The 58,519-nt window shown below is 40.9% G+C and overlaps 2 protein-coding genes across 5 annotated transcripts; one reads left to right on the plus strand and one right to left on the minus strand.

Moving 5' to 3' along the window:
• Positions 1–11,655: 11,655 nt before the first annotated feature.
• On the plus strand, positions 11,656–50,599 carry psme4b (proteasome activator subunit 4b). 3 transcript variants are annotated; one of them, XM_060939976.1, is made up of 47 exons: positions 11,656–12,135; positions 14,025–14,165; positions 14,290–14,406; positions 14,841–14,894; positions 19,881–19,925; positions 21,940–22,089; positions 26,253–26,316; positions 26,407–26,481; positions 26,580–26,702; positions 26,839–26,931; positions 30,101–30,366; positions 30,579–30,765; positions 31,064–31,153; positions 31,258–31,322; positions 31,512–31,662; positions 31,806–31,904; positions 32,168–32,237; positions 32,322–32,389; positions 32,477–32,692; positions 33,930–34,087; positions 34,303–34,398; positions 34,506–34,561; positions 34,676–34,732; positions 36,972–37,027; positions 37,134–37,232; positions 37,365–37,427; positions 37,756–37,851; positions 37,937–38,068; positions 38,507–38,716; positions 38,832–38,968; positions 39,087–39,140; positions 39,247–39,376; positions 39,483–39,564; positions 40,045–40,198; positions 40,288–40,354; positions 40,456–40,581; positions 40,724–40,876; positions 40,988–41,092; positions 41,193–41,284; positions 42,385–42,516; positions 46,412–46,706; positions 47,620–47,748; positions 47,899–48,054; positions 48,142–48,304; positions 48,396–48,529; positions 48,629–48,767; positions 49,070–50,599. In XM_060939976.1, the coding sequence occupies exons 1-46, from the start codon at positions 11,933–11,935 to the stop codon at positions 48,761–48,763; spliced, it is 5,544 nt and encodes a 1,847-aa protein (XP_060795959.1). In that variant the 5' UTR covers positions 11,656–11,932; the 3' UTR covers positions 48,764–48,767; positions 49,070–50,599. The 3 variants fall into 3 exon arrangements, with proteins under 3 accessions (XP_060795959.1, XP_060795960.1, XP_060795958.1); XM_060939975.1 differs by having other exon boundaries at positions 11,657–12,135; positions 48,629–50,599; XM_060939977.1 differs by lacking the exon at positions 14,841–14,894 and having other exon boundaries at positions 48,629–50,599.
• A 2,163-nt stretch (positions 50,600–52,762) lies between these two features.
• chac2 (ChaC, cation transport regulator homolog 2 (E. coli)) lies at positions 52,763–55,391 on the minus strand. 2 transcript variants are annotated; one of them, XM_060939008.1, is made up of 3 exons: positions 55,097–55,391; positions 54,916–54,951; positions 52,763–53,434 (listed from the first exon to the last, which is right to left on the minus strand). In XM_060939008.1, exons 1-3 carry the CDS (start codon positions 55,229–55,231, stop codon positions 53,060–53,062), a joined length of 546 nt encoding a protein of 181 aa, XP_060794991.1. In that variant the 5' UTR covers positions 55,232–55,391; the 3' UTR covers positions 52,763–53,059. The 2 variants fall into 2 exon arrangements, with proteins under 2 accessions (XP_060794991.1, XP_060794992.1); XM_060939009.1 differs by lacking the exon at positions 54,916–54,951.
• Between the last annotated feature and the right edge of the window lie 3,128 nt (positions 55,392–58,519).

The following is a 58,519-nucleotide window of genomic DNA, read 5'->3' on the forward strand; positions in this document are numbered from 1 at the left end:
TACAGATCTATATTCGATCTAGATTAGGGATAAAATTAGCTCATGTTTAAAGTCATTAAAATTCTGTAAAGCTGCTTTGCGACAATGTCTATTGCTAAAAGCGCTATAAAAATAAACTTAACTTGACTTAACTTGAGATCTATGTTTCTGTTCCTGCGTCGGGTTTCAAAATTGTGCTTGTCTTAATTCTGCAAAAACTTTTACTGCCCCCAGATGGAATATAAAAAATACTGCAGTTATCAGTGAAGGCCACATAATGCTTCAGAAGAGGTGTGCAGTAAACTGAAATGGGAGGGACAGCACTTTTCTGTAGATTCTGCACTCACTACAGTGTGTTTAGGAGCCAGTGAGCCACATACTGTAATTTCAGAAGACGGGTGAGGCCTCCACTTAGATTCCCAAACACTCCTATGAAACTCACTAACCGAAAAACAACCATGTTCCATAGCCACAAACTAAACTAAACACCAAACATCAGATTGATGAGGTCATATCCCTGTGGACCAAGCACTACTCCCATTCTTTTGACATATGTTGCACACTGCCTCTGCTTAAAAGCTTAAGAAGGATCAGTCATCCTGGAACCAGGAAGGGAGTAAATGATTTATAGTCTTTTAACTGCCTTTAACATCTGGCCAGTAGTGGAAAGGTAAAAATTATTTTATAAACTTGGGATAAACTGTTCCAGGTTTAATCCTTGAGTCACAGGCTACAGATTGTGTAGAAAAAGTAGAAAACATTGTTTGTTAATAGGAAAATGTTAGTTGAAAGAAGGCCCTGTTATAATCAGACTATTGAAGCAATTATTTTTGCAATTTCTGATACTAGAACTAAAGCTTTGTAGGTCCACCGTGGACCAAAGTGAGTACGAGAAAGCAAAAGGTGGGTCTCTTCACAGAGCCAGTTTCTGCCTCCAATTTAAGTGAGCAGTCTTTACATGACACATTATTCCTATGGCCATAGTGTTGTTCAGTAGTTCACTCAATAATTATCAGCAGCAGCTTTAGATATGAGTGAAAGTAGGTGTCTAGTTATAGTGGTTACTTTGGCCTGCCCTTCAAAACACTGCATATATTTTGTGGAGTTTATTAATTTATCCTCAAGATGGCAGTCATGTCAAAATGTTTAGTTGATCATTAAGACGAATAAGTGCCTCATCTTCATGGAACAAAAGGTCTTCTGGTGATAGCCAATGGAAACCACTGTTAAAGAGCTGTTTAATGTTATTTATTAAGACAAAATGGATTTCCTGTCAGGGACCTTTTTTCCAGATTGTCTGTCGGGACTGAAAGTGGACTGTGTGGCTCTCAATAAAGAGAGAATAAATTGAGAGTCTCAAGAAACATCACAGTATACACTTAATAAGTTGTAAAACTATAAAGTGTCTTTCTAACTTAATTTCCAATATGGTCTATTGCACGGGCGATTGCTCAACGAGGGAGGCTCAGGGCCTCTGCATGCTCTTGCAACAAGGCTTTCGCAGACAGCTTTTCGCAGACAGTTGTAATTTATCGTTGAGCGGGGAGTAATAGGCGTGCGCGATGTTATTCACCGCCACAACGCAAGGGGGCGCGAAGTCGCGAAATCGCTAGGAGTAGTTGGTGGGTGTGGTTAGTGGAGTGTTTATCCTCTGGTTACTTATAATGACTAGAACTGGAGTCGTATAGATGTACGTACTTCCTCACTTCCTCGATCAACCGCTCTTCGTGCTGCTCCATCTTCGCTCGTGTTTTTAAAAATGGCGGTAGTGAAAACAAACCAAACCGGGAAAGTAGGGAAGCGGAAGTGCGTGTACAGTGGATGTAGAGTGGACCTGGAGTGGACCGATCAGAGCCCTCTTGTCTGCGACGCTGTCTGCGAGGCTTCTGCGGTGGTCACAATTTTTGGGAGGTGCGCGCAGAGCGTCTGCGAAGGTGGGGGGGCTACGCAGACACCATCTGCGACGCCGTCTGCAAGGACTGCGTTGTCAGCATAAATTGGCCTTCAGCCTCCTCTAAAAATGACGAACATTGTGTAGGATGAATTGCGCTAGGCTTATGTTATAGCCGACCTTATAACATTGCTATTTCAGATCCAGAATCATAGAAATATATGTGCTCAACCCACTACAGTGCGAAATCGTTCCCTTATAACTTTAATGTGTGCGTGAGTTTTTCCCCCTCGTGACAGCGTGATGCAGCGCAGCCTCAGTGCACTTCAGTGGCATTTGGGAGCTATGCGCTTTTCAATCTCAAAATGCAAGATGATTATTGGACAAATACTGCGAAAACGCCCGCCCACGGACTCCCAGCTTCACAGTGGGAGGCAATGAGAGGGACATGGCAAAGCTTTCCGCGAGGAGACTGCTGATTGGTGAAAGCGGCCGGATATTTTCTTTGATTGACAGCTCGTTTCAAATATAGACAGGCAGCGGTGAATCTCAGTTCAGTCCCATGCGGATTCGCAAGTGCTGTGGTATATTGTAAGAGATCAGCTTACATTTCGATTTCATTCATTACATACGGTTTCTACCAGCTTTTTTAGTTTGTATATATTTTCATTGTAAATAAAGTGTAAATATAGTGTTGTCAAGTTTGCTATCTTAGTTCCAGAAATTTCGTTTATTTGAGTGACTGAACTTGAACTTGAGGGGGCTAGTCAGCTAGCAAGAAAGCTGCGCACGGATGCCGAGCATTGCTGATTTAATTTTGGCGAAGCCATTTGCCAGTCTTCCTTTCGAGGAAAAAATTAAAATTAAAGAGCAGGGTAGACCAACGCCTCAAATTGACTTGGTGAAAAAGGTAGGGAATAATACTCGTTCCTTTCAGCTCTCCTGGTACGAGAAAGTGAATTGGCTAACAGCAAGTTCAGTGACGAGGAAAATGTATTGTTGGCCATGCCTCTTGATTAAACCCGGATTCGTGATTTGGTCAAACGTGGGCTTTGATGACCTGCACAATTTCACAAGGGCATATAAAAGACACGAGATCAGCAATAGAATCTATTTAAAATGTTTATGCTGAGTATATTATATTGGAATATATATTTCTCTGGATATGAATTAAACACAGCTACAATTTGGAAAACATTTTTAAACAAAAACACAGCCGAGAATATTTCACACTACAGACCTGGATTAAAAGTGAAGGGTTATCAAAATTGTCAATAAAACATTTCTCAGTCAAAATAAGTAAAATATAGGGAAAGTGTCATTGAATGAAATGTGTGGCACCCAGCTCTATGTTTGGCTCCCCAAGGTCAGTGCTTGTTAGCCTGGGTCCGCCCATCCTAAGCGTGACGCAACACGAGGGCCTGTTGCGAGCTTAGTCTGGCCAGGCAAGCTATCTACAGCTCTTCCAAGCTCCCGAAAAATCGGGAACCAATCAACTTTGAGCATCTCCAACGGCCCTGGGTAGAGGCGTGTTTAAGGCACTGACGTAGTAGAACTGCGACCGGAAGCCATAGATTGTTTACAGAATCTATGCCGGAAGCGCTTCATTCACGCTTCCGCATCTATTACGCATAGATGCTGTATTGAAAGCATTCAACGGGAAGTTCTCATTGAAAACGGAGCAAAGAGCAGCCCTGGAGGTATTTATTGAAAGGAAGGGCGTTTTCGCCAGGGGTGTCACTAGGAATTAAGCTCTACTGGGGCACTGCACCCCCCCTGCACAATGCACCTTAACGTTCCTGGACAACCTATGCAAAGTGGATAATTCTTATGCTCTCGTGGATTAAGTTATACAAGGAATAGGCCAACTAGATGGAAAACACATCCCAGTCCCCCAAAAAATTATTGTTGGCATTTGGGCTTTTAACGCATGCTGATGCTAAACGTGTCACCTCAACGAACTTAGCTGGTTAGTTATGACTGACTAGCACATAGCCTACAACCTTAATCTTACTTCTCTCATCCTCCTCCTCATCTGTCACTGTTTCCCTGCCCCTGTCTCTGCTTCGTGAGAAGAATTGTCTGATATCCATCTGGAAAAGTAATTTAATATTGTTTAATTCGATGTAGTTTAATGGGTTTGTTAGAATATGGTTTGCTTAGTTTTGTTGCAAAAACTTCGTGGTACCTTAACTCATCCAGAGTCTGTTCTCTGACTCATCCAAAGAGTAGACTCATCTCTCCAGTAGGCTAAATGGACTCATGGCACGCCGCACGCACGCTATGTTTACATTGAGAATCTCCCAGACCAATCAGAAAATTAGTTAGAAAGAAGAGGCAATAGAAGTTTGAAACACACTCTGTCCTACAACTTACAGTAGATAAATGATCTGCCAAAGAAACTAGTTTGTTGCAAAAATCTTTCAACATTTTCTTACTGGGGCACAGCTGATTTTTACTGGGGCACATGCCCCAGTAAAAAAGGCCTAGTGACGCCCCTGGTTTTCGCCTTGCTCCCGACCGGCTTCAGTAAGAGTTTAATCTACCAGTTAGCCCCGTCGCGTCGCATACATCAGAGGAAAGAGTGATGTGATTGGTTTAAGCTTTGTCACAGCCTTTTCTGGCTTCGACCAGTAGCAAACTGAGGCATTTCAGGGAGGCGGGTCAACCACAGGCTCTGGGAAATGGTTGGGCTTAATATCTTGGCCAGACCAATAGCTTGGAGAGCTTTGAAGTCGCGTTAGCCAGGCGAAGTGCTTGTGCCTATTCCAGAACACTCTGCTGTTACTGCTGAGGTTCCTGACAAAGAGCTGCTTTCAATAATGATCAATTTTTAAACAACATGCCACAATTTTAAAATATAAAATGTTAAAATATACCCCCCCCCAACACCACCATCATGTATATTGGACAGTAGGCTAATGGGCCAAAAGAACCTGTTATTTCACAGTTTGTGACCCTGCCAACAATCAGCCAGATCAGAGGCAAGAGTATGGGCAAAATTGATGTGTTTTTTCTTTTTTCTTTTAAAATCTGGAAATATCGTAACCGACCAGCCTCCCCTGTTTGAAAGACTACCAGCAGCCACTGGTCTATTGTCTACTGCATTTGATGGAACCTGTTTTTGACGCACTGGTGACACCAGAAGGGTGATTAATCCAGGATTTTATTAGCACTGCTGATGATCCAGGAGAATAAACCTACTTGAGCTAACTGATCATGCAAGCAAGCAGACGGATTGGTTAGCCAGCAATAGGACAACACAGATGATTGGTGGACAAGAATGTAACATTTCTGATTGGCTGCAAGTGATTAGCTTGATGAGATTAGACTAGGCTTAACTCTTGGAAAGAGTTGAGTGTGCCCATGTTTGTGTATGTGATCCTCAGCACAGAGCAGTCTTGTGGGTACGTTGGGGACAGGGCTGATATAGAGGGGATATTAAAAAAAGTCTACACACTGCTGTTAAAATGACAGTTTAAAATGTTTTTTGTGAAGTAAACAAATGGAACTAAAATATATCATGTCAGATCTTTTCCCTTTTAATGTGAAATTGCAAACTATGAAAATAAAGTGGAAAACAATCAGAAACTTTAAAAAAAAAAAGATAAATTAAAAAAAACTTAAAATAACCTAGTTGCATAAATGTGCAACATAAAATCACCCCACAGATTTTAAATTGGATTCAGGTCTGGGCTCTGGCTAGGCAATACAAAAATAATGATCATGTTTTGGTTAATCCATTCCTTTGTTGATTTGGATGTATGCTTTGTGTCATTGTTGTGCTGAAAGCTGAAATTCCTTTGCATATTCAGATCATGAGTTCAAGCTGAAGAATAACAGCCCTAAAGCATGATGTTGCCACCACCATGCTTCACCATGGATATGGTGTTCCCTTGTTGATGTGCCATTTTTTGCACCAAACATACCTTTTGGAACACACACACACACACACACACACACACACGGACACTACGCGAACTGTATGGATTATTGGGAATTAAGCCGATCCGCACCAGCGTGTATCACCCACAAACGGATGGTTTAGTGGAACGGTTCAATCGCACCCTCAAGAATATTATTAAAAAATTCGTAAGTGAGGATGCACGTAATTGGGATAAGTGGCTTGAGCCCTTGTTGTTTTCAGTGCGAGAGGTCCCCCAAGCCTCCACGGGGTTTTCCCCATTCGAATTATTATATGGGCGTAAGCCGCGCGGCATTCTAGACGTACTGCAGGAAAATTGGGAGGAGGGACCTTCACAAAGTAAGAACGAAATTCAATACGTTATGGACCTGCGCGCAAAACTCCACAAGCTCACCCACCTAACCCAGGAGAATTTGCGGCAGGCCCAAGAACGGCAAGCCCGCCTGTACAACAAGGGTACTCACCTTAGGGAGTTCACACCGGGAGATAAGGTACTCATACTGTTGCCCACATCGAGCTCCAAATTGATCGCCAAGCGGCGCGTCAGGGACGTCGACTACGAGGTGAGGCGAATGGACGGGGTGGGGTGCTACAGATTTACCACCTCAATCTGCTTAAACTCTGGAATGAGGAGGTCCCCGTGGCATTGGTGTCGGTGGTTCTGGAGAAGGCGGAGCTGGGACCGGAGGTTCAAAAAGGGGCATTGGCATCACGTACCTCTCCAGTCCCCTGTGGAGACCACCTCTCCCCGACCCAACTCACAGAGGTCGCCCAGTTGCAGACCGAGTTTTCGGATGTGTTCTCACCCCTGCCTGGTCGCACTAACCTCATAGAGCACCACATAGAGACGCCCCCGGGGGTGGTAGTGCGTAGCCACCCTTACAGGCTACCCGAACACAAAAAAAAGGTGGTTTGGGAAGAACTTGAGACCATGCTCGAAATGGGCATCGTCGAGGAGTCCCACAGTGACTGGAGCAGCCCGGTGGTCTTGGTACCCAAGGCCGACGGGTCAGTCCGGTTCGTAGACTATAGGAAAGTCAACGCGGTGTCTAAATTCGACGCGTACCCAATGCCTCGTATTGATGAGTTGCTCGATCGACTCGGCACTGCTCGCTTTTATTCGACACTGGATTTGACGAAGGGATATTGGCAGATCCCCTTGACTCCACTATCCTGAGAGAAAACAGCCTTTTCCACACCTTTTGGTTTACACCAATTCATCACACTTCTGTTTGGGCTGTTTGGGGCGCCCGCTACGTTTCAGTGGCTGATGGACAGGGTCCTCCGCCCCCACGCCACCTATGCGGCCGCCTACCTAGACGACATCATCGTCTATAGCAATGACTGGCCGAGGCACCTCGAACACCTAAGGGCCGTCCTTAGGTCGCTGAGGCAAGCGGGTCTCACAGCCAACCCAAAGAAGTGTGCGATTGGGCGGGTGGAAGTACGGTATCTGGGCTTCCACTTGGGCAACGGGCAGGTGCGTCCCCAAATTAACAAGACCGCAGCAATTGCGGCCTGCCTGAGGCCCAAGACCAAAAAGGGGGTGAGACAGTTCTTGGGGCTGGCTGGCTATTATCGCAGGTTTATACCTAATTATTCGGATGTCACCAGCCCGCTGACTGATCTCACTAAAAAGGGGGCACCAGATCCAGTCCAGTGGACGGAGCAATGCCAGCGGGCTTTTTCTGAGGCAAAGGCTGCACTGTGTGGGGGGCCGCTTTTACACTCCCCTGACTTTTCTCTCCCCTTTATGTTGCAGACCGATGCGTCGGACAGAGGGCTGGGGGCGGTTTTGTCCCAGGAGGTGGAGGGGGAGGACCGCCCCGTCCTGTACATCAGCAGGAAGCTGTCGGTGCGTGAGGGGCACTACAGCACCATAGAGAAAGAGTGTCTGGCCATCAAGTGGGCGGTCCTCGCCCTCCGGTACTACCTGCTGGGGCGCCCTTTCACCCTCTGTTCGGACCACGCGCCCCTCCAGTGGCTCCACTGCATGAAGGACGCCAACGCGCGGATCACCCGTTGGTATCTGGCACTCCAACCCTTTAATTTCAAGGTGGTCCACAGGCCGGGGGCGCAGATGGTCGTGGCGGACTTCCTCTCCCGTTGGGGGGGGGGGAGTCGGCTGCAGGCTGGACGGCCGCCCGGCCTGAGTCGGGCGGTGGGGGTATGTGGCAGCAGGGGCGTGGTCAAGCGCCGGTCTGTGACAGGAGGGCAGAGTCGGGGAAGGTAAGTGGCAGAATCACTACACCTGACATCAATTAACCTATGTTTGTGTGTGTCTTCCCAGTGACCGCGTCCTACTTAAGGAGGGAGAGCGAGAGCAGAGGGGCTCATCCCTGAACTAGACGCTGGTTGTGTGTGTGTCTGTTCAGGTGATAGATTGATCACTGAAAAGTGTGGCAATAAAGCCTTGTTGTGAACCTGATCTCTGTCCTGCCGTCCTCTGTGCTCCACCCATGCTTAGGGAACGTTACACACACTTTTTTCCCTCTTCTATATCACTAGAGAGACACCAACTGCCAGAACCAAACTCCTTGTGTGTGTTGTGGTGATTTTATATGCATATATGTAACCACACACACATCCATCCATCCATTATCTGTAGCCGCTTATCCTGTTCTGCAGGGTTGCAGGCAAGCTGGAGCCTATTCCAGCTGACTATGGGCAAGAGCCGGGGTACACCCTGGACAAGTCACCAGGTTATCACAGGGCTGACACAGAGACAAACAACCATTCACAGTCACATTCACACCTGCAGTCAATTTAGAACCGCCAAGTAGCCTAACCTGCATGTCTTTGGACTGTGGGGGAAACCAGAGCACCCAGAGGAAACCCATGCAGACACAGGGAGAACATGCAAACTCCACACAGAAAGGCACTTGTCAGCCACTGGGCTTGAACCCAGAACCTTCTTGCTGTGAGGCGACAGTGCTAACCACTACACCACCATGTTGCCCCATTTTTCTTACAACCCTGATTCCAAAAAAGTTGGGACAAAGTACAAATTGTAAATAAAAACGGAATGCAATGATGTGGAAGTTTCAAAATTCCATATTTTATTCAGAATAGAACATAGATGACATATCAAATGTTTAAACTGAGAAAATGTATCATTTAAAGAGAAAAATTAGGTGATTTTAAATTTTATGACAACAACACATCTCAAAAAAGTTGGGACAAGGCCATGTTTACCACTGTGAGACATCCCCTTTTCTCTTTACAACAGTCTGTAAACGTCTGGGGACTGAGGAGACAAGTTGCTCAAGTTTAGGGATAGGAATGTTAACCCATTCTTGTCTAATGTAGGATTCTAGTTGTTCAACTGTCTTAGGTCTTTTTTGTCGTATTTTCCGTTTTATGATGCGCCAAATGTTTTCTATGGGTGAAAGATCTGGACTGCAGGCTGGCCAGTTCAGTGCCCAGACCCTTCTTCTACGCAGCCATGATACTGTAATTGATGCAGTATGTGGTTTGGCATTGTCATCCCTGAAAGAGACGTCGTCTGGATGGGAGCATATGTCGCTCTAGAACCTGGATATACCTTTCAGCATTGATGGTGTCTTTCCAGATGTGTAAGCTGCCCATGCCACACACACTAATGCAATCCCATATCATCAGAGATGCAGGCTTCTGAACTGACCGCTGATAACAACTTGGGTCGTCCTTCTCCTCTTTAGTCCGAATGACACGGAGTCTCTGATTTCCATAAAGAACTTCAAATTTTGATTCGTCTGACCACAGAACAGTTTTCCACTTTGCCACAGTCCATTTTAAATGAGCCTTGGCCCAGAGAAGATGTCTGCGCTTCTGGATCATGTTTAGATACGGCTTCTTCTTTGAACTATAGAGTTTTAGCAGCCAACGGCGGATGACACAGTGAATTGTGTTCACAGATAATGTTCTCTGGAAATATTCCTGAGCCCATTTTGTGATTTCCAATACAGAAGCATGCCTGTATGTGATGTAGTGCCGTCTAAGGGCCCAAAGATCACGGGCACCCAGTATGGTTTTCCGGCCTTGACCCTTACACACAGAGATTCTTCCAGATTCCCTGAATCTTTTGATGATATTATGCACTGTAGATGATGATATGTTCAAACTCTTTGCAATTTTACACTGTTGAACTCCTTTCTGATATTGCTCCACTATTTGTCGATGCAGAATTAGGGGGATTGGTGATCCTCTTCCCATCTTTACTTCTGAGAGCCGCTGCCACTCCAAGATGCTCTTTTTATACCTAGTCATGTTAATGATCTATTGCCAATTGACCTAATGAGTTGCAATTTGGTCCTCCAGCTGTTCCTTTTTTGTACCTTTAACTTTTCCAGCCTCTTATTGCCCCTGTCCCAACTTTTCTGAGCTATGTTGCTGTCATGAAATTTCAAATGAGCCAATATTTGGCATGAAATTTCAAAATGTCTCACTTTCGACATTTGATATGTTGTCTATGTTCTATTGTGAATACAATATCAGTTTTTGAGATTTGTAAATTATTGCATTCCGTTTTTATTTACAATTTGTACTTTGTCCCAACTTTTTTGGAATCGGGGTTGCATATTACATATGCATAACTGACATATACATATATTCACACTTTTTTCCCTCTTCTATCTCTCCTTATTATTTATTTTTCCTTATCTCTCCTCATGTTGTGTTTCCTTTTTATCTTTATCCCTGTCTTCCTGTCCTGTCTACCCTATGTCAATTGTATGTTGTATATGTACGGGCAGGGCGGCACGGTGGTGTAGTGGTTAGCGCTGTCACCTCACAGCAAGAAGGTCCAGGTTCGAGCCCTGTGGCCGGCGAGGGCCTTTCTGTGTGGAGTTTGCATGTTCTCCCCGTGTCCGCGTGGGTTTCCTCCGGGTGCTCCGGTTTCCCCCACAGTCCAAAGACATGCAGGTTAGGTTAACTGGTGACTCTAAATTGACCGTAGGTGTGAATGGTTGTCTGTGTCTATGTGTCAGCCCTGTGGTGACCTGGCGACTTGTCCAGGGTGTACCCCGCCTTTCGCCCGTAGTCAGCTGGGATAGGCTCCAGCTTGCCTGCGACCCTGTAGAAGGATAAAGCAGCTAGAGATAATGAGATGAGATGAGATGAGATGAGATGAGATATGTACGGGCAGGTTGACGGCTAATTTCGCTGGTACATGTGACTAGTGACAATAAAGGGCATCATCATCATCATTATATCACTAGAGAGACACCAACTGCCAGAACCAAACTCCTTGTGTGTGTTGTGTTGATTTTATATGCATATATGTAACCACACATATGTAACCACACACACATGCCTTGATGTCATCATACAAGCAATAATTTGGTTTATGATGGCTGTATTTTGATTCAATGTTTATTTTCAGTAAAGAGTTAATGAGGTTGATTTTACTTTAAAAAAGATATTACAAATAGATTGGTCAAAGCATTATATTGTTATAGAACCCTGAAGCATGTGTTGAACCAGAATAACCTTAAACCAGAATAAAGCCTTGTTTGGATGCATATTTTCAGTTTGCTCAGGGAAGTCTGTCCTTGAATTAAGAACAGTGCAGTCTGGCCTTGGACATATTGGGAGGGTGAGGCTGGAATGCATCTTTATGTAGTGCAGTCTGGCATTGGAAATATTGGTGGAAAATGGATGATTTGAGACTTGGAATCAGTTCACTCTGCAGACTGACTGACTGATTTAATAAAGGTCTGAACTTTTCTGCAACCTCTTTGAATTATTTTTGCTTGGGAGAGTTTCCACGACAGCGTCAACATACTTGGCCAGTAAACCTGATTCTGAATCTGGTTCTGAGAGAGGCCCCGATGGAGGGCGCCCTGTAGATGCAGAGGTGAACTGTGTGTTCGCGCGTGTGTGTGTGTGTGTGTGTGTGTACAAGTGTGTGAAAACTGACTACATGTTGATGACCGAAGCTAACGTCTGGAGTCAGATCAGAAAAGCTTAGGAATAACGGCTTGACCCGTGGAAGAAGTGTGATTCTCTCCGAAATAAGCGCAGGTTTTGGTTTTTTTAATGACACATCAAGAGGAGACACAAGATCTGTAAATAAAATATATGTCAACGGAACTTGACAAGGATTAAAGATACAGATAACCACACAAGAAGAAGGGAATATTTTCGGGACTCGTAATATGAAAAAGGAGCAGGAGCAGGCCGAAACATTAGGTTTTGTCCCTCAAAAAGACGTTGTCTACAATAAACTCCTTCCTTATGCAGAGAAACTAGACGCCGAATCCAATGACATTTTGTCCAGAATCAAAGGGAACTTGGGTCGCGCTATCCAGCTCAGAGAGTTATGGCCCGGAGTTTTGTTTTGGACAAGGAAACTCTCAACGTGAGTATAAACCGCTTACAATATCGCCCAAGAAATACAAGTGTCCTTCAATAGCCCTTGGACTTAGTACTTCGTCGTCGTCAACAATAAAGCTGGTGTATGTCACCATAACCGCGGTGCCTCGTTCTGTCTGAGGCGGGGAACGATTGCTACTGGCTAGCAAGCTAACGTTAGTCAGCTAGCAAACGGCTAGTCAGCTAAGTCTGCTATTCCTGAGTCACTCATCTGCTAAATCACCTAGCAGTAATAACTTAGTAACCTAATTAACTTTAATTCAGATTTTGGTTTAGTATTTGAAACTCACGTGTTGTCTAGAGTCAACTAATCAGGAAATTGGCTTCAGTTTTTACGAACAGAGTCTGCCAGTCATAGCTAATTCCACAGCTATAAGGTTTTGTCAGTAGCTTTATTGAGAGAAAAATCACCACAACGTTACAGGAGAAAGTTTCTACTTTAAGCGCTCACTATTTCTCATCTTGTAGGTTTTTTTTTTAATTTAGCTGTGCTTATGGGGAAAGGGGGTCTGCGACCAATAAAATTATTTCAGAAAGTTATGGTCAAATCGAAGTTAACCATTTCCAGCCCCACATACCCAGTAACATCATACTCCATGTATTACAGCTAATTCCTACAGACTGGACTGGACTGGACCTCAGTTGTGGGGTTTGTTTGTTTGAAAATGGCAACATGTTTAAGATTACCTACATGTTTTCTATGCCTTATTTTATTGCTTTCTAATTTTAGCTAATCAATAAACTTAAAAGATTTGCTCAGGCTATACTGTATATTTATGATGTATTCTCAGGATAGTGGAGAGTTTTACATCATTTGTAAACTGTAGTTTACAAACTAGTTTAAGTAATTGTAGTTACTGTATGATTATTATCCACTAATCAGCTGTTTTGTTTCTTTATTCATAACTTACTGACCTGTCTTAGCCTGACTTCCCTGTGAGCATATCTGCTCCTCCTATACCAAGACTCAGTGCCAATAAACATCCTGTTTAAAGTGCCATTCCACCATTGGATGTATTCTTTGGCATAAAATACAATATATTTTGACAACATATATAAATGGTATCACTAGATAGAGAAATCTTTTAGCTTCAAAATGATATATCAAACATAATTTTTTGACAACGACAAGTATATTAATTTTGCGACCAAAGTCACCTACCCTTTTAATTTCCGCGCGTGATGTCATCGGCAGGTTCCCCTTCTTGTGTACCACGTGACTTGTGACGTGGCACATATTATCAGCAATGGCGGATAGAACGCGATAAAAATGATACCAATAAATCTAGATAATACCAATAAATCTAGCTACCTGAAAGATTAACTCAAAATTTTTCGCAATTTTTTTGGCCCCCATATACGAGGAGAAATGACTCTCTCACTTTGGGGGTTTCCTGGTCTAAAAATAGACCGACACGTGGTACACAAGAAGGGGAACCTGCCGATGACATCATGTTTCACTACCGCGCGGAAATTAAAAGGGTAGGTGACTTTGGTCGCAAAATTAATATACTTGTCGTTGTCAAAAAATTATGTTTGATATATCATTTTGAAGCTAAAAGATTTCTCTGTCTAGTCATGTTGTCATAAAATATATTGTATTTTATGCCAAAGAATACATCCAATGGTGGAATGGCACTTTAAGTAAGATGGCTAAGTGGCTTTGTGAGAAAGTGCACTAGTGATTGCGTGTTCAATATGCAGATACATATGCAATATAAACTTTGTTGCGGCCTGTTTTATTGGAATGTAGTTTGGGCAGAGGTGGGGCTATTAATGATTGATGGTTTATTCTATATGCGTAAGGCATGATTTTATGAATTATGCTTTCTGTCATTTTGACCCTTGACAGTAACTTCTCTTGTACATGGGCAGGTACCTTCGTCTTAATGGGAGAAAGTTCAGCAAAGAGGACCATGTGCTCTTCATTAAGCTTTTGTATGAGCTGGTCACCATTCCTGAGCTGGAAATCAGCATGTTGCAGGGCTTTGCTCGACTCCTCATCACCTTACTCAAGTATGCACCCTAAATGCACCATGTTGCAACACTGTAAAGAACATATAATAACATAACCGCACATGTTTAGTTTTCTGCATTGAGTATATTAATATAGTGCTAAACCTGTTCTCTTTTCAAATAGAAAAAAAGAACTGCTCTCACAGGATGACCTCGAGTTGCCTTGGAGGCCTTTGTATGAGCTCTATGAGAAGATCCTTTACTCTAAAACTGAACATCTTGGTCTCAACTGGTTTCCAAAGTATGTCCCTCACTCTGGTTCTTGATGTCCAATGCCCGCAGAACAATATTACCTCTGTGGAAAATTCCTTATAGATGTTACACATCATGATAAATATCTCTGTTTGTTCTACACATGAATAAGGGAGGCAGAGCTCAAGCTGCCTGTTTAAGTGGGTCAATCTGCTGGATAAAATGAAGTCATGGGGAAAAGCTTTTGCTGTGCATGCTTCATATAAAACACAGGCCCTGTTCAGTACATGGTGGCTTGTTGATGTATTTTAAATTTTAATTTTGAACGTTTTAAGCACATTCTTCTTAATGTCATATCAAATTAGCATAACACCTGACACAGCTATTTTTAGAAGGTCCCATGAAATGGTGATTGCTGTGTAACATATCAGTTGTTGATGTGTTTAGTGTTGGCTTATGCCTCTTTCCTTTTTTCACATTCAGTTATCAAGCAGAAGCCTCCCCTAAACAAAAAATGCTTAATTTTGTGCGCAAGCGGTAAGCACAGCCAGTGTTTTTTTTTTACATGTTGGATTCTATTTTTAATGGGAACCTCTGGGGCTGTTTGCATGCATTTGAAAATTAGACCAAATTCAGAAAAAAATGTTCCAACACAGTTTACATTTATGTTGTTTTTTAATCATATTACATGTAGTCCTGATACAAGTAAGCTTCAGCTTTTTAGTGCTGTATAACGCATGCAACAATGGGCCAGAATTGGACTGACTAGGATGTCACTTTAAAACCTATTAAGCAAAATTGTCCCAGTAAACCGTAATGTGGATCAACCAAACTAAGTGTTCATGTGAAGAGCCTTTAACACTGTTTGGAACCATTTTGGGTATTGCAGCAAACTTGTCTCTTATACAACCCTAATTCTAAGAAGTTGGGACGCTGTGTAAACTGTAAATAAAAACAGAATGTGATAATTTGCAAATCATGGAAATCCTATATTTCATTCAAAATGGAACAAAGGCAACATATCAAATGTTGAAATGAGATTTTATTGTTTTTTGAAAAATACGTATATGCTCATTTTGAATTTATCAGAAACAGGTTTCAAAAAGGTTGGGACGGGGCATGTTTACCACTGTGTTGCATCACTGCTACTTTTAACACCACACTGTAAATGTTTGAGATATGAGGAGACCAATTGCTGTTGTTTTGAAAGAGAAATGTTGTCCCATTCTTGCCTGATACACACTTTCAGTTGCTCTACAGCTCGGGGTCTCCTTTGTCATATTTTGCACTTCATAATGCACCAGATGTTTTAAATGGGAGACAGGTCTGGACTGCAGGCAGGCCAGTTTAGCACCCAGACTCTCTTACTACGGAGCCAAGCAGTTTTAATCAGGGCTTTGAACCGGTTCAAGGAACGAAAACGAAAACCGGGAACTTTTTCTATTTCACATGGAACAGAAACGAAACCAGAAACTTTATTATTTTTTATGTTCCGGAACAGAAACGCTTATTAAAAATAATGGTAACCGGTTAATACCGGTTTTTATTTCGTTCCTCAAAGTTTCCGTAGCCTACAAATAAAAAAGCCACGAGTGTCTGAGCAAAGAAGAGCCTGAACGATGCAACCTCCCTATTGGCTGTTTGTAAAAATGTATCAGTTGTTGCCCCTCCCACGGGAATCATCGCGGGCTCGAGAGACGAGTTAGTTCGTTGGTAGCAGAACAAAATGTCTGGACACAAATCGGGTTTTCAGAAAAGGAAAGAAAATAAACGCAGGGTCGAAAATACAAAAAAGGAGGCAGAAAATGCAAAACGAGTTTTAAGGTAGGACAAATGGTTAGTTTTCTGAGGCAGCCCGCCGTGGCTGCCTGCAGGCTTATTTATTATAGCCCATTTAGTTAAAATAGTTGATATAAAATGTTTATAGTTATAGTTATGTGATGGTTGTCCTGATTTAGACTGGTGTTTTGGGGTTTTTTTGGAGGGGGTTGCGCGATGTTGCACCCGGGTCCAGATTAGGGCAGAACCGGCCCTGGCTACATTTCAGGTGTAGTTTGTTTTATGTATGTATGTACTTGCATAGATGTGTACTTGGTCTTCCAATATGGCGCCTAACAAAATCTCGCGGCGCGGTGACGTCATGCGGTAGCCCTCTATAGGGCCTGACTAGCCTTTGGTAACACACTAAACGAATTCTCTTTCATTTTTGGCACTTTTTCTGTTTGTGTAGATGGGAAGACATACTGAGAATCCAAATCGCCAACATTTGAAATAATTGTTTTGAATTATTTCTTATCTTATTTAATGAAGGTTGTAATAGAATTAGCCTACATTTGGCTTAAGCTGGATGAGACAATTTTAGAGCCATTTGTTAAACAGCTGACAGGGAACGTAATTAACCGTTCCGGGAACGAAATTTTTTTGTTCTAACCGGTTCGGGAACGTTTATTTAATGGTGGAACCCCAAACCGGAAACGTTAAAATTCCGTTTCTGTTCGGAACGAACCAATAGGAAAAAAATTCTGGTTCAAAGCCCTGGTTTTAATATGTGCAGAAAGCAGTTTGGCATTGTCTTGCTGAAAGAAGGAAGGCCTTTCCTGAAAAAGATTTTGTCTGGATGGTGGCATATTGCTCTGAAATGTGTATATATCATTCAGTATTAATGATGCCTTCCCAGATGTACAAGCTACTCATGTCATGTGCACTAATGCATCCTCATACCATCACAGATGCTGGCTTTTGAACTGCGCACTGATAACAAGTCGGATGGTCCCTCTCCTCTTTAGCCTGGGGGATGTGGTGTCCATGATTTCTAAAAAGAATTTCTAATTTTGATTTGTCAGACCTCAGGACAATTTTCCATTTCACTTCAGTCCATCGTTAAACAGCTCGGGCCCAAAGAAGGTGGCAGTGTTTCTGGATATTGTTTATATATGATTTTAACTTGCATTTGCGGATGCAGTAATGAACTGTTTTCACAGATGATGGTTTTCTGAAGTGTTCCTGAGCCCATACAGTGATTTCCACTACAGATACGTGTCTGCTTTTAATTCAGTCAGTGCGTTTACATGCACATAGAGAGAATCGAATTTCTGCCGTTGCTCGACTGAAATCGAAGTTCAAAATGCCATGTATACACCTTAATTCGGCTGAAATTGAACCGAACTTGATTTCTCGGAATCGAGCTACACGACCTAGATTATGCGATTTCTGCCGAGCTACTTAGTGCATGTATACCCTATCGAGCTAGTAGTCGAGCTACTTACTGCCCCTTCCGGAAGTGACGAGTGACGAGACCACAAGCGGGAAACACAATAGCCTCGGTCAGCATGACAACAGTAGTAGCGAGCAGCAGAAGAGGTCAGGAGGAACAAACGGAGAAGAGAAAATGGCAAGCAGAAACGTGCACTTCTGGAGCAATGAGGAGACAGAGTTCATGCTCATTCAGCTTAAGGAGTTGAATATATTAAAATTCATGGACGGGAGAAAAACGCGCAATGGAGAATACGGAACTGATAACTTTGTTTACACTCTTGAATAGCTCTTCTTCATGACGACAACCGGAGGTGTACCAACACGATGGGGCGTGTAGCGCCACCTGTGGCTCGGGTGCACAATGCACTTCACACAATAGCCCGATTTCATTTGTGTGCATGTAGGATTGGATTTCTCTGGCACCCTGCTGGGACCTTCAGCTCGATTACCGACAGCAGCTTGATTTGGATGTGCATGTAAACGTAGTCACTGTCGCCTGAGGGCCTGAAGATCACAGTTTTCAGTCTTTCAGTTTTCAGCCTTGTCTCTTGTATACAGAGATTTCTTCAGATTCTCTGAATCTTTTAATGATATTATGTACCATAGATGATGTGATCCCCAAATTCTTTGCTATTTTACATTGAGGAACATTATTCTTAAATTGTTGCACTGTTTGCCCATTCAGTCTTTCACAGAGCAGTGAACATCTACCCATCTTAACTTTTAGGAGACTCCGCCTCTCTGGGATGCTCTTTTTATACCCAGTCATGTTACTGACCATGGGCGGCACGGTGGTGTAGTGGTTAGTGCTGTCGCCTCACAGCAAGAAGGTCCGGGTTCGAGCCCCGTGGCCGGTGAGGGCCTTTCTGTGTGGAGTTTGCATGTTCTCCCCGTGTCCGCGTGGGTTTCCTCCGGGTGCTCCGGTTTCCCCCACAGTCCAAAGACATGCAGGTTAGGCTAACTGGTGACTCTAAATTGACCGTAGGTGTGAATGTGAGTGTGAATAGTTGTCTGTGTCTATGTGTCAGCCCTGTGATGACCTGGCGACTTGTCCAGGGTGTACCCCGCCTTTCGCCCGTAGTCAGCTGGGATAGGCTCCAGCTTGCCTGCGACCCTGTAGAACAGGATAAAGCGGCTAGAGATAATGAGATGAGATGTTACTGACCTGTTGCCAATTAAACAAATTAGTTTTGTTTGTTTTTTTTAGCATTACACAACTTTTTCAGTCTTCTGTTGCAACAACAATTTCAACATTTGATATGTCGCCTTTGTAATATTTTCAATGAAATATAGGGTTTCCATGATTTGCAGATATTCACATTCTGTTTTTATTATTTATGTTTTACACAGTGTCCCAACTTTTTGGAATTGGGGTTGTAATTCCTGTCTCTGGTATCTCACGGCTGTTTTCTGCTCATTAATTCAATCTGAATAGTCCTCTGGTTAAAAAAGCCATTTGGGTGTATGCTCACTAATCCTTCTGGGCAAGTGTGGTAATGGAACTTCAATCAGTGCTGATGTGTTTTCCTCAAATGCTTATTAAATTCTTGCTTGGTAAAATAAAGTGACATTACTTGTTCTCCCTTTGGAAAAGGTCACATTTGTTTTGCCGGTTTTATTTTTGGTGTCTAGTATCAGTAAGCATTCTATTTTAAACCCTTCCATCTTGTCGTCTTGGCATTATGAGTGTACAGTGTGTGCCTGCTGGTGTTTTTTTGAGTGGGGGATGAGGTGTGTTGGGAATGGATATCCTGACTATATATATTAAATCACATGATATGACACAATATTAAATTCTATATTTACAAAGCTGTTTTTGTATTATTGAAGTATGATGATTCACTCAGTAGCAAAAGATCTATGTCTTCTCCAAAACAGTTTACTAGAAAAAAATGATATTCAGTAAATGTTTTGTTTAATTAGCAATGTAAAGCCATTTTAGGGTTCGGTGTTGGTGGAGGATCAGATTAGTAGGTGTTTATCCTTTGTTATAGAGCCTAGTTATATGTAGTTTTAAAAAAAGAAATATAAATAAATCTCATAATTTTTCGCATGCTTCTTGAAATTTTAGTTAAGGTTGTGGCTCAGAATCTTTCAATTAGACCTGCAGCAAAATACCACAGTTGCTGCTTTGCACGGAATCCTATTGCATCCTGTGTCCTTATCACTGTAACGTTTCTTAACAGTGGTTTTACTGTCATGTCTAATATTACATTAATGCATTTTCTTAATTTTCCTCCATCCTTCTTTCCCTTTTTCCCTCGGCAGCTCTGTGGAGAATGTGTTGAAGACGTTGGTGAAGAGTTGCAGATTGTGAGTACATTATAAATCCTTTGTTAACTGTCAGTGTAATGTTATCCTTTTAAGGCTACGAATGTTTGACTTGTTCACAATGTGGTAATCAGATTTTCCTTCTGCTGTTGAAAGAGTAATGTAATTAAGTCATTGTTGGATGAGCCAGTACAGCGTGTTTACTATAAGATGATAACAGCTCTCGCTTGAGGATTAACTTGTATAATATTTCTCAACAACTATTTTGTTTTGAAAGAGCTACAGTCCCTGACAAAAGTCTTGTCGCTTGGGTACAAGTTGACCTTAAGTGCCCTTCAAATATATGTCTAATCAATTTTTTTTTTTTACAAGAAATGGCTAATTTCAATCCCAACAGCTTTTGAAATAATATTTTGGTGCCAAATGAAACTGCTGAAAAGCATTCTAATGTTCACAGCTTGGTAAAGCCCACTGAGTCAGTTTTTGCAAAGACAAAAGTCTTGTCGCCTTGTCATATGATGCACCCAATCCTAGATTACAGCCTCACCTGTGATCAATAATTGATCGATCAATTAGTGGGTGTATATAAAAAGAACCCCAGCACACCAGACCTTCACATCAACTGCAACTTGACCTCTGACAACATGCCTAAGATTCACCCTGAGACCAAAGCGTTGATTATCAAGAGGCTGAAGACCAGATCCACTGCTGAGGTGGCTGACACCTTCAATGTGTCTCAGCGTCAAGTACAAAGAAAAAGATTTGAAGAGACTGGAGATGTTTTTGACAAGCCCAGGTCCGGCAGACCCTGCAAGACAACTGCTTGGGAGGACCGTTTGTTGGCTCGAAAATCCAAGGCCAGCCCCTTTTCCACTGCAGCAGAGCTCCACCAGGCCTGGTCACCTCAAGTCCCTGTGTCAACCAGAACAGTTTGTAGAATTCTGTCTCGAAATGGCCTCCATGGTCGAATCAGTGCCCAGAAACCAGCACTAAACAAAAGGCAATTAAGAAAACGTGTGGCATTTACCAAGGCCCACAGCCTGCTTAAAGGATGGACGCTGGAAAAGTGGCAGAAGGTGGATTTCTCAGATGAATCTTCGGTTGAATTACATCACAGCCACCGCAAATATTGCAGGAGACCTACTGGAGCCCGCATGGATCCGAGATTCACCCAGAAAACAGTTAAGTTTGGTGGCGGAAAAATCATGGTCTGGGGTTACATCCAGTATGGAGGTGTGCGAGAGATTTGCAGGGTGGAAGGCAATATCAATAGCCTAAAATATCAAGAAGTATTAGCTACCTCTTACATTCCCAACCATAAAAGGGGTAAAATTTTGCAGCAGGATGGTGCTCCATCGCATACTTCCAACTCTACATCAAAGTTCCTCAAGGCGAAGAAGATCAAGGTGCTCCAGGACTGGCCAGCCCAGTCACCAGACATGAACATCATTGAGCATGTCTGGGGTAGAATGAAAGAGGAAGCATGGAAGACGAAACCAAAGAATCTTGATGAACTCTGGGAGGCATGTAAGACTGCTTTCTTTGCTATTCCTGATGACTTCATCAATAAATTATATGAATCATTGTCGAACCACATGGATGCAGTCCTTCAAGCTCATGGAAGTCATACAAGATATTAAATATGGATCTCACAGCACCACTACTTAATTCACTGATGTTATGCAACATATTTTTGCATTTGAAGTAAATTATTTGTTCAATTTTCACATTACTCTTTGTAGGTGGCAAAACTTTTGTCTTGCCAAAATTTGACCTTTCTGTGTTCATTAAATGATCAATCTTTCTTCAGTGAAGCAAATTTATATCAGTATATTAAACATAATTTGGGAGGGTTTTAGCTTTCATATGAGCCATTTCTAAAACCAATGGATTAATTAAAAGTCAGGTTATAAACTGTTGTTTCTACAAAATGGATAATTGACAAGACTCTTGTCAGGGACTGTACTGTAAAACCTAGTATAAGAAATGTTTTGGCATGTGTTTGTGTGCACAAATGTGTATATTTATATGTAGTTTGCATGCTTTGTGTATGTAGGTATTTCCCTGTGTCAGCCACGCAAGAGATGTTAGATGAGTGGCGCCCACTACTGTGTCCGTTTGATGTCACTATGCAGAAAGCCATCAGCTACTTTGAGCTATTCCTCCCCACCATCATGCCTCCAGAGCGGCACCACAAAGGCTTCAAGTAACAGTCCTTTATAGTCTCTTAGTCCTTTCCTGAGACTGATGGAAATGCATGTTCATTTAATGGTCTAGAAAATAAGGCAAGCAAATGTTGCTGCTATAATAACCGTAGATTTCTCAGCTTATAGACTTCTGGGAAATTGACTTCTTATTGTTCCATACCCACTGCTTTTAATTATGTTAGATACAGGGCTGTGAAAAATTTGCAGAATTCCGCGGATTTGATCGCAAAAATACCATTTTTGTAAATCGTGTATTTTTGCAAAAAAAAATGTAGGGGGTGGGGGTACTCTGCTAATGGTTGGGTACTGTACTCGCTGACAAGTACATTGTTTACTGGATATGGGGGGGGGATCTAACATCAGGTGTCTCTGTATTTTACGACATCGTACAAGTTATGTATACGACATCGTAGACTGTATACATAGACAGCGCCATTTCTTTCTTGCCATTTTTGGGTTACTCTTTTCAAACACATGTTGACAATATAGCTTGCGATTAAGTGATGATAAAAGATTTTTTCGGTATGTCTGTGTCGCGGAGAGACATTGTATAGAGGGAGGATGGTGATAATGACAATGTGAAAAAAGTAGACAAGGAAAACAGTATCAAGAATCCGTGGAATTGGCAGTGGCTGGAATTTAAAGTCGGAAATGAATATCTTTATAAACACATCTGAAAGATCAAGGAACCAGGCAAGGCGTACTGCACGTTATACCATCAGGATGTAAAATACGGATCGGGAGGAAGAACTCGCTTGGTTGATCATGTGCAGGGAAAGAAACACGCAGAACTGGTGAAATTAAAGCTGTCAGATTACAGATTACCAGGTATTTACTGTATATCTTGCTTTCATATTTGTCTGTTGATCATGCATGATACTTTTTACTAAATATTTTTACTTGATTTTATAAACTTTGTAAATGGTTTTACTATGGTTCTTGAAATGCCTATCAGTATTTTCAATCTTCATTTAATTCATGTACCTAAACTGTTCTTAATTAATGCATATGTTGGTTTATAAGTAAGAAAAATTATTTCAAGTCATGTTCTGTTTTTTCAGTATTATGAAAAATACTGATGGATAGTTTTAATGTCAAAACAAAGCTATAATTAAAATATGCACATTTTGGGAGCAATTTTCTCTTTCAGGAGATTGTTCTGTTTGATGCAGGATTTACTTGGTTTCTGGGGCCATGTGGACTCCATACCCTCAGCTTCACCCCCTGCATTTTTTTCCTCAGATTTTACTTTTTCCATTTCACAGCCCTGTAGATAGTATTTTATTAAAATAGCTTGTTTGAAACTGAATAACATGCTGGATTTTAAATGTGGGTCAGTCCATGTGAAATCACCAGAGGCCTCGCCACTGACCATCTCAGATTTGCTTCATACTTTCTGGAAATATTGTCAGTGTGCCCAATAAATGGTGTACAAAATTTTAGGCTTGTACCTTCATTAGTTTCTGAGATATAGGGGCTTTAAAAAGGGGGCGTGGCCCCAATTTCACTGTTAAAACGCGTGCTACAGAAAACGGCCCTAACTTCCATAAGTCATTACTTTTAAACTATTCATGCAAGATACATGAAATTTTCAAGGATTGTTCTTCAGTGCCAGACGCCTTTAAATACTATAATAGAAAGTTCACAGTTCAATATTTGCCAAGTTATGGCTTGCTGAAAATCATAAAAAATGTCTTCTATCGTGCTTTGGAGCAAATTTGACCCCCCATATCTCCACATTAAAGCACACCAGATCTTTCAAATGTTCTTATTTATTTTTACTCATGTTATAGTACTCTTTAGGCAACTATGTATGTGTTCAAAAGAAATCAAACTTTCTGATTTATTAGGCTTAAAAAAATTGCACCTATAATTCAAATGCATATTGCAAATGTATGACAAGGTCTACCATAAAAACAATTATACCACTGGAAAGAGCTTGTTCTGATTAGCAAATGCACAAAATATGAAGTTGGTACCCTAAACCAAACTATAAATATTAAGGTATCAAGTACGGCATGTTTTACGATAGACGGAAATGCTTTTTTAAGGCATATTACAATACAGTTACAAACCTACAGTGTAGGAAAAATAACCTTAAAAATACTTTATTTGAAGAGCTTAAACAGTGTATTGATTTGCTTTTCCACATCAGATGGAAGTTTATACTGCCTGCCAGTTGATGTAAGTGGGGCATCAATGATTTTTATGACATGCACCAGAGGGACCCAACAGTTATCCTCTTTCCTGGGCCAGCTGTAAGTCTGAGAGGGACCATGAGGATGCATAAATGTTACTTGTACATCTTGTTCCTCCTCTGATAATGCACGAATGTTGCCTATCCACCACTGTCTGTCATACAAACATACAACACACAACCAGGAATTGTATCTGCCAGAGAGACTGCTGATTTAACAGGGGTTTTATGCATTACTTGTAGCCGATTCCCACTCATATCCACAATGAAGCTAGGACCACCTGACACCCTGCCGACCTGCAGCTGGTTGGACATGATTGGAACGAATGAGTGGTTGTCTCTTGTTCCAGGAATAGTAGCTGACCTTGAAAATCTTGTCTCCAATGCTTTTCCATTCTCCATAACTTCCCCTGTACCAACCCAGATGAAATGGATGTTCTTGATATGTTTTTCTGCCCACAAAAACAGATCAAATGGGGTTAGTATGTGATCACTCGTGACTGCCTGTAAGCTAGCTTGAGCTGCTGACCGCTTTACAGTGCGTCCAATACTATCACAGGGTGATTTACCGTGAGAAGTGACAAAGAAATGCCATTCTGCCAAAATCGTCTGCATGCTTTATTAAATTTGTGAAATTTTTATAGTTTTTGTATTGGGCTACTGATCCGTCACTGAAGTAAATGACCTTTTTCAGCTGGGGATGTAAATGGCATACATATGGTAAAATCTTTTTTAAGAATGCATGCACGGCCACTGTATCATGCTTAAGGCAGTCACTTATGCAGATAGAGATGCATTTCGTTACTTTTGTACCATCTTCATTCTTTGTTCTAATGTACACTGCAAATGGATGAAGAGTGCATTGGCTGTTGTCCCAGTGGTATCCCTGGGCAGAGTCCTGTACACAGAATGAATAGTTTTCAGCAAAATCCAAAAGCATAATACATTCATCCTCTGACAGATTTTCCTTCAAATTCTTCAAATATCCACTCTGGTGTTTGGCAATGAAATGATGTTCTGCTAGTTTGTCTACTTTTTCAGTTTCAATAAAACAGCATTTCCGTCTATCGTAAAACATGCCGTACTTGATACCTTAATATTTATAGTTTGGTTTAGGGTACCAACTTAATATTTTGTGCATTTGCTAATCAAAACAAGCTCTTTCCAGTGGTATAATTGTTTTTATGGTAAACCTTGTCATACATTTGTAATATGCATTTGAATTATAGGCGCAAAATGTTTTTTTAATTTTTAAAGCCTAATAAATCAGAAAGTTTGATTTCTTTTAAACACATTCCTAGTTGCCTAAAGAGTACTATAATATGAGTAATCAATAAGAACATTTGAAAGATCTGGTGTGCTTTAATGTGGAGATATGGAGGGTCAAAGTTGCTCCAAAGCACGATAGAAGACATTTTTTTATGATTTTCAGCAAGCTATAACTTGGCAAATATTGAACTGTGAACTTTCTATTTTAATATTTAAAGGCATCTAGCATTGAAGAACAATCCTTGAAAATTTCATGTATCTTATATGAATAGTTTAAAAGTAATGACTTATGGAAGTTAGGTCTGTTTTCTGTAGCACACGTTTCAACAGTGAAATTGGGGCCACGCCCCTTTTTTAAAGCTCCTATATCTCAGAAACTAATGAAGGTACAAGCCTAAAATTTTGTACACCATTTATTGGGCACACTGACAACATTTCCAGAAAGTATGAAGCAAATCTGAGATGGTCAGTGGCGAACATTTTTCTAAATCTGGTGATTTGGGGCGGAATTACCCATGTGTCTTCCGTATTGAATTTGTGTGCTCTACCTTGATACACAAGTACCTAAATTTGCCAACCATAGGAAAATGCTGGTATTTATATAGCCATACTGATCCCAACACAAATTACTAATCTAATTTATACCAGAAAACAAGTAAGCAATGGAACACTTTTTTTATATTTTTGTGCTTTCAGGTTATGGTTTGATGAACTGATGGGTCTTTGGGTCTCAGTACAAAATCTACCTAGCTGGGAGGGGGTGAGTATTTGAATTTGAGCTATTGTTTTAAAACGGCAAGTTAATTTCAACACTGACTCATGTATTTTATTTTATTTTTCCATGCATAAGAATCTTGTGAACCTTTTTGCCCGGTTGGCCAGTGACAACATTGGCTACATAAACTGGGACCCTTATATCCCCAAGGTATTAAAGTGAATTCAGATGAAATCCAATTACATTTTAAGACTTGCTGTATTATTGTGAGTATGTGTTTGTTCTAATGCTTTGTGTTTTGTGGTCAGATTTTCACCAGAATTTTGCGAAGCTTCAACTTGCCTGTAGGAACAAGTCAGATGGTGGTTCCTAAGTACCTCACCAACTCTTATGACATTGGCCATGTTGTTCTCTGGATCTCTGCCATGCTGGTTAGTCACAGGGTTTCATTGTTCAGACTGTTGGCCAGCTGTTTTCTCTCTGTTGTCTGTGTTTTGAGAGAGAAGTATTTTTGTATTATATTTTTACATTAACATTTCTTCCTTTCATTTTGCCCTCTTGTATTAGGGAGGTGTTCAGAACCAAGCCCAGAAGCAGCTTGATGGCCTCTTCAACAGCATCGCCTCCTTCTACCACCCTTCCAACAATGGCCGCTGGCTGGTGAGAAATTTGACCTGATTGCATGCTCAGTTTAACCCTATGAACCCTAGCCTATTTTCAGGGTAACTTCACTACCTTTTAGTTTTGAGCTCTTATGTTGGTCATTATAAGGCAGACCTGGGCATTTTACGGCCCGCGGGCTGCATCCGGCCCTTTGGTTCATTCTGACCGGCCCGCGTAAGGTTAATTAGAAATTACAAAATAAACGTATTTTCTAATTTTACCTCATGCATGGACTGAATGTGCATTGCTTTTATTTTGAAGTTGTGTTCAACAAAAACGCAATGCACGCGACATGAACATGACATGAAATCCCACGAAACCTAATCCCGCGATAACTACTTCTGTAATTTGTCCAGACCAACCACAAACTTGTACGTCATCCTTCAAACGGTCCAGCCAGTCACATAGTGTGACGTCACCAGCAGGCGCCGCAGCCCGAGCCGATCTGTAGATCTGATTCCTACTTTTTGGTGAATAATCTCATTATTTTTACAAAATATTACATACACAAGTGTCGATATGCCAAATCCCCCCCTTCATGGCCTGCTCTTAAGAATGAATTGTCCTTGTTACAAAAATGTCTGAAATATATAAACAATCCCCATGCAAATATACTGTACACATTCATAGCAGAAGTTATCCTTTCATAAACCCCTCGTTTTTTTTCCATTTTACATATATTGTATATAAGTTAAGATAAGTTTTCTTTTTAGATTATATTTTCAGAGGAGGTGTGATTTTATGTTGTAATATAAAATAATTCTGTTTGTTTGAATTTAATAAAAAAAAAAAGATCTAATTCCTACACCGAATCGACTGATGATCATCTGTCAGCTGTGCTTCGCATCTCCACCTCAGACATTCAACCTGACTTTGATGCACTCGTTAAAGACCAACAGAGACTAGATTTCTCTCACTGAACAAATAAAAAACTGAAAAACACCAAATGAGGTGATTAGACTACAAATGTGGGCATCATTATTATAATATGATAATATTGCTTGATATTTGGAGTAGAAAGACAATATTGTGATGTCTTTATTGTGTTTTGGGGTGAATGTGACTGAAAAAAAATGATACAAATGTTCACATTTTGTTAACCATTGTTTTGGGAAATTTGATTGAATAAATGACATTTTTTGTAAGGCAACCTCGTTTTTTCCATACTCTTACCAGTCTTAGCAGCTTGTAAAAACAATGTTATTTGCTGCTTTATATAAAGAAGTACAATTAATATTATGCAGAATTTAGTTCAGCCTTTTGGTCCGGCCCGCCACAAAATTTTCTGTTTCTCATGTGGCCCCATGGAAAAAATAATTGCCCACCCCTGTTATAAGGGCTAGTTATACGGTACATGCTGCATCTTTTTTGTTTGTTCACAATTGGTGAACAGCCTGGCTAAGGACAGTAGAATTGCAACCAAAAAGAAATATGCCCTTTTTTATTTGAAAACAGCTGTTGTCCTGTTTTCCAGAGATACGCATACCTCAGTTTCCTGTTTGGAGGTCCATCTTAATTCCAGAGCGTTTACTACTGTGCACTGTCAGCTGAATGTTTTCTCTTTGTCAACAGTATACATTTCCTGGACAGTTTGCCGGAGTTAGTCATTGTAACAAAACAGACCCTTCTGTCTTCCCTCTTCTTTCTCTTTTATGCAAATACATCTCTTCTTTATAGATGTGATAGATACTGGTTTGGTTTTTTTCTTGCCTTTAGTTGATGGACACATTAGCATGCATATCACTTTATAATCCCCCGCTGGCCGAAAGGCCCAAAGGGGGATTATGTCGTGGTGGTGGTGTCTGTCTGTCCGTCCGTCCATCCATCCATCCTGGGAATGGTGCTCACCTCCTGACATCAACTCCTCTCACAATTTTTGGAGAAATTAAACAAAACTTGGCAGGATTCTTTGTTATATGTCGGTAATATGCATATTGTAATTTCGTTAAATTGGGTCACATTTTACCAGAGTTACAGCCCTTGATTAACAAAATTATAATTTGACAATTTCATGAGAGTGTGTTTTCCTTCTGAAATTACCTCCTCTCACAATTTTGGGAGGAATTTCAGCAAACTTGGTAAAAGGCATTGTTGTATATCAGTACTACACATATTGTAATTTCGTTCAATTAGTCACATTTTACCAGAGTTGTGGCCCTTGATTAACAACCTTGCACTTTCACAATTTCATGAAGGTGTGCTTGCCTTCTGACATCAACTCCTCTCACAATTTTTGGACAAATTTCTCGAAGCTTGGCAAAAGGCCTTGTTACTGTATATGACAGTAATACGCATATTACGATTTAATTTCGTTTGTGAAAATTTTGCCAGAGTTTTGACCCTTGATTAAATAACTTATACTTTGACAATTTCATGAGGGTGTACGTTCTTCTGAAATCACCTCCTCTCACAATTTGTGGAGGAATTTCACCAAACTTGGCAAAAGGCTTTGTTATATGACAGTTATACGCATATTGAAATTTCGTTTAATTTGGGCAGATTTTACCAGAGTTATGCCCTTGATTATTAACAAACTTGTACTTTGGCAATTTCATCAAGGTGTGCTTGCTTTCTGAAATCAACTTCCCTCACAATTTTTATCCCCCGCTGGCCGAAAGGCCCAAAGACGGATTATGTCGTGGCGATGTCTGTCTGTACGTCCCGGGATGGGTACTGATCTTCTGAAATCAGCTCCTCTCACAATGTTTGGAGGAAATTCCCGAAACTTGACAGGATTCTTTGTTATATGTCGGTAATACACATATTGCAATTTTGTTCAGTTCAGTCGCTTTTTACCAGAGTTATGGCATAGTTGCCAGCAGGGGGAAATTGTGCTCTCAGAGCACTCTTGTATTAAATGTATGTAGTGCATTGTTATTCTGAAAATAACTACTGAAAGAATATTTACCCGGCTTTAAATTGTGAGCAGAGAGATTTTTAGACTCTGCTCATTACTTTATAGTGGTATGATATGGTTTAATGAATTAATAGCGCTCTAAAAGGCAGCACACACTGTTGCCTTGCCAGTATTTTCTGTTACAATATGCTTTATTTGTTTTTGTCTCTTATCTGTATATCTGTGTGTAATCATGACATTTTCTGTCTGAATCCTGCCTGAAGTCTGATGTGTCTGTTTGGACTGTGCATTTGTGTTCTCTGAGTGCAGGTGAAGTTGATGAAGCTTCTGCAGCGTTTGCCAGCAAGCGTGGTCAGACGGTTGCATCGTGAGCGTTACAAGAAGCCTTGCTGGATCACACCAATACCCTACAGCCATCGTCTTACTGATGACAACATCACAGAGTTTGTGGAAAGCATGAAACAACCAGTTCTAATGGCCATGTTCAGTAAGACAGGCAGCATGGATGCAGCTCAAGCACTGCAGAATCTAGCACTGATGAGACCAGAACTGGTTATTCCTCCTGTGTTGGAAAAGTGAGTGATATATGCACCTTGATTTAGTTTTCAGTGAAGGCATGATTATTCCTCTGTAGCTACCTGGGAATTACTACTTATTTCAGAAATCCTCTTTGTAACTGTTTTCAGAATCTAGTTAAACGTGCATGGAGTTTCCACCAAGTTAACGATTGGCCAAGAGGATGACGTGTGTGTGTGTGTGTGTATATATGTCTGTTTGCCCTCTGCAGGACATACCCTGCCATGGAGACTTTAACAGAACCCCACCAGCTGACAGCTACTCTCAGCTGTATGATCGGTATGGCTCGCAGCCTGCTGAGTGGCGGGAGACACTACCCAGAAGGCCCTGCTCATGTGTTGCCACTGCTAATGAGGGCCCTGCCTGGCGTAGACCCCAATGATTTCAGCAAGTGCATGGTATGTTTCCAGATCCTAAAATAACTTGTATATGTGGAACCTCATTTAGCCCGTCTAAGTAAATATCAAAACAACTGGAAGTTCAGAGCAACAACAGCTGCTCCTTAAATGCCTCTCATAGCGATTTCAACAGACTTCACAGCTGCTAGTTCTATGTGACCATGACATGTATAATGTTTTGAAACTATGATGTGGACATCATACCTGGAAACTGACCTTTCACTGAAACCTTTGTTCACTGGAAATTCTTGAATTATCACCACAATACCTGCACTTAAATTTTTCCTCTATGTTTTAGATAACGTTCCAGTTCATTGCTACCTTTACTACCCTTGTGCCTTTGGTAGACTGCTCCTCTGCCCTCCATGAGCAGAATGACTTGACAGAGGTGAGGATTGTTAGTGTTTGTTGTGTTCTTTACAGTACGTTTAAAAATGTGTTCTGGTTAGCAAAAATCATGAATTATAATTCAATTATTTATTTCTTCTCTAGATGGAGAGAGAGTTGTGTTCAGCCTCGGCTGAGTTTGAGGACTTTGTCTTGCAGTTTATGGATAGGTAACTAAGTAAATGTATGGGAGTTGTAATGCCGCATGATGCTGTTCCTTTTTTTTTTTTTTAATTTCCTGTTTTCTGCCAATTTAAAGAAAGCAATGTGCTATAGTCTCTGTTTATATGTTGTTGTTTTTTTTTGTGTGTGTGTGTGTGTGTGTGTCTCAAAAATGTGATATTTACTGGCATATGCAGGTGCTTTGCATTGATTGAGAGCAGCACTCTAGAGCAGACACGAGAAGAGACAGAGACAGAAAAAATGACTCACCTGGAGAGCCTAGTGGAGCTTGGCCTGTCCTCCACCTTCAGCACCATCCTCACTCAGTGCTCCATGGAAATATTCAAGGTCTGTGCTTCACCTACTTCACAGCTACTGACTTGGTGTTTGGTCTTTTGTCATGCTTACAATTTGTACACGGACATGTTGCCTGCTTTCCTTGTAATTGCATTTTAACTTTTGTGGTTTCTGTTGGTGGTATTTTTGAACAGGTGGCGCTTGAGAAAGTCTTTAACTTTGCCACTACCAACATCTTTGAGACACGTGTGGCAGGTCGAATGTTAGCAGACATGTGCAGAGCAGCATGTAAGGTATGCATCCAGACCTGTATATAGTTCAAGGAAATTTAGTGCATACAATAGCAGTTTAACACTTTCACCTTTATTTCACCTACTCTTGATACATATGGTCATGATACATATGATCAATCTACTTACCCACATAATTTTATTTATTCTCTTGTCATTCACTGGTGATATTTCCAACAGACCTTCTTGCCATGACATAGCCTCAGATGCTAAAATGGCAATAAACCTAACTACCTACCTACTTTTATTTGACCTCTCTCACTTAGTGTCATCCAGCTGAATCCTTGAGACTGTTTGTGCCCCACTGCTGCAATGCTATCAGTCACATCACTACTAGTATGTACAGCAGATCAGTCTTAGCTTTTTCCCATTTCCTGTGTGTGGAGGAGCAAGTGTGCATTAAGGCTTTTTGTTTTCTAGATGAGGATGTTTTGCATGAAGAGGAACTGGACAAGGAGCTGCTGTGGAACCTCCAGCTGCTTTCTGAGGTGTAAAAGCCTGATGTTTATTAAATTAAAATATGATCTAAAGTTAGAATGAAAAGTGTCTAAAATGTATTTCCATTTGTCTTCCAGGTGACCCGTGTGGATGGAGAGAAGCTGCTGCCATACCGTACAGAGTTGGTGCAGATCCTGCAGCTGACCTTGTGGCTGCGCTCTAAGCAGGGTTACAGTCTGGCCTGCAACCTACTGCATCATGTCCTGCGTTCTATGGCCCTCACCTACCCCACAGACTACTGCAGCGTGCCTGGTGGCTTTAACAGACCACTGAGCGAATATCTGCCCATTAAGGTACTGTTACTGTAGTAGAAATAATAATAATAACAGGGGTTTGTATGTATTCAGATTGTCTGTTTGTTTGTGTGCGTCTGAGATGCTTGTTAATACAATATCTCGAGAGCAAGCATATTGATTGTAGGATTTATATGGAATTATCATTGTAACTAGCAGATGAACTGATGCACAGGGACATTGTCATGCCAGAACAGGTATGACTCCTAGTTCTAGTGAAGGGAAATTGTAATGCTACAGTGTACAAAGACATGGCTGCTTCTGTTGTGTTGTGACTATTTGCAGTGTGTTTCTGTTTTTTGTGTATATTGTCTGAATTGGCAGTCGACACATTCTCAAATTAAATTGTTGCATGTGCTGTACACTATAATTGTTTTTGTTCTTTGTGTTTGCAATTGTTTTCTCAATTTGCAGGTTCCATGATACGTCTGCACGTTGTCGAATTGATGCATGTGTTTTCTGAATTTGCCAGTGTTGTTTTAAATTGGAAGTGTTCTGGCCTTTCTCGGCCACATACATTTCAGATCAGATGATTGTACCACCAGTTTGGGGAATCCGCATACGAGTGTGATGGGCATATTGTGTGTGTGTGTACACACCGATCAGCCGTAACATTGACCACTGATAATTAACATAAATAACATTTGATTTGAACATGCTATTACAATGGCAGCTGTCAAGGGGTGGGATATATTAGGCAGCAAGAGAACAGTTCTTGAAATTGATGTGTTGGAAGCAAGAAAAATGGGCAAGCATAAGGATCTGAGCGACTTTGACAAGGGCCAAATTGTGATTGCTAGATGACTGGGTCTGAGCATCTCCAAAACGGCACATCTTGTGGGGTGTTCCTGGTATGCAATAGTTAGTACCTACCATGAGTGGTCCAAGGAAGGACAACAGTGAAATCATGACAGGGTCATGGGTGTCGAAGGCTCGTTAATTTGTATCGGGCATGAAGGCTACCCCATTTGGTCCAATCCGACAGAAAAGCTACTCTAGCATAAACTGCTGAAAAAGTTAATGCTGACACCACCGTTCTGCTTTAGCCAGCATTAACTTTTTCAGCAGTTTGTGCTACAGTAGCTCTTCTGTGGATTGAACTATATGGGCTAGCCTTCATGCCCCATGTGAATCAATGATTTGCATGAAACTGTTTATTAAACAGTTCACACCCCATCTCTGATTGAGCAAAACCATGGTTTTTGTAATCATTAATTGATTTCCCCTGCTTCTATAGGACTGGGGCCGTCCAGGTGACCTGTGGAACCTGCAGGTCCAATGGCATGTGGCTAGTGCAGAGGAGAAGGCCTTTATCTTCTATATATTAGACCTTCTGCTCCAGCCAGAGCTGCAACGCCTGCAGCGATATGCCCAGGGCGAGCAGAACATGAGCAGGTCAGAGGCCAAGGGTGTGTTGTGATGTGAAACTTAGTGATGTGTTGGTAATATAAACACCTGACTATACGAATTAACAGAGGGACATTGTTGTTGCATATACTAGCTTGCACCAAACAATTCAGTTTTCTTCTCAAATTATGGCTGTCTTCTATATGAAGTAAAAGATCTGTGTTTAACATTTTGTTGTGAATATGTTGTCCTTTTGCATACAGGGATGATGTTCTACAGAGCCTGTCGATTGTGCACCACTGCTTGCTGGGGGCTGGCTGCATGTTGCCCCCTCTGGATGGACTCCCTGTTACTAACCTGTAATAAAATATTCGTATTACTTGTACTCTAAATATATTTTGCACTGAGTAGAAATTTTGGTTCAAATAAGATGTAATATATACTTTATATATCTTTACCCTCACAGAGTTCAGAGCATAGTTAATCTAGAGGAGACAAAGCTCTACATTGGGGTTGAATATGGTAAGCTGTAATGATACTTCCCAAGTCACAATTTCATGATTTAGTGGATAACTATGTATCAGTAAGTGCTTCAGTACAAGGGTAAAAAGCTATTCTCTGATGGTATTTCCACAGATGAGTCCAGAGAGAACTACAGAGATGCTATCTGTAAAGTCATAAGACAGCTATTGCGTGAGTGCTTTATCCAAGTTTTCATATTTATATAAATAATAAAAACCATGTGTGTATGTATGTGTGTGTATATACACACACACAGTGGTGCTTGAAAGTTTGAAACCCTTTAGAATTTTCTATAATTTCGCATAAATATGACAACCAACATCAGATTTTCCCACAAGTCTTAAAAGTCTCTTTATCTATAAAGAAAACCCAGTTAAACAAATGAGACAAAAATATTATACTTGGTCATTTATTTATTGAGGAAAATGATCCAATAATGCATATCAGTGAGGGGCAAAAGTACGTGCAGAATGCCAAATTACATTCTGCACATATTACAATTGCATGGCTTGAGAGTAAGAGAGTCCAGGTGCTAAACTGGCCTGCCTGCAGTCTAGACCTGTCTCCCATTGAAAACATTTGGCACATTATGAAATGCAGAATATGACAAAGGAGACCCTGAACTGTTGAGCAGCTGAAATTGTATATCAGGCAAGAATGAGACTACGTTTCACTTTCAAAACTACAGCAATTGGTCTCCTCAGTTTCCAAACATTTAAAGAGTGTTGTTAAAAGTAGAGGTGATGCAGCACAGTGGTATACATGCCCCGGTCCGAGCTTTTTTTAAATAAGTTGTTGCCATCAAATTGCAAATGAGCATATATTTATTTCAAAAAAACAATAAAACATTTGACATGTTGCCTTTGTACTATTTTCAATGGGGTTTCCATGATTTGCAAATCATCACATTCTGTTTTTATTCACATTTTTTTACACACTTCCCAACATTTTTGGAACTAGGGTTGTAAAACCTTCCACTTTTTCCTTTGATGAAGTTTTTGTTGTGTTGGCAGTGTGTTTTAGGTCATTGTCTGATGAAGTTCCTCCCGATTAGATTGGATGCATTTCTCTGTAAATTGGCAGACAATGTTTTTGTCGACTTCTGAATTCATTCTGGTGCTACCATCACGAGTTGCATCATCAATAAAGATTAGTGAACCTGTTCCAGAAGCAGCCATACAAGCCCACACCATGACACTACCTCCACTGTGCTTGACCAGTGAGCTCATGTGTTTTAGATCATGATTAGAGCCTTTCTTTCTCCACACTTTGGGCTTTCCATCACTTTAGTAGAGGTTAATCTTGATTCCAGAACTTTTGTGGCTCTTCTTTTTATTTTTTGATTCTTACTGCTGATGAGTGGTTTACATCTTGTGGTATGGACTCTGTAGTTCTGCTCTCTTCTTCAAACTGTGGATTGTGATGCCTTCACCCCTGCCCTGTGGAGATTGTTGGTGATGTCACTGAATGTTGTTTTTGGGTTTTTCTTCACAGCTCTCACAATGTTTCAGTCATCAACTGTAGTTGTTTTCCTTGGCTGACCTGTTCACTGTCTGGTTATTAGTATTACTAATACTGTTCCAATAAGTTTGTTCACTTGAAAAATGTATGGGTTCAAACAAAAGGTGCCATGTTCTTAGTTGTTTAACACTTCTAGATATAAATTTCAGGAAATTTATGCTGAAATTCTGGTCTATCATCTCATAGTCAACTTTTGATCTCAAATACCCCTTTTCCACCAAATCAGTTCCAGGGCTGGTTCGGGGCCAGTGCTGGTGCACAACTCGTTCAACTTGCGAGCCAGCTGAGAACCAGTTTGCTTTTCCATAGCTCGCGATGCTAAGGGAAGCCACATCATTACGTCGCTGTATACATCAGTTACGTCATTGTATACCTCAGTTACGTCGCTACGTTTGCATAAACCTTGGCACGAATATCGAAGCAAAACAACACGGAAGAAACAGCAGCAGCAACAACAACAATAATAATGGATGACTTCGCGTTTGTACAGCTGCTGCTTCCCGTCGCTTAAAAATGGCGATCTTTTGCGGTCTTGTTATTGTTGTTGGTCTTAACAACTCCGCCCCCCCGCTGACGTAAGCGGTTCTTTCCTCTGGCCCAGCAGAGAGTTGGTGCTAGCCTGGAACCGGTTTTTCTGGCCCCAGAGCCAGTTCTTTGTCAGTGGAAACAGAAAACCCGGTTCCAAACTAAGCACTGGCCCCGAACCAGCCCTGGAACTGCTTTGGTGAAAAAGGGGCAAAACTCAAATGTCTTTAGTGTTTTTAAAGAAAAAAAAGAATTGGCCTTGCTGTTCCAATACTTTCAGAGAGGATTGTCACTCCTTCATCTCTACTCTTTGTAGCTACCACTCTGCTACTAAATAACTTGCCCTTTTTGGTTCTCCACCTAGATTACATTCTGGAACATTCAGAGGATGACACAAAGTCCCTGTTTGCCATCATTAAGGTGAATGTTTGCAATTGTTATGCCTATTATACCTATTAATTTAATTACCTTTTGTAAACTAACATAAAATTGTATATTTATTTGTGTCTTCCCTTTTGTCTCTCAGATAATCAATGACCTCATGCATTTTAAAGGCACCCACAAGCATGAGTTTGACTCTCGTTGGAAGAGTTTCACTTTGGTTAAAAAATCTATGGAGAACCGAGTGAGTTACTGACCTTTTTTGTATGGTATAAAAATGCTTTCTAATTCTAGGCACAGCAAAGTAATGGTTATTTTTGTTAAAACTGTTGCTACTATGCATTTTATTTTTTAAATATTGGTTTTGTATTTTTAGCTGCATGGAAAGAAGCAACACATACGAGCTCTACTCATAGATAGAGTACTTCTGCAACACGAGGTATCAATCAACTGCAAGTTATTAACTTGAAGCATTCCTGTGCTGTGTAGCCTTGATTCAGTTCTAGGCTATGCACTGCACTCAGTTGTGTTTCTAATATACTTCCTTTTTCAATTTTTAATTTATTGTGTTTATAACTTGGTGTTATATATTGTTATATAAAATGTCTTTTGTTTATTTTACATGTTTATCCGTATCCTTATATATTTCATTAATTTATTATGAATGTCTTGTATGTGAATGAAACGTTGTATGGAAAAAACATCTTTGTCTAATGTGAGAGAAATGCTTTTAAGTGTGTAGTTTTAATGAGATCTTCCATTGGCAGATGCGTAAGCTTCTAGTGGAAGGCTGTGAATACAAAACTGTTCACCAGGATCTCCTCAGGGACCTTCTGCGTTTGTCCACTAGCACCTACAGTCAAGTACACTGGAGTTCATAAAAATTCTGTTTGTAATAACCACGCCTCTTACAGACGTGACCGTTCTAAATACCATTCTTGCCACCAGGTCCGTAGTAAAGCTCAGAGTGTTTTGTTCACTGCTCTGGGAACTTATAACTTCTGCTGTCGAGACATCACTCCTCGGGTGCTGGAGCTGCTGGAGCCATCACGGACCAATGTCACCCAGCAGCAGATCAAGGTACACAGGAACCATGGACTACATGTTGTGTTTACAGATTTTTTTTTCTTCAAAGGAATTTGCCCCCTTTCTGAGTAGTGTCATTCTGAGTAGTGCAAATTTATTTGCGATAGTGTAATAGCGTTTAAGCATAAGCTCAGAATCTGTGTCTGGTTTCCAAACATTGGTGCAGAAGTCAAAGATTGTGCAGGTCACTTCTTTTTTTTTTTCTTCTTCCTTGTGATTAAGCTTTGAGATCTTCAGTAAGCCAGCACTTGATTAGTCACTCAGATATGTATGAATTTGTGAAGTCATTAAGAGGTTCAAATACCAATAAAATCTTTTTGAAATCAATTCTAAATGAAAGCCAGTGTTGTGAGGTTAAAATGTGTAATGATGTCATGCATGCAACTGAAATGATGTCAATATATAATAGCATTTGTTTCTGTGCCACTGCAGGGTGCTCTGTACTGTCTGTTGGGGAATCATGGAGGTGTTTGTCTGGCTAACCTGCATGATTGGGACTGCATTGCTCTGACATGGCCAGCCATAGTACGCTCAGGCCTCAATCCTGCCATGTCCCTGGAGAAACCCTCCATTGTCAGGCTCTTTGATGACCTTGCAGATAAAATCCATCGCCAGTATGAGACAATTGGCATTAACTTCACTGTAAGCAGCTTTAGTCCTCCACCCACCTGAGTTCCTAAAATAAGCAATATGCTGAGAAAATGATCTAGAGTACCCAGCTTCAAGTGTAGATTAAAAGATGTGTGTGGGTGTGTAGGTGCCCCAGAGCACGGTGGAAATTGGCTGCAAGATCGCAGATTCCAGTAGCCCTGATGCTCACATGCGTCCACCCTCAGAACAGGAAGTGGAGCAGGGACTTGCCTTGGAGCAAGCCAGAAATCTGGAGGCTGTGCGGTTAGTTCTCTCTCACTCGCTCTCTCACTCATTCACACACACAAACATGCAATTGGTATAAAACGAGTACACTAGTGGTGTCCTGTTACTTTCTTTGATGCCTGTTAATTCTGTGCAGGAATTATGAAAAGCTGGTTCATGATCTATTAGAATGCCTCAATGAAAGAGACCTGTAAGTTCCATGCAATTTTAGTCCCTCATCATTACTCCTATATTAAATTTTGCATGCATGCACATGATGAATTGTGTTTAAATATGTGTCCTACCTCTCTTCAAAGGCCATGGAAGTTTGAGCACATGGGTATTGGTTTCCTGTCTCTGCTACTGAGAGATGACCATCCACTTCCTGTCCCGGCTGTGCGCTTCCTTGTCCAGAGTCTTAATCATGACGCACTTGTTGTGCGCAAGGTAAGTGGCCTTGGCAGCTAGTTCAAAGTATTGGTACAATTTTTTTTTTTTCTGTAGTCATGTTCAGTGCTTTTGACCTGTTCCTGTTTTCCTCTTTCTCCTCTAGATGGCAATATCTGCTGTAGCAGGAATCCTCAAGCAGCTGAAGAGGCCCCGCATTAAAGTGGACATCATACCCAGTGACCTCAGTGAGTAAGCACTATCTATGACTGACTGAAGAACCACCACTGTCAGTAACATCAGTGTATTTCTTACAGGGGTGGACAAATCACATTCATTAGCTTGCCCAACAAGCAAATGAACACTCTAATCTGCTTAGCGTGCCCCCCCTCCCCCCGTTTTTTTTGTTTGTTTTTTTTAACCATGTAATGTTCAAAAATACATCCTAATTGACAATCATGTTTAGCACTGAAAATCTAAAAGCATCATGTCCTTTCCTTAGAGTTGATGGAGTAAAAAAAACCCTACACTTCAGCAGTTTATTGACTGACTTGTTTGCTGAGCAATGACAAATAGGAAAAACTTGTAACCTGGATACATTCTGGTTTTGCCACGTGGCAAAGCTTACAATTTATCTATTCCTGCCTCATATCCAGGTGCTGATCCTTTAGCTGTGATTAACTATTGCTGTACATGAAGTAAGCTAATGGAACTAGTGTTTTGTTTAGGTGGGGTGATGGAGCCAAAGGAACTGGTAGCTGGAGACAGGCCAGGAAACGACTGGCTTCAATATCATGCTGATAGCGTGCCTCGCACTCAGCAGGACTGGGACAATTTCTGCTTTGTGGAGAAGACTCACTGGGGTTACTACTGTTGGCCAAAGTATGTACATCTCACCAACTCCATCTTACCCTGACCAAGATATGTACCCCACTGAGCCTGGGTTCTTCCCCCACCTCTGTTTTCTGTAGGAAGATGATTATATATGCTCCTGTAGAGCAGCAGCTGAAAGACCTCAGGCCAGAGGAGATGAATGAGGTATACGCATTGTCTGTCAGATGGTATTACGTCCACCTGGCGAACTTGAGTATAATTCTTCTCACAGATTTTTAACAAAAAATGTCCTTTTCCAATTGCAGAGTGAACGAATCATCTATGACCATTTCTCTGATCCCGTGTTCATCAATCAGCTCATCGAGTTCTTGTCACTCGAGGACCGCAAGGGAAAAGATAAATTTAACCCACGTCGCTTCTGCCTCTTTAAGGTACAAGCTCAAAGACCAAACTGCAAAGTGTGTTTCATGTTCACATTCACAACTGGACAGTGTTGATGTATTTTTAGGTCAGCAGGCCAGAACAGGCTGGTCAATTCAAACATATTGTTACTGTATGTGATGTATTGAACAGGGTCTATTCAGGAACTACAGTGATGCCTTCCTGCCAGTGCTTAAACCTTACATGGAGCGTTTGGCTGGTGATTCCCACGAAAGTACGCAACGGTGTGTGGCTGAGATCATTGCTGGCTTAGTGAGAGGCAGCAAGCACTGGCGCTTTAGTCAGGTGTGGAATTAAAGAATGACATTAAAAGTTAAAGTAGAAGCAATGTACTCTTTGGGTTTTTTTTCATGCTTTCTTTCCTTGTTTTTCTCATTTCCTCCTTCTTGAGCATAGGTGGAGGCCCTGTGGCAATTCCTGATTCCTTTGATGCGAAGAGCACTATCCAACATCACAGTGGAGAGCTACACTGACTGGGGCACATGTGTAGCTACTGCCTGTGTATGTTCTCCCTTTCCATTACTCACTTCTAAATTTTTGATGTGTAGTGGCTTATTGTAGTGTTGAAGTAAAATTAACAGACCACTGTCCGACCTTGTAGGAGAGCAGGGACCCACGGAAGCTTCACTGGCTGCTGGAAATGCTGATGGAATGTCCGCTTAGTGGAGAAGGGGGATCCTTTGTAGATGCTTGGTAAGAAGGCACTAGAGGTCTGAACTTTGCACTACATTTAAATCCAATCTATACAAACTTTATTTGGAATAAAGATGTGAAAAGGTTAATATAATCTATAGAGACCTCATATAGGTCACCTCTTATGTTTTACTAAAGAGTCTGCTTCCTCCATCAGTGAATGTGGACAAGAGCTACAGAAAGATGAAATTTTACCGACATTACACGCGACCACAGACCTTTTTCTGTAGCCCACTAGCAAACAGAAGATTCTCTTCACTTGCCACTGTTAAAAACAAAACTTTGAAATAACTTTGGCATGCCATGAACTTTTTCACAGTCCAGTGATTACACAGTGTATGTGTATACACTACCATTCAAAAGTTTGGGGTCACTTTGAAATTTCCTTATTTTTGAAAGAAAAGCACTGTTCTTTTCAATGAAGATCACTTTAATCAGAAATACACTCTATACATTGCTAATGTGGTAAATGACTATTCTAGCTGCAAATGTCTGGTTTTTGGTGCAATATCTACATAGGTGTATAGAGGCCCATTTCCAGCAACTATCACTCCAGTGTTCTAATGGTACAATGTGTTTGCTCATTGCCTCAGAAGGCTAATGGATGATTAGAAAACCCTTGTATAATCATGTTAGCACAGCTGAAAACAGTTTAGCTCTTTAGAGAAGCTATAAAACTGACCTTCCTTTGAGCAGATTGAGTTTCTGGAGCATCACATTTGTGGGGTCGATTAAATGCTCAAAATGGCCAGAAAAATGTCTTGACTATATTTTCTATTCATTTTACAACTTATGGTGGTAAATAAAAGTGTGACTTTTCATGGAAAACACAAAATTGTCTGGGTGACCCCAAACTTTTGAACGGTAGTGTATTCATTTTACAACATTCATGATCCTGAAGCTTATGGCCAGAAAAGTGTAAAACATCAGAAATACCAGTATTAGTTTTTATTTAGGATAATGTCCACTATATGCCAAAATATGTTGTATTGTCTACAAGATGCTGAGGTTTACATCATCATGTAGTGATATGCAAAATCTTTATTCCTGCTAAAAGTCATTAACAAGTTTGGTTGTCTTTCCCCCCATTGGCTATGCAGTCATCTGTATGTGCTACAGGGGGGACTGGCTCAGCAGGAGTGGAGGGTGCCAGAGCTGCTGCACAGGCTCCTGACCTATTTGGAGCCCAAACTCACTCAGGTGTACAAGAATGTACGAGAGCGTATTGGCAGGTAAGAGGCAGACCAGAACTCTAAGTGTGCATAACCAGGGTTCCCGCGGGGTCTAAAAAAGTCTAAAATTCAGAAAGTTAAATTTTTTTTAAGCCTTAAAATGTCTAAAAAACACACATATTTTCATCCCAGGTCTAAAATTTAATTTATCCAAGTCTAAAATTCTTACATCCGCTCAGTCCGTTCCTAGAAGTGCCTGCAAAACATTAATAAAAAATGTGCCGGTTGCATTGTTGTCTGCCTGCTAAAAAACTTCAATCACCGATGATCGCGGCAAGTATGCAGCGGTCCAGTTTGTCCACTACGCCTACCGTAGTTCTACCTTCTAAGTTCCCGCCGAGTTTATGCAGTCTGTGGCAGTCAGAGAAGGTTAGCGGTTGTGTTGGCAGTGCGATGAAGAGTGTGGATAGCGCGTCGAATAATAGTGAGTAAAGAGGTTCACATACTTTTGCCACTCACAGATATGTAATATTGGATCATTTTCCTCAATAAATAAATGACCAAGTATAATATTTTTGTCTCATTTGTTTAACTGGGTTCTCTTGATCTACTTTTCGGACTTATGTGAAAATCTGATGTTTTAGGTCATATTTATGCAGAAATATAGAAAATTCTAAAGGGTTCACAAACTTTCAAGCACCGCCGTAAGTATGAAAAACGAGAATATTCTGCGAGCAATAGGCTGAAGCACACTATCGCTAAAAGGAGCTGTGTTGGGCTGGAACGGTTGGTTAAATAGCCGCTCACATTAGCGCGGAGAGCTTTCACACTGTAGACCAAGGGTGCCCAATTTGGGGCCCGCGGGCCAAGTTTGGCCCATGTTCCGTTTTTTTTTGACCCGCCTCATTTTTCCCATCTGTGCCCGCCCGTCAGTGCCAGGTCTGTGCCAGCCGCTGGGAATTTCTGTCCCAACGGCTTCGAAGAGTTGCCTGCAGTTCACTTTCTGACCACAGTTTTATAAGGGGGGGACAAGGGGGGCGCTGTTGAGTTGCTGGCTCTTCTGTCTGTCAGCAGGCTCATGACACAAGCGAGGAGCAGAAGTTACAATGGAGCGCTGTGTTAGGCAGTGGCACACGGATAAAAGAAAATTCAAAAATAGTTGGCAAGATTTTTTTTTTCACGGAAATCGATTCCTCGGCAGTGTGCCTTATCTGTAGACAGAGAGTGGCAGTTTTGAAAGAATACAACATCCGTAGACATTATGAAACAAAACATTTACCTCAGTTTGCGAAATACAGTGGTGAAATAAGAAAGCAGAAGGCTAGCGAACTGTTAGCCAGGCTCAGTGCCCAACAACGCACGTTACTGCAGACGTCGTCTGCTCAAGAAAATGCAACTAAGGCCAGCTATAAGATCAGCGCAATGATAGCGAAATCTGGGAGATCTTTGTCATGTGGAGAGTTTGTTAAAAGTTGCCTGACTGTGGCTGCAGAGACTGTGTCCCCGAGCCAGACACGGGCCTTTTCGCAAATTAGTTTATCATGGAACACAGTTACCTGCCGCATCGAGGACATGGCTGAGGATCTCAGAGAACAAATCTTTGGTAAAGCATCCAGATTTACGGCCTTTTCTATTGCTTGCGATGAGAGCACCGACATATGTGACTATGCACAATTGATGGCGTTTTTGCGCGGAGTCAGTGAGGATTTTGAAGTGACACAGGAGCTGGCTGGCCTTGAGACACTTTCAGGTACAAGTTAACATGAGGGAAATGTTGTGTTGTTTTCTATATTGCTCAGTTCACATTGTCCAATTCCATACCTAATACTCAATCTAATTTCACATTCAGTCTAAAGTAAATTCTCTCTGGTTTCATAAGTTGGGCAATCCAGCTGGTTTCAAATGGCTTAAAAGGCACAGTGCTACAAGGGCATGTGTTATTGCTCAATTCACATTTTAGTTAATTTTTAAATAGAATTGTATATTTGGTTGTCCTGGACCTTATCCAACTGTTTTCAACTTGTTCAAGCTACCAAAGCACTTTTTGTAATATAGTCTGAAATGTTGCTTTCCTTTCAAATATGTTTCTACCTCTTAAAATAAGCCATGTGGATGTTCTGTCATCTTCTGAAATTAATAAAGGTAGGCCTACTATAAATATACAAAATATGTGTTTAATTGCTTTAAACATTTACATTTGAGTTTAATGATCTTAGCCTATATAAAAATGACACATTTCAATAAAATGTAAGGTAACATAATGTGGACGTTCGTTTTTTGGCCCGCGGCCCACCCACAGAATTAATTTTTGGCCCATTGTAGAGAAGAATTTGGGCACCCTTGCTGTAGACAATCTTACCGTGCACATTACATGTCGTCAACGTTACCATGACAACATGGAGCGCATGAGTCCAGTCAGCGTATTCAGCTTTCTAACAGTGCTCTTTTTTTTTTTTAATATTATTCTCTCCCCAGTGGTGTGTCTTTCCTGGCTTTATTATTTAGTATTTATTAATTTTGCATTCATATTTTGCAATGATTTTACACCTCTGTCTCAAATGGCCCGTTTGCTCCGCTACTGCTTAAAAACCTGCTGTCTCCCTTATATACCTCTCGCAAGGTATGACTTGATTTCACTGGTAAATCGCTGCCGCCTTGCGTGAGTTTGCTGTTTAACTGGAAGCACGTGTGCTACGGGGCTACTACGTATGTTTTTTAACTATTAGTTTTAAAAGATGTGTATGCATTTTTACTGTTAATATGGTTGAAATGGTTGCTACAGCAAGTGGAGGTCTGCGATGCTGTGGTTTGCAGCATGGGGTTCACATGAGCAATCAAGAAAGTCAACATCTGACAACAGTGCATTATATAATAACGCTGTTTTATTACCAGAACACCACTAACCAAAAGTTTAAATGAGTTCTGTTGCAGTTAGGGGAAAAAAACAAACCCCTACAGACTGCATTTACTACACAAATGCCCTTTATCACTCTATTGTCTTGTACTTTTGTTGCTGTGACATAATGTACTAATGTTGTACTAATGTTGCCATATGACATAAATAAGCACAGAATCAGTTTGTATCCCTGATAGTCAGTTTACCAATACAAATGACTGTTTTGAGAATTGAACTCGATTGTCTTTTTTTGGGAAGGGCGGGGGTAGGGCAGGTTGTAATGCTTCGTGTTGGTCTAAAAAAAATTTCATAATGGTCTTAAAAAGTCTAAAAAAGATCTAAAATTTAACTTACTGAATCCTGCAAGAACCCTGATAACCAAAGTGTACATATTTGATACCCATTCAATGATGTAAAAGTATGTTCTGTATTTATCTGTCATTTAAAATGCATTAAAGTTGTAGAACAAAGAAAGTCTGAGATCATGCCCACAATCAGGACAGCCAGACATGGCTAATCTTTAAATGAGTGTTCTGCCCTCATTTTTATATTTAACTAAGTCAGTAAAGTCAGCTGTGCTCTCTGGGTGAGAGGGGTGGTATATTCTCTCTCCCCCACTCAGTCACAGTTACACTAGTCAGTCATGCGCATCTGTTAGCTCATGCATTTAGAAGGGGGAGGATGGCACTTTCCTCTGTGTGTGTTATGCTGCCCGATGATGCAGCATATGCAGCAGTTTGTAAAGATGTGGCTGGCTAGCTTCATGTGACCTTGGAGGATGCACATGATGGCCTTTTCCCTCTTGGGCTGGTAGCTGTTATATAATGGGGAGAACTGACTAGTGGGTGGGAATGGGCCAAGAAATTAGGGAGAAAATTGGAGGAAAATCCAACAAAAACAAATGGTGCAGGAGAAACCAGTTTAAACAAGTAAGAATACTGGATAAAAATACATTGCCTTGCCCTCATTTGTTCATTTTGAACTATTGAACTTTTCTTCTGCTTAATGCCGTTTCTCTTTCTCCCCCCCATGCCACCCTCTATTCCACTGGTCTTGCAGTGTGCTGACATACATTTTTATGATTGATGTCAGTCTGCCAAACACTCTACCCACAAAGTCCCCTCACGTAACTGAGTTCACTCAAAGAATCATGGCTTGCCTGAAACCACTGCTGGAAGGAGAAGAGGAGATCCAAAACCATGTAGTGGAAGAAAATGTAGTGGGTGAGCTGGATGAAAGAACTCAGGCCATCAAACTGCTCAAAACTGTACTGAAGTGGCTGATGGCCAGCGCTGGCCGCTCCTTCACCACTCCAGTAGTTCAGCAGCTCCAGCTTCTGCCTCTGCTTTTTAAGGTCAGTCTCGTACTCTTATACTTCCTGATAGTCACCCTCGAACCCATCTATCAGTAAATAAGAGCACTATAGAGTAACTGTATTTGGGTGGTGGGGTGGACTAGTCATACTCAGTGCACAGTAGTTGCGCTGATACTGTAGTGTGTGTGTTGCTGGTACAAATGTAGTGGGTACGACAGCTTTGCTCAGGCTTTAAACAATTCCAATATCATTGCTATTTTGAGAAACAGCCCACCAACTAACCAAAAACATGCAGCCAAATGTGGGACTGTGATGTGTATAATTGTGAGGAAGCCATGGCCTAATGGTTAGAGAAGCAGCTTTGGGACCAAAAGGCTGCTGGTCCGATTCCCTGGACCAGCAGGAATGACTGAAGTGCCCATGAGCAACCTAACCCCCAACTGCTCCCCAGGCTGCTCTGGGTACGTTGTACATCGCTTTGGATAAGATCATCTGCTAAGTCCCATTAATATAATGTATAATTGGTGAGAGAGATGGCATTCCTTTCTATCCTGTCAATTAATTTCTAATTCTGGACAAAGAGAGAAAATGTTTTTTTTTTTTAAATGTCCATCAGTGATGGATTAAAAAAGTGATGAATGCAAATTATGCATAACAATAAGCTAAGTTTAGAAATAGAAATGGCATTTGATAAGCTACATTTACAAATGTTATCAAACAATAAAGAAAATGTCAGCTGTGGGGTGGGTATTTAACTTGTAAGTACCACATGGCAATAGCTATGATATTTTGACAATATTGTGCTTATTGTAAATCACAGTGCATCACACACGGTTGGATCACTCGGTGTCTTACTGCGCTCTATATGACTGTTTGTTTCTCTTGCTCTCTCTTACTATTGTTTTTGCTGTATATAAAGTTTTTCCCTCCTTCTATGTCTACATGTGTACAGATTGCTCCTGTAGAGAATGATGACAGCTATGATGAACTGAAGAGGGATGCGAAGACCTGCTTGTCTCTCATGTCCCAGGGCCTCCTCTATCCAGAGCAGATACCTCTGGTACTCAAAGTGCTGAATGAAGTGAGTTTACACTCTGCTGATGGTAGGAGTGACCTGTTGAGTCCCAGTTGATCTGTTCTTTGATTTTTATATTTGTTAATCCCTAAAATTATTCATTTTTGTTCAGCAGTAAGTTTTTAGTTGCAGGTACTAAGTGCTGTACATGCTCAGATTGCAGGGAGCAGCTCATGGCATGCCCGCTATTCTGTGCTCACCTATCTGCAAATAATGGTGTTCTACAACCTGTTCATGATATTGAGCAATGAACAGGCAGTGCAAAGTGTGCGAGCACTTGTCATCAAGCTACTGGAGGATGAGCAGCTAGAGGTACACTTTACTCTGTGGTACTTGTGCTTGTTAACACTCAATAACTTCATTCACTCATTCCACTTCCATTTGCTTCCTTCTTCCCAGGTGCGAGAAATGGCTGCCACTACTCTGAGTGGTTTCCTGCAATGTAACTTCTTGACCATGGACATCTCCATGCAGACTCATTTTGAGACTCTATGCAAAACCAGACTGCCTAAGAAAAGGAAGAGAGAGTTGGGCTCTGTTGTAGACACCATACCCTCAGTTGGTAAGGCACTCACTTTGATACTACTGTAATTATTATATACCCATAAACCTATGGTGTGCACATGTATAGATTGAGTTGAATGTGTTTCCAGATCTAGTGCGGCGCCATGCCGGAGTGCTAGGTCTCAGTGCCTGCATTCTATCCAGCCCTTATGATGTACCCACCTGGATGCCACAGTTGCTCATGGACCTCAGTGCCCACCTCAACGACACACAACCTATTGAGGTGGACTAGATTAACAACTCTCACTTCTGTTGTGTCTTTTCTGAAGCTCTTGTAGCTTTTATTAATCCTCACATTATTGTCTGTCTGAACTCCTTTTAGATGACTGTGAAAAAGACTTTATCTAATTTCCGCCGGACTCACCATGACAATTGGCTGGAGCACAAGCAGCAATTCACAGATGACCAGCTAGTGGTGCTCACAGACCTACTTGTGTCACCATGCTACTACGCCTAGACAGGTGAAACGGGTCTTTTTGGAGGGTTGTTTTTTTGGTTTTTTTTAACTTGCGCACTGTTTGAGAAAGCAAATATTAAGAGGACAAGTATAGGCATGGAAAAGCAGAGTGAAGCAATAACTTGAATTTGTTGAGTCGGAGCAGGGGGAAATTGTGTACGTACTGTATGGATTTAACACACATTTTGCATTTTTATTATGCTTAATATTTAAGGTTTATCTGTGCAGGGATAAATGGCCTGCAATCTGTTATTGTACAGATTTCTTTTTTTTTTCTGTATGTGTGGACATGAATGCGTGATCAAGGACCGACTGCCTGTGGATCTGATCTCCCATTCGAGCCATTCTTCCAGCCATTTATATCTCATCTCTTCAGAAGGTGCAAAGACAGGTTCAGATATGGAGCTGTTAGGAAATCAGTTTTATTAACTATGGCTACATTTCACACTGCAGGTAAAAGTGGCCCATGTTTAACTTCTTCACGTAACGTACTTTTTACTATGACCGTGTGAGTCTGTCTACCCTTCATATCTATATAACATGGCAATGTGATGTCCGTGTGTACAGTCATCGTACTTTTAGATGAAGCCAACTAGCCTTGAGTGAATGTGGAAATCGTCCTCCTCATCTTGGTATTCTGCAGGAAGTTTATGTCTGAATGCACGTATAGCACAGTTCTACCACTCTGGTCGTACACTTCTCTCCATTGACAGTCACCATGACTCCACTGAAAGCTGCAAACAATCTTGGCTCACCTTTGTGCATTTACATTCACAGAGGTTTGTTTTGTAGCTGGCATTGATGTTAAGAACAGCTTCTAATTAGTAGTTTCTAGTGTTGCTTGGCGAGGTGCCTGATGTCATTCTTTCACATATACAGGTCAGTTCAGGAATGTGATTCAGAATAGTATTCTTTAAATTGTAGCTAAGAAATATCACATGAACAGTAAATCCACAATGAGCACTTTAGCTTGCAATGTGAATGTAGTCCACTTTGAATCAGCAGCCTTTAGATTGACCCTTTCTTGATCAAGGCCAAATGAAGTCTAAAGGTAGCCACTGAGAGCTATTGAGATCCTCCAGTGTATGGTATGGTGAAAACGAGACCCTTTCAAAACCAGCAGCATTGCATAACGGACATAGCATTTTGTGTTACTGTAGTATGTGATTGATGATCAGTAGCTCTTTATTGTCTGATGGGGATTCAGTTCTTGCATAAATCTCAGTTCACATGCCATCATTATTTTTATCTCATTCTTGTATTTATATTTGTGTATGTATGTATATATATACTGTACATATGCACATATCTATGCATAATGTAAGTAATTATTTCAAATAGATTTACATGTGTCTACTGGAAAAGAGTTTTGCTAGATGAAAATGAAGCACCAGGCAGGAGTGAGTGGAATTGTGTGTGTGAACTGAAAACATTTGAAGTGCATGGTGGTGTGCGCGTGCGCATGTTCATAGTTTAATCATGTTATTTATGTGGCATGTGACTGGGGATCCTCACAGCATTCTCCATCCATACAAACCCTTTTTCCCCCCTCCTTGTTCCACCCTGTACTTGTAAGTCAGATTGATTTAAAAGCAGTAGTGTCCTCTGACATGTTCATATACACACCCATAAAGATCTTTACATTATACCCTTTTAAGTCCAACTGGGAGTGAACCATGGATAGTCCTGTTCTGCATTATGGAACATCCATACTGGCAACACTGTGTAGCTTAGTGCCAAAACTGCAGTGAGGTTGGTTTCCCCCCCCCATTTTTTTTAGATGTACCATTTGCTTGTTTTATCTAAGAATATGCCAATAAAATGTTTTTAACAAAAGGAACACATAATCTGTTCTTTGGTTACATGGTCATTTTGTAACTCAATTATATTTCCAAACATTTTTCCATTTCCTAAGTTTCTACTGTAAGACCTTTTGAGTATTACCAATTTTACCATCCTATGCTAGATCTAGGTCTTTTTGTAGTGCATATGAAGTGCATGCTAGTTAATGTGCCTACCAGCTTCAATGCTTAAGTGTTTTACATAAACTAAATGGTCAACACCATACTTGGTGTTATGTTTACAGATGGTTTATTAGAGTTCAGTATATTTTTGGTCTCCTTTATGAGTATATTTTGTAATGTCCATGTGCTTCTTGTATATAGTACCAGTCAAAAGATTGGACACACCTCATTCAAAAAAAAAAATTATTTTGTGTGTGTGTATGGTGCTCTGCACACTATTGGCATAACCAGCTTCATGAAGTAGTCACCTGGAATGCTTTTCAGTTAACAGGCGTGCCTCATAAAAAGTTAATTAGTGCAATTTCTTGCCTTCTTAATGTGTTTGAGATCAAACAGTAAATAATAAATACAGTAAATAGCCCAATTCCACAACTGTAGTAATCCATATTATGTCAAGAACTGAGCTAAGTAAAGAGAAACGACAGCTCATCATTACTTTTAAGACATGAAGTGTCTCTTATGTAATAAAAATAAAGAAAAATTATTGAATTAGAAAGTGTGTCCAAATTTTTTGACTGGTACTGTATAGCACTGCTTATTATCCTACTGATACATTTTCCCTCTATTAGGCCCACCACACTGCTACAGTGGTCTTTATCATAGTATATGGATATAAACCCTATACAGTTGTTTACACTCATTTCCTTTTTGAGTGATTATAACTAATTTACTTGGTGCCTAAATATCATAAACAAAACCCATACAAGCTTAAAGCTCATAGGCAACGGTTTTAAATTTTATGCACATTTGAAACTTATGTTAAAAAAACCTCTAATTTTCTTCTGGTCCAAAGAAGTATTGCTAATAAGTAATAATTAAAATAAGTTAGCACGGATTGTGGCAAATTTTTGTCGGCTATTTCCTTGACCACTCGGCGCGTGATGTCATTTAAACCAAACAAACCCATGCCTTATTGTTGTGCAGTGAACTGTAACAACGGATTCAGGAAGTAGTAGTTTTTACCGTTTTCCAAAAGAGGAGAAGAGGCAGAGAGAGTGGATTGTGCATGTGAAGTGAGAGGGTTGGCAGCTGGGTAAATACGCCACTCTGTGCTCCGATCACTTCGAAGAGGATTCATTTTTGAAGAATCCCCATCTGTTGGAGAGTTTAGGTGTCAGTGTTGGACAGAGAAGCTCAAACCTGACGCTGTTCCAACAAAATTCGAGCACAAAAGCAAGCAGTCAAAGAAGAAACGGACCAGCAACGCTTAAGCAAAAAGGACAGGATTGGAAGTAAACTTTACCTTTGCTTGCAATTTTTCAAGTAAAGAATCCTGTACAATCATTCTGGAAATAAATGAGACAAAAGGGATAGTTTGTCATGGCTACCTGCCAACATGATAAATGTCTGTGTGTGTGTATGTATGTATGTATGTCCGAACGCAAGTGTTGCTAATGAAGTGGCCACTAAGCTGAAGTTGATACATCACCGCTAAAATGATACCTGCGGGCATGCTTACATGCTAATGGTTCACATGCCATTTGCGTGCTAAACGTATGTGCGTGTTTATACAGACACATGTTCCTAATAATGTGGCCATTAAAAGTTGAAGTTGATTTTGCAGTGGCTACCTGCTAACATGCTATTGACTAACATGATTGTGTGTATGTTTAGAGTAGCTATAAATAGTATAATGCTTGTATTAATATTAGCAATAAATTATATTAGCAATATAAATGAATCCACGTTCTATTATAGGGATTATGTGCGCATCGGTGAGTAACCCCATTAAATGTCCTGGTATGTTATTGAATTGTTAAATTAGCCCTGTATGTTTCTCTCCAGCGCAAAAAAAAAAAAAGTATATTTAGAAAGTGGTTAAATAAATGAGCCTCCTAAACGTGTGCTCGGTTTGCAAGTAAACACAGCTGCTCCAGGTCTGTTTGGCTTAAATGACGTCACGACGACTGCCCTCTGGTGGTGAAAGTGCGCATAAGTGAGATGCAAACAAACCTTCGGAAATTGGGCAAAACCGTACATTTTAAGCATTTTATTCAATTTTAGGGTGCAAATTAGACACCAGGAAGATTGAATTCGCTTTTTGGGTCATTCTTCTAGACAGTAAAGTTGATATTCTACATCTCTCCTCCGACTGTTGCTTATGACCTTTAAATAGATGCATTTATTTGACATTACAGCAGGGAAACAAATATTAAATAAAATGAGGTTTTAATAATCTGCAGGTAAGTTAGTGAGACTCCATGTAAGAGCTACCCGTGTGTGTACATGGATGAACCTCCAATGTGAGAAAATGCTGCATGGAGTAGTGATGTCACTCCGCCGATTCCTGTAGAAGTTTCTTGACCATGTGCTCCAAGGAGAACAGGTGCTCATCTGAATCTTCAGGAATCAGCTCCCTGAGAGCATTGGCAAGCTCGAATAAGTACTCTGTGTTTTTTCCACTGGGTCCAACTGACCTGAGGATCTGTTGTGCAATCAGTTCCAGAGGTGCTGGTCCAAGGTAGTCTGGGTTGTCGCAGGATCCGATGTAGAGTAGTGTGTTCTGGACGGGCTCGTGCTCCTCTCCTTTAGGATGAAATGTAACTGTCATCACTCTATATCCACCTTTCTCCCTGTAGTCCAGATACTCCTTCACCTCTTTCTCCCTGCCTGATGGAAGTTTGTAACCAACACCCCAAACGCAGCCCTGTATGACAACAACAACAATGATGAGGGAGGTGTGACCGACCTGTCAATATTGACAGGGAGGTCACACCTCCGTAACATCAGCTGATTATAAAGGCACGTCACACACCAACATCCGGGTGACCCTCTGATGAAGACGGAAGTTACACCGTCGAAACATGTCAGGTAAAGGAAAAAACTTTTACATGTCTGAAACAAAAGAAAACTAATGACTTGACAACAATGATGAGATTTTACATTATCTTAGTCTTTGATGCAAGTGTATTCCCCCCAATTTATGGCCAAAAGTATGTGGGCCTGTTCCAAACTGTTGCCACAAAGTTGAAAGCACATGATTGTCTAGAATGTCTCTGTACACAGAAGCATTACGATTTCCCTTCAGTGGAAATAATGGGCCCAAACCTGTTCCAGCATGAAAACACACATGTGCAAAAAGCAAAGGTCATGAAGATTTGGTTCAAAGGTGCAGGGCCGTGCAAAGACCTTTGGAGGGGCAGGGGCTCAACATTCAAAAAAGGGCACTTGGAACAAATTTTTCACACAAGTTAACTTTATTCAAAACTAAATTTCAGTTGCAACTGAACATTCTGTGTGTCTTGATAGAATATGTTGTGGACGTCGTCATTCAGCCTTAAGTTTTCGAAACTGCTAGAATATGTTATTAACGCCGTCGTTCAAACTAAAGTTTCCGAATCTGCCACGTTAATGAAATGGATGGAGCAAAGCAAACGGTTTAAATATAGCCTAGGCGGCTTCATTAAATGATAAACAACCCTACGCATTTACTGTTGTGTTCTAAGCTGCACAATATTGCATGTTCAGATAAGAAATGAAAGGAGACTTTCAGTGTGACCTTACCATGCCGTTCCTCGCACTGTCAACCGCCTGCATGCGCTTTCTGCACGGAGGCTCACTGAATGCATGACGTCACGGATTGATGCCCGCATTTACATAGAAAAACGTTATTTTATAAATCTATAATTTCATACATTGTCAAATTGTAGAGAATATTGATGTTGGAGCTAACTTATCTTTTACAAATATTAAAAAATAAAAACAAAACAGTCCCTATGAAAAGGGCACTTTGGACAGCAGGGGCTAGAGCACCTGTAGCACCGGTTCATTGCACGTGGGTGCAAAGGTGGATTAGAAAAATTCCAAATTCTAGTGGTCTGAACAAAGCCCTGCCTCCTCACCCTGTGTCAAAGCAAAGGTCATGAAGATTTGGTTCAAAGGTGGATTGGAAAAATTCCAAATTCTAGTGGTCTGAACAAAGCCCTGCCTCCTCACCCTGTGTCAGTGCCTGATCTCAATAATGCCCTTGTGGCTGAACTGGCACAAATCCCCAAAGCCACACTACAGAATCTAGTGGAAAGCCTTCCCAGAAGAATGGAGGTTGTTATAACAGCAAAGGGGAACTAAATCTTGAATGGGATGTTCAGGTGAATACATACTTTTGCCCATATACTGTAGTGCATTTACCTCAGGGTCTTCAATTAGCGTCACCACACGTCCAGGCTGGAAATGCGCAATAATGAGACAACAATGTATAAAGTGTAAACAACGTGTAGGGAAAAAGTGCTTATCATTCTACAACAGTGCGACTATTCTGGCTAGTTAATGTTGATTTAAATGACAGCATGAAGGATAATGTGTTTGTTACCTTTCCAGGAACTCCGCGGTGATCTGTACTTCCCTGCCAGAACCGGCGACTGAAACCTTTAACGAAACCGACTCGCTTCTCCTCAAACGGAAAATCAACTTTCCAAATAAGCGATCCATAGCCGAAAACCCACATGTCTGTGAAAGCAGCCCACTTTCCCCTACTCAGTACTTCCGCGTAAACAGCGCAAATGGCCTGAGATTATGATCAAATCATTATTTCAACTTAGAAGCATCAGACGATCATTCTGAGATCAAATCACCAACGGGTCTGTACAGAATGTCAAGCGCTATCTAATACGGAAGTGACGTTTTCAGGAAGCCTCACCAGTCCAGTGGGCGGATATTTATTTATTTATTTATTTATTTATTTTAAAAAGAGAGTCTCATCTCATTCAAATACTTTGAATGTGATGTGTAATGGGTCAGAAATTGTGTCCAAGGATAGTGTCACATATTTGGGTCTAACATTGGATCAATCACTTATAGGTGATTTCATTGCAGCTAAAGTCTTAGCTAAATGTTCTAAAAAGTTAAAGTTTTTATACCGCAAGACAAAGTTTTTAGATTTTTCTTTCAAGAAATTATTAGTATTAACTTTGATTCAATGTCATGCGGATTTTGCGTGCTCTGCATGGTTTTCTGGGTTCACAATGAAGCTTAGAAACAAATTCCAAATGCTGCAGAACAACGTTATCCGGTACCTGTTAAAAGCATCCCCTCGTTCTCATGTAGGTAGGGAGGAGTTTACAACAGCTGGTCTACTTCCTGTGCATTTAAGAGTTGAACAGCTTAAATCGAACCATATGTTTAACATTGTTAATGGTTACGCCCCCAAATATTTATGTTCTAATGTGACCATGATTCACACGCAGCACAATCATAACACTAGGGCCAGCATCTGTTCCTGCGTGGTGCCTAGAGCAAATAATGCAGTTAAAAAATCTTTTACACTGGTATCAGGGCATGGAATAGTTTACCTACAGTTACTAACATCTAGAGGGATCTTTAAAAGACAGGTAAAGCAGATATTATGGAATAAGGTGGACATTCACTGTTAAATTGAATAGATTTTCAGCAGTTTGTGTTATTTATTTGATTTTTGTTTTACGTGATGTCCTTCTCTCCTCCTAATTATTTAATGTATGTCTTTTGAAGTCTGAGTCTGTCTGTCTCTTGTCTATAGGTTTGTGTAACACCAAGGACCATGCTGGAAATAAGTATTTTGCTTTTGTATGTTATCCTTTAGATTACTGTTTTAATGTGTTGATTTAGAAATAAATCAAATCAAAATTAATTTAAAAATAAAGATAACAGTTAAAAAATAAATACAAGAAAAATTCCAAACGTAGGTTGAGGAGGCAGGGCTTTGTTCAGACTACTAGAATTTTTCTAATCCATCCTTCAACCACACTAAATCTTCATGATTTGCTTTTTGCATAGGTACGTTTTCATGCTGGAACAGGTTTGGGCTCATTATTTCCACTGAAAGGAACTCGTATTGGCACGCGAAACGTCGAAGTTTCACAAGAGGGGGCTATTTAGTTAACGCAAATGATTTGAGGAAAGAAAGGTCGGTGTTGCCGAACAAGCTTAACGCATGCGCACTGCCACTACAGGCTCGACTTAGTTTCGCGCATGCGCAATCAACGCGCCCAGTCTGCTCGGAAACAGAATCTGGGTGCTGCGAGAATTCAAATCAAAATCAAGTTTATTTGTATAGCGCTTTTAACAATAAACATTGTCGCAAAGCAGCTTTACAGAATTTGAACGACTTAAAACATGAGATAATTTTATCCCTAATCTATCCCCAATGAGCAAGAATTGTGCGCGAGACCAAATTAGGGGTCGTAAAACAAAACAAACCCACTTAAAATCAGCCAGTTCCTCAATGTACTATTTCCACCCGCTCACGAGCAGCGGTGACACATTCATGAGTGAAACAGCACCGAGCACATAAAACACCAATAACACAGAACACATCGCTCGGAGGTAGCCGGAGTACTTTTATCTGCCGATTAGTCCATCTTTGTGCATGTCTACATGGTGCTTCTGATGTTCTATATTATGTGGTCTGTCAGACCATAAAATAATTACAGTGGTGTAGTCCAGTGATGTTTGGTCCGTGAAGCACAGTCAGGGGACTTTTGAGAAGAAGAAAGAACCTTTATGGGGTTTTTGTTTGTTTGTTTGATCACGCGTATACTCAAACACACAGTGAAATGCCTCCTCTGCATTTAACCCACCTGCAGCAGTGAACATACACAGAGCAGTGGGCAGCTATGTTATGCTACAGGACCCGGAGAGCAGTTGGGGGTTAGGTACCTTACTCAAGGGTACTTGAGCCCAACCTTCAGGCTATGGCTGCCCCATGTTAACCTAACGACATGTCTTTGAACTGTGGAGGAAACCCACGCCGACACGGGGAGAACATACAAACTCCACACAGAAAGTTCCCCGTCGACCACTGGGCTCTAACCCAGAACCTTCTTGCTGTTCTTAATGCTAATCACTACACCACTGTCCCTTTTTAAAATTTTATCTATTTAACCTTCACTATGCTCAGAGTTTGTGCGTTTATTAGTTAGTTCTTATAATAATTGGCTGATTAGACTGGTCAATCAAAAATATCAACCAGAATACTAATGACCGGATAGGTCATTTCTTGGAAGCCTTTTTTTTTTTTTAATTTCTTGAAAATCTGTTTACATCCTGATAAGAATAAATAAATCATTATCATTTGATAAATCATTCATTTGGTGCCCATGCGATCATTGCATAAGACCAGAGCCTTCTACAAGGTTGGGCAGACATATTGCTAAAGCTAGTTGACAGCTAATGTACCAACAATAGTTGTTTACATGTAAATCGTTGTTTACATTCATTATGACAGTGTTAAGCGTTTTCTTACATGTGAAAAAGACACAATGTAGTTGGATATGAGAACATTGCACTACTCTCCTCTCCCCACACACACACTCCTGTGGATTTACCCTCCAGCAGTAATCGGGCAGTGTGCATTCATGCGTTTTGGAGAAGCGGCTGAAGGGAAAAGGTGGCATTTTTCAGTTAGATACCTTCAAAATCTAGCTCTTGCTAATTACCTACCCTGCCTTTAATACTTGTATAACTTCATATTCATAAAATAAGTAGGGAGGGAGGTGTGATATTTATTTCAGTTACAACTGACCCCGATTGTAAAACATTTGAAAATATAATTTGTCTGGCCAAGTTATAAATTTCTAAAATATTTTTTTTCTATTTTATTATCAGAAGGCAACATTGTTACCTAAAACCCATATTATGTCAGATTTATTTTTGTTTCTTTGGTTTACATATTTCTTTCCTAAAACTCGTGTCTACATGTGATAAACACTGGTCTAGCTCTTAAACCCAGCATTATTTTACTGCCTGCTCCCCAACT

Source organism: Neoarius graeffei, chromosome 14 (assembly GCF_027579695.1).
Source record: "Neoarius graeffei isolate fNeoGra1 chromosome 14, fNeoGra1.pri, whole genome shotgun sequence".
In the NCBI taxonomy this organism is placed as follows: Eukaryota; Metazoa; Chordata; class Actinopteri; order Siluriformes; family Ariidae; genus Neoarius; species Neoarius graeffei.

What these genes read in the sequence shown, in the direction of transcription:
- psme4b (XM_060939976.1), top strand. Translation starts at nt 11,933, where the DNA reads ATGAAAAAGGAGCAGGAGCAGGCCGAAACATTAGGTTTTGTCCCTCAA. An exon ending in AGTCATAAGACAGCTATTGC is followed by an intron (nt 34,733 to 36,971) that starts GTGAGTGCTTTA and finishes TTCTCCACCTAG; the next exon opens with ATTACATTCTGGAACATTCA. An exon ending in AGACACCATACCCTCAGTTG is followed by an intron (nt 48,305 to 48,395) that starts GTAAGGCACTCA and finishes ATGTGTTTCCAG; the next exon opens with ATCTAGTGCGGCGCCATGCC.
- chac2 (XM_060939008.1), bottom strand. Translation starts at nt 55,231, where the DNA reads ATGTGGGTTTTCGGCTATGGATCGCTTATTTGGAAAGTTGATTTTCCG. An exon ending in ACCGCGGAGTTCCTGGAAAG is followed by an intron (nt 54,952 to 55,096) that starts GTAACAAACACA and finishes GCGCATTTCCAG; the next exon opens with CCTGGACGTGTGGTGACGCT. An exon ending in CGCTAATTGAAGACCCTGAG is followed by an intron (nt 53,435 to 54,915) that starts GTAAATGCACTA and finishes GTTGTCATACAG; the next exon opens with GGCTGCGTTTGGGGTGTTGG.